At 39.5% G+C, this 72,089-nt stretch overlaps 1 protein-coding gene and 1 long non-coding RNA gene across 2 annotated transcripts; both read left to right on the top strand.

Moving 5' to 3' along the window:
* Positions 1-20,660: 20,660 nt before the first annotated feature.
* On the top strand, positions 20,661-42,522 carry LOC133825109 (cystathionine beta-lyase, chloroplastic-like). Its single transcript, XM_062258099.1, has 11 exons — positions 20,661-20,792; positions 38,693-38,763; positions 38,882-38,973; positions 39,220-39,307; positions 39,385-39,496; positions 39,886-39,982; positions 40,080-40,161; positions 40,242-40,359; positions 40,756-40,863; positions 40,949-41,051; positions 42,143-42,522. The coding sequence occupies exons 1-11, from the start codon at positions 20,661-20,663 to the stop codon at positions 42,316-42,318; spliced, it is 1,179 nt and encodes a 392-aa protein (XP_062114083.1). The 3' UTR covers positions 42,319-42,522.
* A 3,119-nt stretch (positions 42,523-45,641) lies between these two features.
* LOC133821389 (uncharacterized) lies at positions 45,642-46,326 on the top strand. Its single transcript, XR_009887532.1, has 2 exons — positions 45,642-45,699; positions 46,080-46,326. It is a non-coding gene; the product is annotated as an uncharacterized LOC133821389 (long non-coding RNA).
* Positions 46,327-72,089: the final 25,763 nt, after the last annotated feature.

The raw sequence follows: 72,089 nt of genomic DNA, 5'->3' as shown, positions 1-72,089 counted from the left end.
CATAGCCAACAACACCTAATAAAGAAAGAATATAAAAAATTACAGCCTTAAAAGGATGAAAAACAGTCTTCTTATTAGCCTATTAAATAGCCACCATAGAATCACTTTCAATCTCACAGATGTGGTACCCCAATCGAACAACAATATGTAGATCAAACCTCAAAGCTAACTATTCAGCAACATCCACAAAAAAATAACCACATATACTTGCTGACCACACCACCTAAACCACCCCACTGGCACCACGGATCACACCACCCACTCCAACAAATCTCTACCTTAAATAACTTATGCATCTACATTCATCTTAAAGGAACTAGAAATAGGAGGTTGCCACTGAGTTGAGCACAAATATTATTATTATTATTATGATCATCATCATCATCATTTTTTTAGTTTAATTTATAGCTTGTTACATTTTATTTTATTAACTTTATAGTGGTTAGCTTTTTATTTATTTATGTTGTGGTAAAACAATCCACGACCCCAAGGCTCCAAAATTCACCTACAAAACAAACCAAGAACAAATACACACAAAAAAGTGTACTAAAACACAAACACTTGGAGAAAAAAATAGAAAAGGGAAAAAAAAAATCACACAAAAATATTTGATACTGGTTCAACCTTAAAGCTAAGGCCGACATCCAGTCCAATCACTTCTCCACTATAATAATACAATGTTATAAAACAAACAACCCTTCTTCCTCTACAAAGGTTCATAAACACTCTATACAACTCAAATTATGAGCACTTAGTTTACACCACAGTAAACACTCACACACTCAACAATGTACAAAGAAAATTAACCCTTGTTCTCTCAGTCTCTCTTTTCAAACCCTCTCAAAACCTCTTATTATTCTACTACTCAACTAATTAAACCCCTGGATATATATAGTTGTAGCTTCAGATGCTTCACATGTTAAATGGAAAATCAGATCTGTTGTAACTAACTAAAAGTCTGTTGTAACTGTCTAGGCTTAAAAGAGTAACAGAAAAGGTAAGTTATTTAATGACCTCTTAATAACAACATATCATATGCTAGTGATATTAGGATTACCCCAACATATTCCACCTTAATCCTTATATTAATGGCATAAGACACTACCTTAGATCAGTTGAGAAGTATGCTCGAATTTTGGTCTTCATCATTCTTCAAGACCAATCAAGTTCAAACAATGTGTTTGAACTTGTTCAAAGGCAGCACCTCAGTACCCAAGTCTGCTACATTTTCTTCACCAAGGGCCTTTTCCAAGTCAATCTCTTTGTTTTCAATTTTCCCCCTTATCTAGTACATCCTATTGTCAATGTGCTTTGAACTCTCATGGTACATTAAATTTTTGTTGAGATGAATTGCTGACTGACTATCTGAATATACAGTAACTCTTCCCTTTAATATCTTTAGCTCTTTGAGTAACACCTTGAAGCCAAATTACTTTTTAAATAGCTTCAAATACTGCCATAAATTTTTCCTCAGTTGTAGAAAATTCCACTACAGGTTATAGTTGATTTCTCCAGCAAATACAATTTCCATTCGATAAGAAAATAAATGCAGTTACTGACTTCCTATTGTCTCTATTTGCTACATAGTCAGAATCCATGAATCCTTCAAGTTGAATCTATCCCTTGCCTTTCTTGAAGTGAAATCCATAATTCAAAGTGCCTTTGATGTATCTTAACAACCTTTTCAAACCTACCCAATGAGGTTCACCTGGATTAACCATATACCTACTTAGTACACTTATAGGATAGGATAGATCAGGTATGGTACTCACCATTGAGTACATTATGCAACCTATTGCTTTTGAAAAAGGAACACTTTCCGTTCATTTTGTATTTTCATTAATCTTTGGGCATTCATCATTTGAAAATGTGAAATGCACAGCAATAGGCATGCTGACAAGTTTTGAATTACTCATGTTGAGTATGTCAAGCAACTTTGACAAGAATCCAGTTTAAGAAATAATCACCTTCTCCTCTTTGTTCTTCCTTGTAATGATCATGCAAAGAATTTTCTTTGTTGTACCCAAATCCTTCATTTCAAACTCCTTACTGAGCTATCCTTTTAACCAAACAATTTGTTGCTTTTCTTTTTCAATTAGTAACATATCATCCACGTATAAGAGTAAGAAAACAACATCACTTGTTTCTAAATTCTTTTAGTATAAACATGTATCAAACTTAGACCTTTTGAACCCCAAACCAGCCAAAAAATTGCCAAAAATTCTATTCCATTGATGAGGAGATTGATTCAGACTATATAAAGACCTCTCTAGCTTGCATAAAAGTTCACCACCTGGTTGTTCCACCTCAAAACCTTCAGGTTGAATCATGAAAATAGTTTCTTCAAGCTTTCCTTTCAAAAATGATGTTGTAACATTCATTTGTTCCACCTGAAAATCTAGCAGGGTTGGTAAAGCTAGCATGATCCTTATAGTTTTATACTTAACTACTGGTGAGAATACTTCATTATATAGTCTATCCCTTCTTCTTGTCTAAAGCCCTTTGCGACAGGTCTTGCTTTATACCTTTTTTCCTTTTCATGTGTTGCCCCTTCTTTTAGCTTATAAATCCATTTACAAGCAATTATCTTATTGTCTTTAGGCTTTGAAACTAACTCTCATGTCTTATTCTTCATTAAAAAGTCCATTTCTTTATTCATAGCTTTAATCCACAACTTTGAATCTCCACTTTTAATTGCTTCCAGATATGTTGATGGCTCACTTTCATCAAGTTGTCTCGCCACATTTAGAGCATATGAAATGACATCTGCTTCTAGCAATTTGCAAGGAGCATGAATGACCCTTCTGGTTCTATCTCGAGCTAATTGATAATTAGCAAGAGTTTGTTGAAGCTGCACATCATCAGGATATTGCTTAGGTTCCTAACTTCCACTTTGACGAGTAGACTGGTCTTATTTTCGTTGAGACTCAAGTGACGTAAACTTTATCTCTGTACTGGTACTTTGTTCATTTGGGTTTCCTGCATCACATGAAACACTTTTAAGTGTTGAAATTATTTCTCATTAAAAACACATTTCTACAGTTAATTATTTTGTACCATGGTTGTTCTAATGAGCATAGCCTAAAACCTTTAACACCACTTGGATATCCTAGAAACAAATATTTTAGTGATTTTGATCAGTGTCTTGGTGTGTATATGCTACACAACCAAATACTCTCAAATGACTTAGGGATGGGGGATGACCAAACCATTTTTCTTCAGGGGTTTTTAGGCCAATTACTCTATTTGGACTTCTATTTACTAAATAGGCAGCTGTAGTGACAACTTCACCCCAAAATTGTTTAGGCTAACTAGAGTCTATAAGCATACATCTTACTTTATTTAAAAGAGTTCTATTCATTCGCTCAGCCACCCCATTTTTTTGTGGTGTGTGAATTATTGTTCTATGCCTTTCTATCCCCTCCCTTATTCACCAACTATTAAATTCCTCATTATCAAATTCTAGGTCATAATCTGTCCTAATAACATTTAGTAACTTACAAGTTTGTTTCTCAACATAATTTTCCACTCTTTAAATTTTTCAAAGCAATCACTCTTGTGTCTTAAAAGATAAATCCATACCTTTTTGCATGCTTGACCCCCAAAGATCCAAGTGAACATACTCCACAATCTGAGATGCTTTATGTTTTCCAACTCCAAATTTGACTTTGTGTTGTTTACCTATAATGCATGTTTCACAGAAAGGCAGGGAAGAGGATTTCATGTTAGTTAATAAATATTGTTTACAAAGTTTTCACTCATGTGGCCTAGCCTTTATGCTAAATTTCTATCTCTAAGCTATAATGCTTGGCCATTGATGCTTCACCAGCTATGACATTACTACCATCAAGTACATATAAACCATGTTCTTTGATGATTTTCATTATTACTCTTGAACCTTGTGAGATTCTAAAATTTTCATTAGTTCCTTTAAAGCACAACCCTCGAGAATTCAGTGCACTAATTGATATTAAATTCATTCTTAAATCTGGTATGTACCTCACATTTTTAGGAATCCTTATTGTCCCATCAAAGTGTTTTATTGTTATAGACCCAATTCCTTCTACTTGACAAGCTTGATCGTTTCCCATGCATACTTTGTTATTGGGCAATTTCTTGAAATAAAACCATTCTTTTACTGGGCTCATATGATAGGTACATCCTGAGTCAAAAATCCATTCAGTTATATCTCTTGCTGATGACACATTGCACATTTCTCCACCAGAATCTTCCAGACTTGTTCCATCTACGAGTGCAGTAGTGTCATCTGGATGTTGATCATCTTTCCTCTTCTTCTTCAAATCCCAACAAAACCTTCCAAGGTGTCCAATTTTTCCACAATGATGACACCTTCTTGTTTCTTTTCCTCTTGTCTTTGATCGAGCAGGAGACCTCCAATTTGAATTGTCTTTCCCTTTACTAAAAGATCTTCTTGGTTGTCTTCCCCTCATGAACAAAGACTCATCTTTTTCTTTCATTCCTTTCTCAACATTCAACTCAAATTATTTAGTCTTCAAAATAGACATAACAGCTTCCAAACACAAAGTTTCTTTACCATATTGAATCACTGTCTTGAGTTTTCTAAATTGATCAGGTAAGCTATATAACAGTATTATAGCTTTGTCCTCTTCAACAACCTTCTCAGCTATATTACTCAAATCTAAAACAATCTTGTTAAAATCATGAAGATTCTGGTTTAAGGTTTTAGTAGAATCCATTAATTTTCCTTTTAGATATTTTTTTTAGATGTAGTCTTAGTCATATATAATTGTTCAAGTTTCGACCACATTCCAGCATGAGACTATTCTCCTATTACCTGTCTCAACACGTTATTTGACAGATGCTTCACAATTGCATATCTGGCTTTCTTCATCATCACCTTTGTATCTTCAATTTCTTCTTCAGACTTCTTTTTCTCACCACGCTTGGTTTCCCCTATAAGAGCACAATCAAGATTTTGATGTTCGAGAACAACCGTCATTTTCTCCTTCCAAAGACTGAAATCCCCAGTTGCGTCAAACTTGTCGAGATCGAAATGTAATGATAACATTCTTGCTTCTCTTTTCTTTATGTGTAGTAATCAAGAATATAATCTGAGCCTTTTTCTTCAATCTCTGAAACCTGAGATTTTGATACCACTATCGTTGTAAAGCAATTCACAACCCCAAGGATGCAAAACTCACCTGCAAAATAAACCAAGAACAAATACAATAAAAAAAGTGTACTAAAACACAAACACTTGGAGAACAAAATAGAAAAGGGAAGAAAAAGAATCACACAAAGAGATTTTATACTGCTCCTTAAAACTAAGGCCTACATCTATTCCGAGCACTTCTCCACTATAATGAATCAATGTTACAAAACAATTAGCCATTATTCCTCTACAAAGGTTCTTGAACACTCTATACAACTCAAATTATGAGCACTTAGTTTACACCACAGTAAACTCTCACACACTCAACAAAGTACAAAGAAAATGAACACTTGTTCTCTCAATCTCTCTTTTCAAAACCTCTTATTATTAAAATACTCAACTAATGAAACCCTTGGATATATATAGTTGCAGCTCAAGATGCTTAATGTGTTGAATGGAAAACGAGATCAATTGTAACTAACTAAAAGTCTGTTGTAACTATCTAAACTTAAAAGAGTAACAGAAAAGATAATTATTGACCTCTTAAGAACAACATATCATATGGTAGTGATATTAGGATTACCCCAACAATATATTTATTTAAGGTTATTTATGCATGGAAAAACTAACATTGGACATGTGGCACTTGGTGAGAAAAGAAGAGAAATCATAATGGACATGTTTTGTTGGAAATGAATAATTTGGGATATTATTCGAAGGAAATTATTTCATTAAATTATGGAGATGAAAATTACCATTTACGTTCGAAATTACTAGGTGTAACTCTAGAGTCAAGTGTTAGAAAAATATGAGTTGTGTGGATGCTCAGAAATTCATGCCTGGAGAAGGCCCAAAACAAGTGCCAAGGTCCCATAAGCGCCTAATTAAGTGATTGAGCCACGACGCCCTCGGACCACTATGGCCTCGCGCCTAGCGTCGCCCCCAGCGCACCTAAGCGCCTCGTGCCTCGCATGGCATGGCCTTGCGCCTCGCATGGTGTCTAGCGTACGCCTCGCTAGAGGTGGCTCGCATGAACGCCTTGCCCACAGCCCCGCAGGAGCGCCTCGCGTGGTGTCCAGCGCACGCCTCGCAGGAGGCGGCTCGTAGGAGCACCTTGCCCACGGCCCCACAGGAGCGCCTCCTGTGGTGTCCAGCGCACGCCTCGCTGGAGGTAGCTCGCAGGAGCACCTTGCCCACGGCCCCACAGGAGTGCCTCGCGTGGTGTCCAGCGCACGCCTCGCTGGAGGCGGCTCGCAGGAGCGCCTCGCGTGGTGTCCAGCGCACGCCTCGCTGGAGGTGGCTCTCACGTAGCCTCGCCCACGGCTCACAGGAGCGCCTCACCCACGGCCCGCAGGAGCGCCTCGCGAAGGGCATGCCGAGTGGGTGTTTTGCCTCACAGGGGGCGTCTCACGAGGGCCTTGTGCCCAGCCACCATGCCTTCTTGGAGGCGTCTCGCGGGGGCTTGCATTGGGCCTCCTCTTGGTGCCATCAGGCCCTGCGAGGAAACACCTCCACCAGGTCCAGGTACAGGGCCCCATCTCACAAGGCACCCTTATGATCTGCGAGGCCATGTCTCGGCCATGCCTAGGTCTCACCCGCCGTCTCGCAAGGCGCACCACTACGGTATAAGTAGGTGGCCCCCTGATGAAGCCCCTCTCTATTTTCTAAGGAGGGTGCCACCAGCGGGGCATGACACCCACATGCTTATCTCGCTTATGGCTACACGAGAGCAACCTTTAGAGACAAGACACGCGTACGGAAACTGGGTATGCGAGGGTGAGGAGCTTAGGGGCGTAACTCTGAACATCCGTACTAGACAGGCCGAGAAGGTACAAGTTAGTACCATTGGCGGAGGAACTCCTTGAATGTCTCTGACCATGCATCAGTACCACCAGAGCCACTACGCCTGGAGACACCCCTCTGACATTCGTACGGTAAAGTAGTGGAGACATCCTCCAAGCATCTGTCCCTGTACTGGTTGCAACACCACTACCTCTGAAACCACTCTCTTGATAGTGTACTTATGTACAACCTGGTCCCGTGGACCACAGTGTATCTAGGGCCATTAGAGCCCACTATATACTGAACCCCAATTCCACATGGAAGGGGGTTGGAAAATTTACTGTAGCAAGTGCACCATAGTGAATACGAACTGATTTCACCATTGTTCTTCTGCAATTGTTCTTGGAGTTTATACTTAGATTTCTAAATCTTTTCTTTTGATAATCTTTACTTTGCACTTTTTCTAACCTAACTTAGTTGATGAGTTCTCACCGTCAACAGTTTGGCGCCGTCTGTGGGAAAGTAAGTACCAAACTACTGTTCTACCATTACTTCCAGCAAGAAGAAATGCCGAGAAGTTCAAAGCGACTCAGGGAACCACGAGAGGTGGAGGTCCACCTTAACGGAGTCCAGTTGAAGGCCTCCATGAAGGATCCTCCTCCACCCAGAGATGTGGAGCCCCCAAGGGACCCTGAGGTTCACGAGGGTGATAGAGAGGCCTCGTCACCGGCCGTCCCGCCTGGAGGGAGTCCTCCAAGGGCACCACCGGGGAATGCGAACGAATTCCCGCTCCTAAACTGCCACAAGTACCGAACTCCGACCGGCAGGACCCGGACCCCTTGTACTGAACTCCGGCAGGACCCGAACCCGGCATAGACATGATAAGCATCCCCGGGTCCATTCCGTGAGCTCGAGTTCTAAATCTCGATTCTATGAAGAAGAAATACGTGAGTTGCATCGTAAGAACCAAAGGTTGGAGACTACCCTGGAGAATATGCAAGAGGTGCTGAATGGCCTATTGCAAGGTAAGTCAAGCGTGACCTTGCCCAAGAGAAAAGAGAAAGGTCGTGAGGGGGCAGAGACCACCGTTCCAGTAGACGATGGGAGGACTCGTCAAATCCACCAGTAACACCCGTGAACGAAGCAACGCGAACATCGTGAGCCACCGAAGCAGGCCCAGAAACTAGAGCCGAAAACCAATGCGGCCCATCGCAACGAGGACAAGGTGACCTCTAAGAGAGCACCCTCAGATTTACGGGAGGAGCTCAACAAAAAGAGGGCGGGTAAAGGGACCACTCCCCCTATGGCTCCTCGAGAGGGCAATGGAAAGGGGGATCTTTACCCGTCCGTGTTAAGGGATTCCCTAAGCTAGAGGAAGCAAGATCTGGACACGGAAATGAGGAGCCTGCGAAGCAAGATTTTCACTGCCTCTGGCGGTCAGGCTTTTGAGGAAGAGTTCAACCATGAGTCACCCTTCGTGAGGGAGATCCAAGCTATCTGTCTCCCTGCCAACTTTAAGGAACCTAATATGACCCCCTGCGAAGGAAACACAGATCCAAAGTACCACTTGGACGCATTTAACGACTTGATGAAGCTGAGGGGAATTAGCAGCGGAGCCAGATGCCACTACTTTGTTGTCACATTGAAAGGACCCGCATACAAGTGGTTCAAAAGACAAAGGCCGGGGTCCATCAGATCCTGGCAGCAGTTTTCTGATGAATTCCTCCAGCAGCACCACGCCGTGCGGGACTACGCGATGCCAGGCACCAGCTTGGACAACATGAAGCAAGGAGAAAAGGAGAGCCTGAAGGGCTACATTCACAAGTTAAACATGGAGGCCGCAAAAGTGGGGAGCCTGACCCGCCGAGAGTTGAAAATGGCCATTACAGCCGGAGTGCGCCCAGGAAGCAAATTGTGGGACAACATGCTGAAGAGGGAAGTCACCGACCTAGATGACTTCTATGAGAGGGCGCAGAAGTACATTCGCGTGGAGGATGCCACGCAAACCTAAAGGTAGGAAAGGAGGAGTCCAACGCGAAGCCCCCAACTAACGACGGGTCAAATGGAGCAAAGAAGAAGAGGACGTATGACGGGTCAAGGGATGACCAACAGAGAAAGACCAAACATGGGGGTGATCATAGGCAAGTGGCTTACACTTACTATACGAACCTTATAGATACCAGGGAGCATATTTACCTTACCAACGAAGATCGAGTTCCCTTCAAGAAGCCCCCACCGATGAGAAAGGACCGGTCCAAAAGGGATCCCAGTAGATACTGCCAGTACCACAAGGATATCGGTCACACCACTGCAGAGTGTATCCATTTGAAGGAAGAGATTGAGGAGCTCATTCGCAGGGGGCATCTAGGCCTTTTTGTTAGGAGAGAAGGGTCAAAGCCGGAGGACGAGCCGGCGATACCTCGGGCGCAGGGACGAGCCCCAGAGATATAGAGGGAAGTCCGAACCATTTTTGGAGGTCCAGGGTTTGGAGGAGATTCTCGGAAGGGACGAGACAGGTATGCGAGGGAAGTGAGGCGAAGTCCACCACCCTGTGTCATGAGCTTGGAGCAGCGACCCCCGAAAAGCTTCAAGGGGGAAAATGACTTGATCACGTTTAAAGAGGAGGATGCGTGGGGTGTACATTTCCCCCACAATGACCCACTGGTGCTGACAGTTCAGTTGGCCAATATGCGTGTGCATCGGGTCCTGGTGGACAATGGAAGCTCAATGGATATCCTGTATTGCCCTGCCTTGGAAAAGATGGGACTAGGTATTCGTCACTTGAAACCCTGCCAATCCTCCCTATATGGTTTCACAGGAGACTCGGTGCGACCTTTAGGGATGATTGAATTGGCACTCACCATGGGGGAGCAACCCCGGCAGACTACAGTCATGGCTAATTTCGTCGTAGTAGATTGTGTCTTGGCTTTCAATGCGGTATTGGGGAGACCATCCCTAAGAGAATTGAAAGCCATAACTTCTATATATCACTTGGTCATCAAGTTCCCAACTCCAGGAGGAGTAGCTAGTATGAAAGGAGAACAGAGAGAGGCGAGGGAGTGCTACAACACCTCCCTCCGCGCGTCCGTGAAACCACAAGAACCAATGACCATGGTGGTACATGAGGCGCCACGGGTGCCCACGAGAAGCCCACAGGAGCTATACCCCGAACCATAGAGGAGTCAGGAGCAGAACCTGTGGAAGAAGTAGAGGAGGTTGTAGTAATGGAGGAACCATTGAGAAAGCTGAAGGTAGGAAAAAGCTTGCAGGGTGACGTGAAGGAGGAGTTGATAAGGTTTTTGAAAGGTAATCTGGGTGTATTCGCATGGAGTCACGAGGATATGGTGGGAATAGATCCCAGTGTCATGTGCCACCACTTGAATATCTCCCCTGAAGCGAGGCCTGTTAGGCAGAAGAGGCGGGCGCTGGACCCAGAGAGGTACGCAGCCTTAAAGGAAGAGGTTGGCAAGCTGAAGACTAATGGTTTATCCGCGAGTCATTTTACCCCGTATGGGTGTCGAATCCAGTGCTAGTCCCAAAGCCGAATGGAAAATGGAGGACTTGCGTCGATTTTTCGAATCTGAATAAAGCTTGTCTTAAGGATAGCTTCCCGCTCCCGAGAATAGATTAGTTGGTGGATGCAACGGCGGGGCATGAATTACTTAGCTTCATGGACGCCTATTCTGGGTACAACCAGATTCCCGTGAACCTAGCTGATGAAGAGCACACGTCATTTATAACGGATAAAGGACTCTACTGCAATAAGGTGATGCCCTTCGGGTTGAAATACGCGGGTTCCACCTATCAAAGGTTGGTTAATAAGATGTTCGCCAACCAGATAGGGAGAAACATGGAGGTTTTTGTTGATGATATGCTAGTGAAGACCAAGAATGCCGCAGAACTCACCAAGGACCTAAATGAGATGTTCGACACGCTCAGGAAGTATAGAATGAAGTTGAATCCCATCAAGTGCACTTTCGGTGTATCCTCTGGGAAATTCCTTGGCTTCATGGTCAACTCTAGGGGCATCGAGGCTAATCCTGATAAGATAAAAGCCCTGATAGAAATGAGCCCACCAAAGAACAAGAAGGAAGTGCAATGTCTAATGAGAAGGGTAGCAGCCCTTAATAGATTTATTTCGAGGTGAACTGACAAGTGCCTCCCCTTCTTTAACATCCTAAAAGGGAGCAAAAAGTTCGCTTGGGATGAGGAATGTGAAGAGGCATTTATTAAGCTGAAGGAGCACTTGGGGAAGCCACCCCTTTTGGAAAAACTTGAAAAAGGGGAAAAGCTATACTTATACTTGGCAGTGTCGGAACATGCCATAAGCGCTGCCTTGGTAAGAGGGGAGAAGAAGAATCGACAACCCATCTATTATATCAGTAAATGGTTGGTGGATGCGGAGAACCAGTACCCTGAAATTGAAAAGTTGGCATATGCATTGGTTGTGGCTTCGAGGAAGCTGAGACCCTACTTCCATGCTCATACAATCGAAGTTCGCCCTGATAGCCCTTTGAGATAAGTCCTGCATAAACCTGAGACCTCAGGAAGGCTGATGAAGTGGTCGATCGAGTTGAGCCAATTCGATATTGTTTATACCCTGAGAGTTTCCATCAATGGGCAAGTGTTGGTAGACTTCATAGTGGAGTTCACCAATCAGCCGAGTGAAGGAAGGAGTGAAGAAGGGGGCGGACAGTCATGGAAAAGGAGCAAGGGGGTCTAGAGGAATGGAGCCTGCATGTGGACGGGGCGTCCAATGAAGGAGGATCTGGAGCTGGTATCATGATGACGGGGCCCGAAGGACACAAGATGTATTGTGCGATCCGGTTTGGGTTTGAGGCCTCCAACAACAAGGCAGAGTACGAAGCACTCTTGGCAGGCTTGCGGTTAGCCCTGGTGCTAAAGGTGACATGCCTATGTATTTTTAGTGACTCACAGCTGGTGGTGTACCAAGTGAAAGGTGAGTATTAGGCAAGAGGCCCAAAGATGGCCGCGTACTTGGAAAGGGTGAAGGGCTTTATGGGACGATTGGCGGAATACAGCATAGAGCAAATCCCAAGAGAGAGGAACACCCATGCCGATGCCCTTGCAAAACTGGCTTCCACCAAGGATGGGGATATCCTGGAGTCGATACCTGTGGAATACTTACATAGGCCCAGCATCGTCAGCACGGACGTGCACATGGTCAGCGCCCCAAAGGAGTCGTGGACTGAACCGATTAAGAGATACCTGGAGGAAGGAACCTTGCTCGCGGACAAAAAAGAGTCCCAGAGGTTGGTGTATAAGGCCACTAGGTACAACTTGGTAGAAGGGGTTCTATACAAGAGAGGGTTCTCGATGCCACTCCTACGATGTGTGGAAGAGGAGGAGGTGTTGAAAGTACTGCATGAGATACATGAGGGTGAGTGTGGCAACCATGAGAGTGGACCCTCCTCAGCAAGGAAGGCAATGAGACAAGGGTACGACTGGCCCTCCATGGAGAGAGACGCTAACGACTTCGCCAAGAAATGCGAAAAATGCTAAAGGCACACCAACTACACTCGGAAGCCCCCAAATGAGCTAACTAGCATGACCAGCCCCTGGCCCTTCGCTATCTGGGGGATAGACTTGATCGGCGCTCTTCCTGCAGGTAGGGGTGGAGCGAAGTAGCCGGTGGTAGCTGTGGACTACTTCACCAAGTGGGTTGAAGCGGAACCCCTTGTGAAGATAACGGCTACGCATATCACCTCATTCGTTAACAAATTCATTGTCTGTAGGTACGGAGTGCCCTACAAAATTATCTTGGACAACGGCACCCAGTTTGAGGTGGGGGGGGGGGGCTTCGAGGAATATTGTAGGGGAAGAGGGATAAGAAGAAGGTTCTCAACAGTAGTTCACCCACAGGCCAATGGGCAGGTGGAGGCCATTAACAGAGTTCTTAAAAAGAACTTGAAAACCAAGCTAAAGAAGATGAAGGGAGCCTGGGTGGAAGAGCTACCAAATGTGCTGTGGGCCTACAGAACCACCCCGCGCACGACCACTGGAGAGACCCCATTCTCCTTAGCATATGGATGCGAGGCCGTCCTCCCAGTTGAGATGCAGGTTAATTCCTACAGGATATAGGCATACGGGGACGAGGCCAACCGCGTAGCTTTGGCTGAGAGCTTGGATATGCTAGAAGAGAAAAGGGAAAAGGCACAGATGAGAATGGCGGTATTCCAGCAGCGCGCGACAAGGTATTACAACTCGAGGGTGCGAGAGAGAACTTTCAGAGTTGGCGACCGGGAGCTAAGAAAGGTACTCCCCAACACGCGAGACCCAAGGGCGAGAGTACTAGGGGCGAACTGGGAGGGGCCCTACCAAGTCACTTAGTGCATACCCCCAAACACTTATAAGCTAGCGCGCATGGACGACACTGTCATACCTCAAGCATGGAATGTGGAGCACCTTAGGAAATACTACCAGTGAGGCGCCCACACCCAATGCTAGAAGGACAGGTTTTCAAAGTGTTGCATCTTATCTTAGTTCAGTAGGCAATAATCAAAGAGGTTACTTAGATAACCTCCCAAGTAGGTGTAATTTCTTATATGTATCGTTGTATCCTGAATTCTATGAATGAAACTGGTCACATTTTTGCACGCTATTTTTTCTACTTTATATGGGCATCAATCAAAGTGCCTGCCGAAGTAAACTTCACCAGACACTTGGGGGGCAATAGTGGCCCATGAAGATAAAGCATGCAACAAACAGGAGAATCCAAAGAAGGACCCCTTGCACCAGGATCCTAAAAAGGACCCTCTGTCAGGAGGATCCTAAAAAGGACCCTATGCACCAGGAGGATCCTAAAAAGTACCCTCCATCAAGAGGACCCAAAAGGGACCATGACCCTAAAAAGGACCCTTTAACGGGGGGTCCCAGAAGGACCCCTTATATCGGGGCCTTAGGCGAAGTCCTTATATATAGAAAATAGGGAGAGGACCGATATTAGTCTTCGGGACCTTAAATTTTACAAAACCCGGTAGAAGAATTCATCCCGGGTGCCTAAGTTTGAATTCCTGAGCCTCCCCGAACCTTAAACCTTATTTCCCCTTAATTCCCCATTGCGGGTCACGACTTGCCCTTGAGGGCCGCGATCCGCCTCTTAGACAGAGAATCAATCCCCCTCTGATGGGGGACACGAGCTGTGACTTGCTCTCATCCAAGTAGCGGCGTACCTGACGAACAACGTCTCCCAGCCTCCAAAATTCATGCGGGCCGTGACACCTGAAGAACAGGGCCGCAACCCGTGGCCCTTAAACCCAGAAAAATGAATTTCTATCAGCGTTTTTCCATGAGTCCAACCTCAAATTTCCATCTCAAACTAGCAGCCAAACTCAAATTCGAGCCCATAATTCCTATCCTTATACCCTAACCATCACAACTATACTATAACCATTTCCTTGCACCATCAAACACTCAAATGCAGCTAACAAACTAAAACTCATGAAAACTCTAAGTTTAATGTAATCTCAAACAGATTTCAATAATTGAATTGAAATTTACCTCAGTCTATGGCATGAATTTCTCCAGCTATCCTCTACCCACTTCCAGCCTTAACTCTTCAATTTCACCTAGCCCAAACTCAGCTCTAATCCATCTCAATCCCTTGAGTTTTCCCTCTTCCAGCTGCAAGTTCCCCTTAGTGTTCTAGAGAGAGAGAGAGAGAGAGAGAGAGTGAGAATGTGAATGAGAGGAAAAAAGTAAGTGTGAGAAATTTCCTGATGTTTCTGATCATTCCCTAACATATCTGAATATATCCTCAATCCAAAAAGACCTTTTGCCCTTTTAAGTTTACTTAGCCTTCTATTGGTTTCTAAGGGTAAAACAATCATTTTCCCCCAGTTCTCGCTAATTCCTCAAGTGTTCCTACTATTAACCAATTAACCCCGTCACGTCTAATTAATTACCAAATACTTATTCGTTACTCAATAAATCCCAAAATATTCTCTAAATTCCAAAACTACCCCAGGCTCCCCCGAGCCGGACATTTAAACCCCACTATGACTATTTCGCTAATCCGCTCACTATGACCGTCTCGAGCCATATACTGCAAATATATCCACATAATAATGTGGTCTCAACTATATATCCCATAAAATCACATTTATTCCCTTAACGGGCCAAAATTACAAATATGCCCTTATGAACACTAAAGGGCCCACATGCATATTTAATACTCATAAAACATGCATTTAACACACTCACATAGTCATATTAATCTTTCATGCCACATAGTCACACATTTAACCAATTAAACACACATATATCCAATTATGCCCTCCCGACATGCTAATTTAGGCATTAATCCCTATTAGCAATTTTGGGTTGTTACAACTATCCCCTCCTACTGAGAATTTTTTCTTCGAAATTTACGTGAATAATTTGGGATATTGATCCCGCATAGCTGACTCAAGCTCCTAGGTCGCTTCCTCGACCTTGCTATTCCTCCATAACACTTTGACTAGAGGAATCATCTTGTTCCGTAGAACCTTCTCTTTCCCGTCTTGGACCTGAACTAGTCACTCCTCATATGACAAATCTGTCTACAATTCCAAATCCTCTTACTTAAACACATGAGTCGTATCTGAGATGTACTTCCGAAGCATAGAAATATGGAATATGTCGTGAACCCCTGATAGCGATGGTGGCAGAGCCAATCTATAGGCCACCAGCTTTATCCTTTCCAGAATCTTGAAAGGTCCTATGAATCTAGGGCTTAGCTTGCCCTTTTTCCCAATCCTCCTCACCCTTCCCATTGGTGACACTCACAGAAACACGTGGTCCCCTACCTGGAACTCCATGTCCCTATTCTTAGGATCAGCGTAGCTTTTCTGTCTACTCTGCGAAGCGAGCATTCGAGCTCGGATCTTCTCAATAGCTTCACTAGTCTTCTGAACCAACTCTAGTCCCAAATACTTCCTCTCACCCATCTCATCCCAATGAATGGACGATCTACATCTCCTTCCATACAATATCTCATATGGAGCTACCCCAATCGTTGATTGATAACTATTGTTGTATAAAAACTCAATCAACGGAAGGTACTTACTCCAAGACCCCTAAAATTCCAATGCACATGCTCTAAGCATGTCTTCCAATACCTGAATCATCCTCTTAGACTGTCCATCTATCTGAGGATGAAAGGATGTACTGAACTTCAGCTGAGTCCCCATAGCCTTCTGCAAACCACCCCAAAACATGGAGGTGAATATAGGCTCTCGGTTTGATAGTATAGATTTTGGAATCCCATGGAGACGAATAATCTCCTTCACATACAACTCCGCGTACTAATCCACAGTATAGGTTGTCCTCACTGGTAGAAAGTGAGCTGACTTGATGTATCTGTCTACTATCACCCACACCCAGTCATGTAACCCCACTGTCCTGGGTAAACCTCCCACAAAATCCATAGTAATGTCCTCCCACTTCCATTCGGGAATACCCAAAGGCTGTAGCAACCCCGTTGGTCGCTGATGCTCAGCCTTCACTTGCTGACACGTCAAACCCTTGGCCACGTACTCCACTACATCCTTCTTCATCCTAGGCCACCAATATAATGTCCGTAGATCCTGATAGATCTTTGTGGTACTTGGATCGAGTGAGTATGGTGTAGTATGAGATTCATCAAGTATCTCTCGTCTAAAACCCACATCTGTTGAGACATAGATCCGACCCTTATACCATAGTAAACCTGTCTTTGAAACAGAATAATCCTTAGCCACTCCAGCTAGGACTTTCCCTTTGACCTCTTGTAATTATGCATTATCCATCTAACCCGCTCTTATCCTCTCTAGAAGGGTCGACTGTAAGGTGATATTGGCTAACCGGCCTACAAACGGCTCTATCCTTGATATATCCATCTCTTCTGCCAACTCATTTTATATCTGTGTAGAGCCAAATGACTGTCCTGGGCCACTTTGTCTCAACGCATCTGTCAATACATTGGCTTTCCTTTGGGGGTAAAGGATATCACAAGCACAATCCCTTACAAACTCCAGCCAACGACTCTGCCTCATATTCAAGTCCTTCTGGGTGAAGAAATACTTTAATCTCTTATGATCAGTGTATATCTCGCACTTTTCCCTATACAAGTTATGTCACCTAACTTTCAGTGCAAATACCACCGCTGCTAACTCCAAATCATGGGTAGGGTACCGCTGTTCATACTTCTTCAGCTGCTGTGACGGATAAGCAATAACCTTCTCATTCTGCATCAACATGCATCCCAACCCCAATCTCAATGCGTCACAGTATATTACAAACTCCCCTCCCTCCGAAGGAAGACTCAACACCGGAGCAGTAATCAGTCGTCGCTTCAGTTCCTGGAAGCTATTCTCACACTTGTCTGACCAGACGAACTTCAGATTCTTTCGTGTCAATTATGTCATCGGTGCAACAATCTTTGAGAACCCTTCCACGAACCGTCTATAATATCCTGCTAATCCTAGGAAGATCCTAATCTCTGAGGCATTCCTTGTCCTCGGCCAATCTCTCACTGCCTCTACCTTAGCTGGATCTACCTTAATCCCATCCTCACCAAAAATGTGTATGAGGAATGTCAATTTTGGTAGTCAGAATCCGCACTTCTTAAACATAGCATACAACCAATGATCTCTCAATCTCTGCAATACCTGCCGGAGATGCTATTCATGCTCTGCCTCTGAACTGGAGTAAACCAAAATGTCGTCAATGAAGACAATCACAAACTGATCCAAGAAGTCTTTGAACACCCTATTCATCCGATGCATGAATACTGCTGGGGCATTGGTCAGACCAACTGACATGACCAAGAACTCATAATGCCCATACCTCGTTTGGAAGGCCGTCTTCAGAATATTCTCGTCCTTGATCCTCAGCTGGTGATAACTAGATCAGAGATCAATCTTCGAGAATACCATCTTTCCCTATAGCTGATCGAATAGGTCATCGATCCTTGGTAAGGGGTATTTGTTCTTGATGGTCAACTTATTCAACTCCCTGTAGTCTATACACATTATCATAGTCCCATCATTCTTCTTCACAAACAAAATTGGAGCACCCCATGGTGAGAAACTAGGTCTGAAAAACCCCAAATCAAGAAGCTCTTGCAAATGTATCTTCAACTCCTTTAGTTCTGTCGGAGCCATCCTATATGGTGCCCTCGACACTGGCTATATACCCAGAGCTAACTCGATGGCGAACTGAATCTCCCTATACAGCGACAGTCCTGGTAAATCCTCAAGAAATACATCCAAGAACTCACGTACCAACATGGTCTGTCCCGACCCCATTGGCATAACTCTGGTGGTATCCACTACATTAGCTAGAAAACCTATACATCCTCCCTATAATAGGTCCTTAGCCCTCAATTCTGATATCACAAGTGTGCGGGGTTCATGCACAACTGCCTAGATAAGCTCAACGAATGTTAAATCCACCTATGATGGGGGTAGTTAAAAAGGAGATACTGAAGTGTGCGTGTGATTTACCCTATTTCAGATAGCAAGTTGGTGAGTCCAGTTCAAGTAGTTCCTAAGAAATCAAGCATTATTGTGGTAAAGAATGATGAGGATGAGCTAGTGCCCACGGGAGTCCAAATAGGTTGGCGAGTTTGTATTGATTATTGAAAGTTGAACACTAAAACAAGAAAAGACTACTTCCCTTTGTCATTCATCGATCAAATGCATGAATGATTAGCGGGACATACTTATTACTGCTTTCTTGATGGTTATTCAGGTTATAATCAGATTGTTATTGCTCCTGAAGACTAAGCGAAGACCAAATTTACTTGCCCATTTGGCACATTTGCTTTTCGTAGAATGCCATTTGGATTATGCAATGCTCCTGTCACTTTTCAGCGATGTATGGTTAGTATTTTCTCAGATTACATAGAGAACATCATTGAAGTGTTTATTGATGATTTTAGTATCTATGGATATTATTTTGATAAGTGCTTCAACAATGTAACTGTAGTTCATAAATGATGTATTGACACTAATCTTGTATTGAATTGGGAGAAGTGTCACCTTATGGTGCAACAAGGTATTATATTGGGGCATGTTATTTCAGAAGAAGGGATTGGAGTGGACAAGGAAAAAATTGATCTCATTCATTCTCTTCCACCACCATCAAGTGTGAAAGAAATAAGATCCTTTCTTGGTCATGCAGGATTCTATAGGCGGTTTATAAAGGATTTCTCAAAGATTTCTTCTCCCTTATGCAATCTTCTTCAAAAGGATTTGGCATTTGAATTTAATGATAAATGTTTGTTTGCATTCAAGAAATTGAAGAAATCCTTAACATCAACACTTATTATTCAGCCACCGAACTTGGAGTTACCATTTGAAATAATGTGTGACACTAGTGACTATGCATTAGGAGCGGTCCTTGGGAAAAGAGTTAGTAAGGTTCCTCATGTTATATACTATGCCTCTTAAACTCTTAATGATGCTCAGTTGAATTACTTTACTATGGAGAAAGAGCTTTTAGCGGTAATCTTTGCTCTAGAAAAGTTTCAGTCTTACTTGATTGGAACTAAAGTTATTGTTTACATTGACCATGCTACTCTTAAATATTTACTAGCTAAGAAAGAAGCGAAACCCAGACTTATTCGATGGATTTTACTTCTGCAAGAATTTGATCTTGAAATAAAAGATTAGAGAGGGTCAAAAAATTTGGTGGCTGATCATTTAAGTAGACTTATTCGGGATGAAGATAACTTGCAATTAAATGAAAAATTTCCCGACGAACAACTTCTAACTCTTAAAGAAGTTATTCCATGGTTTGTTGATATTGTTAATTATTTAGCCACTAAAGAGTTACTAGGACACTTTACACAAGCTCAAAATAACAAGATTAAGCATGATGCTAAGTTTTATATTTGGGATAAGCCTTATTTATGGAAACATTGCGCTGATCAAGTCATTCGAAGGTGTGTTCCTGATTCAGAATTTCAATGTATCCTTGTTTTCTCACATTCTAATGCTTGTGGAGGTCATTTTACACCAAAATGAATAGCCCATAAAGTACTTGACAGTGGTTTTTATTGGCCTACCATCTCTAAAGATTCATATACATATTGCAAGGCATGTGATAGTTGTCAACGAGTTGGTAATATTACTGCTATGGATCAAATGCCCCAAACACCCATACTTATTATCGAGATTTTTGATGTATGGGGCATTGATTTTATGGGACAATTTCCATCGTCATTCGGCTTTGAGTATATTCTTTTAGCAGTGGAAAATGTGTCTAAGTGGGTGGAAGCAAAAGCAACTAAAGCGGATAATTCTAAAACAGTGATTGAGTTCATTCAATCAAATATCTTTGTGAGATTTGGCACTCCAAGGGGAATAATTAGTGACCGAGGTACTCATTTCTGCAATAAAATGATTGAAGCTTTATTTCAGCACTATCAAGTGACTCATAAAGTAACCACTGTCTACCATCCACAAGCAAATGGCCAAGCAGACATATCGAATAGAGAAGTCAAGACTATTCTTCAAAAGACGATGATTCCAAATAGAAAGGGTTGGAGTATAAGATTAGATGATGCCCTATGGGCATATCGCACGGCGTACAAGACACCACTTGATATGTCACCGTATCGATTGGTGTATGTAAAGCCTTGTCATCTACCAGTTGAATTGGAGCATAAAGCTTGGTGGGCTGTGAAAAAGTGTAAAATGGAGATGGACAATGCAGGCGAACAAAGAATGCTTACAAGAGCTGGAGAAAATTTGTAATTATGCTTATGAAAGCTCTAAGATTTACAAAGAAAAGACCAAAGCCTTTAACGATTGAAATAGAATTATTCAGAAAACGTTTGATGCGGGACAGAAAGTATTACTGTATCATTCTCGTCTTAAACTCTTTTTTGGTAAGTTGAAGTCTGAATGGGTTGGACCATTCATAGTGGTACATCATTATCCTCATAGAGCGCTAGAAATTTCAAGTCCATCAATGGGAAAAATACTCAAGATAAATGGCCAGAGATTGAAGCCTTATTATGAGTCTTTTGAGGAGGAACAAGCTACTGTGATTCACCTCTTCGATCTGTAATATGTTGATGAGGTATGAAAAGATTTTATGTCGAGCTATCGACCTTAAACTTAGCTAAAATTTATGCATTTTATTTATTTTTAAGACATTTTCGTTTAATTTATTTTTTTCCATGTAATTTTTTTTTCTTTTTGAATTTAGTTTTAATATTTTTTTATTTATTTTAGAACCGTGAAAATCGTGTAAAACAAAACAAAAGAATTTTTTTTTTTGGACCAAATGGCCTGTGACCACAACCAACCCTATTTCAGGCCGCGACCTGGAGAACAGAACAAAATGGCTGCGGCCAACATAAGCCCAGGCCACGACCACTGTGCAATTTCAGCAACATTTTTTTTAAAAAAAAACTCGCATTTCATTTCTTTTCCACTTCCCACACAAACAAAGACCCCAAAACCGAAAAAGCTCTCATTTTCACACAAAATTTCATCATTTTCCCCTCATTTTTACTCAAATTATTCCCCAAAATCATCACAATTCTCATCATCAATCTTCATTCTCTACCATTTTTCATCTATTCTCACCAAAATCCTCATCTTCTACAAAAATTCCCTTTCAAAACCTAAAATCCCATGATTCCAAATTTGACAATTGAGGTTCTTCCACTAGTTTCAAGGTGCTTCATTGACACAATCAAGTTTCCAAAGACTTTCTATAGTCAATCACAAGTAAGTAGCTTTTCTTGATTATTTGATTATTGGGTTTTGAGTATTGAAGAATAAGATTTGGGGTATTTTGGATTATATTGTTTTTGGTGGATGAATTACTTATATAGTGTGATCATTGGCTTAGATTAAGTGTTTATGTTGTTATATTAGTGATAATCTCAATTTTGGGGAGATTGAATTACTACAACATAATTTTTAACTATTGGATTATTCTACGCCTACTAAGTGTTTGATGAAAGTTCTAAGAAAAGTGTGTTTCAATTTTAAGGGGAATTGATTGAATATTTTTGAAGAGGAAGTATTTACTTGCTTAGTTGATATTTGGTGCGAGTAATTAGAGGAGTTTGAATTGATTTTTTTGGGGTATCTTGAATTATTCTCTTAGTTCTTGATTATTTGTATTCAAGGAAGCTTATCCCTGAGTTTTGAAGTCAAGAATGGCACAAAAGAGGTTTAGAAAGAATACCAAAAGGTGCTTCCTCATTTGAGGTTCAATTTGATGCCACCAAATTTATTTCTAAGGAGGAATTCAAATGCTATCAAGATGCGGTAGAGAAACAGAAAATGTTGATTGAAGAGAGGGGGTTTGATATGGAGATTCGTCATGGTTATCCATCCTGTTGACCCACGATTTAGCCAACTGACACGGAGTCAAAATATGAATGATATAGACGAATATGTATAGATAATAACGTAATGACAAAAGTAAAGAAAACACAGTATTTTATAGTGGTTCGGCCCCAGGATCTGGTAATGACCTACGTCCACTTAGAATGATATTGATATGGGACCAAAAGTGTGATCAAAGAACTTGGGTTCAATGAGTTTCAACACTCCTCATAAACAATACAAGTTTTACTCAGATAATTTCTATAATCTCTATGATTTCTGGGCCCAAAAGTCCCTTCCCATGAGCCATCTCTTGCTTTTTATAGGCTCATGGAGGGTTGCCCAATATTGTTACAGATATTATCCCCTGAATCATGGGATATTCAGAAGATTGCATGAAATAAATTCGGGATACATAAGATCTTTCCATAAATGTTGTTTTGCCAGCGGAACCACCGACCAGTCTGGTCGTGGTAAAGACAGGTCTGTCCTGCTTCTGGTGTGTCTCCTGGTCGATACTCTAGCAGACGCTCCAGGTGTCAGCCACGTGTCAAGAGATTATTCGCCACGTCACAAATGCTAATTCATTGGATAACATTTGCCCCCCAAAGTTTATTTACCACGAACAGTAAATAAACTTTGAACGAACGACCCTTCGGTAACCCCTCCTGACGTGTCAGAGCCCTTCGTGCGTTCTTGAAAAAAGCAAACCACTCCTGTCTAATCAAGGCTTTTCAGTTTCCCAGAAACAATTATGATGGCCATTACGCTTCCCCATACTTCGAAAATGGAAAACTAATGATCACGCCTTTTGAACACCCAAGACAAACTTATATAAGGTTACTTGAGGCACTTCTTTCCTTTTTACGCACGTCATCTCTTTGTCGAAAAACCCTAAAAACCAGAGCTTTACTCTCTCCGGCGAACCTTCCTTTGCGCTGTAGGATCAGACGGTGGGCTCATTGACTCCCGAAACTCTCACTTCCATCTTCACGACCACTTTCCTTGGTAAGTTACTCTGAAACTCCATTCTTCTAACCTTTCGTGGTGCATGCTTTTAAACGGTGTACTGTTTGAATCTCTTGGTTTCTGATTTTTTTTGAATGCCTGTATATAAGATGTTTTTTGTAGGCAAAGTAGGCTTTTGAGTAGGTTTAAAACCCAGGATTAGTGCCTTTTAGGACATAGGATCGAAGTAGCATTTCGATTTTTTAAACCAGTTGGAAATAATTTCTTCCCGTTGTGAGGGGAGTCGAAAAAGTTTTTCAGAAAAACTTTTCACTTTCACCCTTTTGGTCCGTTTTTTAAACTTTTTGCGCAGAGAGACTTAGTTAGAATGCTGCTATATAAAGGCTTAGCTTTTATACTCGACCAGCGTTACTTTAAGAATCTCCTAGATTCCTCTGACCTCGCCTCCCCATTCTTCTGTTTGCAGATTTTGATGCCATATTTGTGGGGAGGTGAGAGACCCATCGACGACGACCTCCTCGCCCAACTGCTCGAGGGAGAAGAACGACCAGCCGATCGCATCTACCAGATACCTTTCTCACGAGCCTCATCCAGACCGCACCTTTCTCCTTCAATGGCCCGTTCAAAATCTTCTGGCAAGAAAAGGCCCGAATCTGAAAGTAACCCTTCTTCATCTGCCCAGCCTGATTCGCAGGCGGGGGCTCCCTCGACCAGCGGTCGAGAGAATCTTGTTCCTAACCCCAATATCCAAACCAGGGCTCGTCCTCGTCATCGCAATCCGCCTGATGTCGAGTGGTACACTCCTCCAGCCAGTTCGATGACCCTTCGGATGGTCGCGAACTGCTTCAGAAAATACCCCCTGACGAGGGTAACCATTACCCGTCCTATTGCGGAGCAGAGGGCTAACCGTCCAGGAGGAGCAAACAGCGCCTAGTCTCGGTATCACATTGAAGCGGGGGCTTATCTCCCTCTTCATCCTTTCTTTGTGGGGGTGGCCAATTATTTCGGCGTCGCTCCCTTTCAAATAACCCCTAACGGATATAGGATGTTGGCTGCACTCTACGTCCTGTACAAACTTAACAAATGGCTAGAACCTTCACCTCATGAGGTTAACTACCTTTTTGACCTCAAGTCCAATCCCCAACACAACGGGACGGGCTTTTTTCACTTCTGCCATCAGGAAACTAGCCGGACGTTTTTGAGTGGCACCACCCACATATCAAACGTGGGACATTACAACAAGGAGTACTTCTTTACTCCGGATATATCCAATGACAACATGGCTTTCGCGAGAGGAGGTACAAATTTGTCTTTGCCCTGGTCAATACTTTATCATATAGTATTTCCTATCGTCATTTCTCAAACTCGATCTGCTTTTCAGGCCCCTGGTTGCGCCCGACCCCAACACCAGACATGGTGTCGAGGTCTGATACTCTGGCCAAGATGTCCGCCGCAACCAAATGTGTCAAGACCTTGACACTAGAAAAGAATTTGAGGTCATCTGGCCTTCTGGCTCCTCGCCATGACAATAGAGGGTCCGAAACGGACGAACCCAGTGCCGGGGGGGTTCCCGAGCAGCAACTTCCTGTGCCCTCTCCAAGGAGGAGGCCAACAGGAGTTACGATCAGGGAACCCACGGGCAGCCCTTCTGCAGAAAGGCCTTCTGCTCCCCAAGGCAAGGGGAAAGAAAAGGCCAAAGAACCAGTTGTTGACTTGGGAGAGTCTTCTGATGACAATGGTAACGTTATTTCGCTTTTAAATGGTCTGCCAATCCCCTGTCACATGTTTGACGGGGATGGCAACTTTACATATGCTCCAAATCTAGGGCCAAACTTCTTCATGCCAGAAAATGAGTATATGATTAATAGAGTCAATAGTATAGCGACCAGTAGTTGTAGTTCGGGTATTCACTTTATTATCTTCTTTCTGTTGTCTTACTTTCACCTTTTTCTTCCCTTACTAACCTCTTATGTTTATTTTCATGTAGATATGTCGACTCCCAACATCTTTGACATGTACCAGGCCGAAGAGGAAGAGGAAGTCCATCAACTTCAGCGGAGGTCAAAGAAACGAACTGGTGAAACCAGTCGAGGCCCTTCAGCCAAGAAGAGTCGACCAGAAGACCTTCCTCAGGGCTCACCAACCGTGCAAAGTCCTGTGCCAACTGGGCGAACTCCTACCCCTCCTCCAGCTCCTTCTGAACAGCAAAACACCCCTGCTCGGTCCAACCCTCCACCTGCGCCTGCTAGGGAGCATCTTTCTCGCGAAGAGGCTCATAAGGCCAGGCTCGTGAGCCATACCATTCGATCCGCTAAGGATCGAATTGAACGCATTGGCAGAGGTGAGCGTGTTGGGGCCGCCATGATCCAAGCTGTAGAGCTACCAGTCGACCAGATCCTGAACAGGACTCTGAACGAGATCTCCAGCGTAAGTATTTCTTTGCTCCTCGAGTCTTTGTTTTTTCAATTCTCGTGATAAGTCTTGACTTCTTTTTCTTTCGTTTACAGGCCTTACTTTCTGCCATCACTGCTCGTACCCGAGCCCAGGCCTACTTTGAGCAGATTGAGGCTAAAGTTCTCGAGAAACATCAGGTGAAGGCGGCTGAGGAGCTTTCGGCTGCTGAGGCTAAACATGCTAAGGAGTTGGAGACGGTGGCCCGAGAGAGGGATGCAGCGGTGACCAAACTGTCCGCGGCTGAAGCTGCAAAAGATGCAGCGGTTAAGCTGAGGGAAGAGTACCGATCGTACAACAAAACTCATCTCCGCGAGATCAAGCATCTGGAGGGGGTAGTCAAGTCTAAAGACGAGACTATTGCCACTCTCGAGGGCAAGGTGCAGCAGTCGGAGCTTGACAACTCCAAGAATCTGGAAAAGTACAAGAGGACGACACTCCGATGTTTCCATAACTTCTGGAAACACAATCAGGGTGCTGACTTTAGCTACCTTTCAGAGGAAGTCAGAGTTGCGGAGTTGGCTCGGTGCGCTGCTCAACTGGATGAAGAGGAGGAAAGAGCCGCGATTCCAGCAACCCCAAGCGTCGTTGGTTTGGACGAAGAAACCATCGAGGAAGAGACTGACCAGGTTGTTGCCCAGGATCCTCCTGCCCCCCATGCCCCTTAATTTATTTAACTGTCTTTCTTTCTTTTGGAACATGCGACCCACGGGTCGCAATGTAAAGACAATAATTTTTTTTTTTAAACTTTGCTGCACGGGCAGTAAATCTTTTTGTTTGAACAATTACATCTAAGCAGCAATGCTTGCGGTGTAAAAGCTTAACTCTTGGTGTTATAATATTTTTACTTATTATAACGTTTGTCCGTATGACCGAACTTAGCATAGTACTTTGTCATGATTTATCAAAACATATATTTTGAAAAAATACTCTAAGTACTTGAAGCATGCTTTCACTCATTTTGTTCATGTGTTTACATACCTTGAGAGTATGCTTTGCTATCGATGTGCCTTATATGCCCCCCAAGTGATCGAGGAGCTTTAGGTCCTTGGTCACTTGCCTTGACCATGGCCTGTTCGAACATTCCTGTTCATGCAGAAAAATGATACTTGTAATACAGCAAAACAACACACGTAGTGAACAAATATTTGTAAATGTAAATTCACAAAGGTTGGCAAGAACGACTGGCTGAGCACAGTCCCTTATAATTTCGTATTAAAAATGGACTAATCATGTCTTTACGAATGATTCTGAAACAGAATCTCACGTATACGAGCAGTTAGCCATACACCGTGGCTAACCCTCTTTGCAAAACTTATAAAAATTAATAGAAGAATTTGAACAAGCCAGTCCTTTAAGAAGGGCTGTTTATTGGTAATATTTGCGCAGGTGTTCTCCATTCCAGTAACGTGGAACGAGATCTCCGTTTAAGCGTGCAAGTTTGTAGGTGCCTGGGTGAAGGACTTCTTCAATCTGGTAAGGTCATTCCCAGTTAGGTCCGGGCACGCCAGCAGTGGGGTCGCGGGTATTCAAGAAAACTCGTCGTAACACCAAGTCTTCGACGTTGAATCTTCTTTCTTTAACTTTGGAGTTAAAGTACCGGGCGACTTTTTGCTGATAAGCAGCCACTCGGAGTTGAGATTTTTCTCGTATCTCATCAATTGAGTCTAAGGACTCCAGCATTAGCTGGCTGTTTTGCTCTTGATCGTACGTTAAACGCCGATGTGAGGGGGGATTTATCTCGACGGGTAACATGGCCTCATACCCATAAGCTAAGGAAAATGGGGTACGCCCTGTGGCTGTTCGATGAGATGTTCTATACGACCAGAGGACTTCCGGTAGTTGTTCTGGCCATGCTCCTTTCGCTTCTTCAAGTCTTTTCTTCAGGGTGTCCTTGAGGGTTTTGTTTACAGCTTCGACTTGCCCATTCGCTTGGGGGTGTGCGACTGAAGAAAAGCTCTTAATTACCCCATGCCTTTCGCAGAAATCGGTGAATAGGTCGCTGTCAAATTGGGTTCCGTTGTCTGATACTATTTTTCTGGGCAAACCATACCGGCACACAATGTTCTTGATGACAAAGTCGAGAACTTTCTTGGTTGTGATGGTTGCGAGTGGTTCGGCTTCGACCCATTTTGTGAAGTAATCAACTGCCACAACTGCGTACTTTACTCCTCCTTTTCCTGTTGGCAGGGATCCAATTAAGTCTATTCCCCATATTGCGAAAGGCCACGGGCTCTGCATCTGCTTTAGCTCGTTTGGAGCTGCTCGTGGGATTTTGGAGAACCTCTGACATTTGTCACACCTTCGTACGTACTCCATTGAATCCTCGTTCATCGTTGGCCAAAAATAGCCCTGTCGGAGAATTTTTTTCGCCAAACTCTGCCCCCCAGCGTGATCTCCGCAGAAGCCTTCATGCACTTCTTTCATGAGTTCCTTAGCTTTTTCTGACGTGATACACCTGAGCAGTGGCATTGAGTATCCTCTTCGGTACATAACACCGTCGAGCAGTATGTACCTAGCAGCTTGTCTTTGCAGAGTTCTGGCCTTGTTTCTATCTGCTGGCAATGTCCCATTTGTGAGATACTCCAGGTAAGGCGCCATCCATGTATCTTCTATTCAAATTTCCATGCTGGCTTCGGCCGCATCGATGCTTGGTTCACTTAATCTCTCTACTGGGACTATGTTCAAGGTGTCAGCATCTTTAGCACTTGCAAGTTTGGCCAAGGCGTCTGCATTCGAATTTTGGTCTCGCGGAATCTGCTGGAGGGTGTATTTTGTAAACTGCGCTAGCAAATCTTTTGTTTTGTTAAGGTAGGCCATCATTTTTAGCCCTCGCGCTTGATATTCTCCCAGGACTTGATTCACGACCAGCTGGGAGTCACGGTAAATATCGAACGCTTTTATATTCATTTCCCTGGCCATTCTCAGTCCAGCGAGGAGTGCTTCGTATTCCGCTTCATTGTTTGACGCTGCGAAGTCAAACCTGATTGCGCAGTGAAATCGATGCCCGTCGGGCGTTATCAATATCACTCCCGCTGCAGCGTGAGATTCATTAGATGATCCATCTGTGAATAGCTTCCACGAAGGAGTCTTGTCTTGAGGCATGAGCGCCTCAGGCTGTTCGCACAACTCGTTGCTGGGGAGTTCGGTGAACTCCGCAATAAAATCGGCTAAGGCTTGCCCTTTTATTGCTGCTCGCGGTGAATAAGTTACGTCGAACTGTCCCAATTCGACCGCCCATTTTAACAGTCGTCCAGCCGCTTCAGGTTTTTGGAGGACCTGCCGAAGGGGCTGGTCGGTCAGAACCATGATAGGATGGGCTTGGAAGTACGGTCACAACTTTCGGGAGGCTAGAATTAGGCAATATGCTAATCTTTCGATCGGTGGATATTTTAATTATGCACCGATAAGCCTTTTGCTGACGTAGTAAATAGCTTTCTGCACGCCTTCTTCTTCCCGTATCAGTACCGCACTAGCAGCAACTTCGGTAATCGCCAGATAAATATACAAAGTCTCTCCTTCGATTGGTTTTGATAGGATGGGAGGTTGCGACATATGAGCCTTTATTGTCTGGAATGCTTGCTCGCAGTCTTCCGTCCATTCAAACTTCTTATTTCCCCTAAGTAGATTGAAGAATGGAACGCACTTGTCAGTTGATTTTGAGATGAATCTACTAAGGGCAGCTATCCTTCTGGTCAGACTTTGGACATCCTTGATCTTTTCTGGCGACTTCATATCGATCAGGGCTTTTATCTTGTCGGGGTTGGCCTCGATGCCCCTTGAATTCACTATAAACCCTAAAAACTTTCCTGACCCGACTCCAAAGGAACATTTGAGGGGATTCAACTTCATATGGTACTTGTTTAACACATCAAAGCACCTTCGCAAATCCCTCACATGTCCTTCAGCCTTCTTGGACTTTACCAGCATGTCATCCACATATACCTCCATGCTTACTCCGATCAGCTCCTTGAACATGTGGTTGACTAGTCGTTGGTAAGTCGCACCTGCGTTTTTTAGTCCAAAAGGCATTACCTTGTAACAATATAAGCCCGTATCGGTCCGAAAGCTGGTATGATCCTCATCAGGTGGATGCATGCTGATCTGATTGTAGCCTGAATACGCATCCATGAACGAAAGGATCTCATGCCCAGCAGTTGCATCGACTAGCTGGTCGATCCTCGGGAGTGGGAAGCAGTCTTTTGGGCAGGCTTTATTGAGGTCTGTAAAATCCACACAGGTCCGCCATTTGCCGTTAGGCTTGGGGACCAGCACTGGATTGGAGACCCATGATGGATAAAATGCCACCCTGATGAACCCATTCTCTTTAAGTCTTTCGACTTCTTCTTTCAAGGCTCTTGATCTGTCTTTATCGAGCAGCCTTCTTTTCTGTTGCACCGGTGGAAAGACTTTGTTTATGTTCAGGACATGGCTGATCACTGCAGGATCTATTCCGACCATGTCTTTATGTGACCAGGCAAAAACTTCCTGGTTCTCTTGCAAGAATTCCACCAGCGCCTGCTTTGCGGTAGGTTCTAAATTCTTCCCAACCTTTACGATTCGGGTCGGGTCTTTTTCATCGAGCTGGACCTCCTCCAGGTCCTCGACGGGTCCAACATTTTCTTCAAAATCCCCAAAGCGAGGATCCAAATCTATATCCTCACTTTGGGCAACACCCTATTTGGTGACTTTTCCACCTGATTGGGTTTGTCTGTTTTCCGTCATCTGCAATCGTTCTGGGGTAGCGCTCCTCGATGCTCCACTTTTTTCCTTTGTGATTGAGGCGTTATAGCACTCCCTGGCTTCCCTTTGGTTTCCCAAAACGCATCCTACCCCTGTGTCCGTTGGGAATTTCATGGCTAGATGCCACATGGAGATGATGGCCCTCAGTTCAACCAGTATGGGTCGCCCAATAACTGCGTTATACGCTGAAGGACAATCGACCACTACAAAAGTGGCGAGTAATGTCCTTGAGGCAGGCGCTGTACCCGTTGTCACTGGGAGTTTGATCATTCCGGCTGGTGCGAGTCCTTCAACAGAGAAGCCGTATATGGTTTGATTGCAGGGCTCCAAGTCCTTCACGGACAGCTTCATGCATTCCAGCGTTGATTTATACAGGATGTTCACTGAACTTCCTGTATCGACCAGTACTCTTTTTACCATCATATTGGCCATTTGGATGTCCACGACCAGCGGATCGGAATGTGGGAACCGGACGTGTTGGGCATCACCCTCAGAGAAGGTTATCCCGCATTCCTCTGAGCGGGCCTTTTTCGGCGCTCGGTCCTCCACAGTCATCATCTCGATGTCCTGGTCGTGGCGTAGAGTTCGAGCATATCGTTCTCTAGCCTTTCCGCTGTTTCCTGCGAGGTGCGGGCCTCCACAGATGGTTAAAAGTGTTCCGGCTACGGGGGCAGGCTGTAATGGTGGCGAGCGTTGGCGTGCCGACGTCTGCTCGTTGCCACCTGGAGCTTCTCGTTGGGAAGTTCCCGAGGCCCGTACGTACCTTCTCAAGTGTCCTTGTCTAATGAGGAACTCAATTTCATCTTTTAGCTGGTTGCATTCATTGGTGTCATGTCCGTAGTCGTTATGGTAACGACAGAATTTGGTAGTGTCCCTTTTTGAAATGTCTTTTCGAATGGGCCCAGGTTTCTTGTAGGGCACACTAGAGCTTGTGTCCTGGTAAACCTCTCCTCGAGACTCAACGAGGGCAGTGTAGTTAGTGAACCTAGGTTCATAACGATTACCCTTGGCTCGTTTATTGTCGGAGGTGGAAGGCTCATTGTGTGGCCGTTTCCCACCATTCTTGCCATTACCGTTGCCGTTTCCATTGCCCTTGCCATTGCCATTTGGTTTGGTGCCATTGGCGGCTTTGGCGGGTTCGGCAGCCTTCTTACCCTTGTTCGAGGGTTTTCCATCATCGGCAATGGCTTCTTCGAGCTTGATATACCGATCAGCTCGATCTAAGAACTCCTGGGTGGTTCTGACCCCATCCTTTCGAAGACTTTTCCACAGGGGCGAACGGCGCCTCACTCCCGCGGTTATAGCCATCATTTTTCCTTCGTCCCCGACTGTCTTTGCTCCGGCTGCCGCTCGCATAAAGCGCTGGATGTAATCTTTTAGTGATTCTCCATCTTGCTGGCGGATCTCGACCAGTTGGTTTGCTTCGGTCGGGTGGACACGACCTGCGTAGAACTGTCCGTAGAACTCCCTTACGAACATTTCCCAGGAAACTATGCTGGCAGGTGGGAACTTAAAGAACCATTTTTGCGCGGCTTCAGAAAGTGTTGCAGGAAAGATCCTGCACCGAGCGTCTTCGGACACCTTCTGAATGTCCATCTGGATTTCAAACTTATTCACATGCGAGACGGGATCCCCGTATCCATCAAAGTTTGGGAGCGTAGGCATCTTGAACTTGCCGGGAGTTTCTGCGTTGGCTATTCTTTGGATAAATGGAGTGCCTTTTCTTCTATCGTGATCGATGTAAGAGGTCCTTCCTCCGACCAGCTGTTGCACAGCCTGATTTAGTGCGTCTATCTGGGCTTGCAACGCAGTAGAAATAGCTACGGTCTCTGCTGCTGGGGGGATGTTCTCACCATGCTTCTCTCGACGATCATTGAGTATGTCTCTTAGATCTTCCTCTCTTCTCCGTTGCTCGCTACCTCAGAGCCGGTTGAAGACATTATTTTGCCTGGGTTGCCCCCCAGCATCTTGTCTATTTGGTTGATCATCTTGAGGTATTTGGCTCCTGCTCTTACCTCTATTTCCGTTCCTCCCATCAGCATTGTCCTTCCCTGAGTCAGCCTCGTTGTAGCCGTGGCCATCTTTGAACTTCGACTGGCTGTGGTAAGACTGGTTGTTCCCTCTATTTCCGTCTCTGGCAGAAACACCCCGAGCGTTAGAGGGTGGCCTGCGCTGGTCGCGATGTCCCCGTGCATTATCATGCCGTTGGGATCCACGGACCGCAGAGCCTAACTCCGAGTCTCTCCTGTTACCAGGAGGGTAGTGACCCCTGTTCGCTTGGTGTGGCCCATCATTCTCGCGGCATCTAGGACTACGAGGCTGTCGCTCGGCCCTATTCTGCCTCTGCTGCGGGGGATTACCTCGAGCAGCGTGAGATGGTGGATCTGCCTCAGGGTCCAGTGGGACGTCGTCATGGGGCATCTGGGGCTGTTTAGGCCTCTGCGGACTTGAAGGATGGACCGGTGGGCTAGGATTGGGACCTCCCTGGGGTGGCCCATTTTCAGGTTGATTAGGCTGCGAGGCAGGCGCGGCCTGATTTCTGGCCAACAGCAAGGTCGCTTCAAGGGCTGCCATGGCCTCGGTCTGGCGGCGATCCACCTCCGCTTGTCTCTCGCTTAACTCCGCCCGCTGACGATCAAGTTCCTGCTGCTGCCTTGCCATAGCTTCTGCGGCAGTCTCTTGATTGGCTCTCAGACTAGCCAACTCTTCCTGCAACGTGCCCAAGGTGCTGTTCAAAGTCGCATCGTCCATTTCCTCCTCTTCAAAATCTAGCTGCGGCTCATCTTCCGCCATGCTTGCAGGTGGAGGAGGAGGTGGCGGATTCGACGGTGCAGCGGCGACGGTCTGAGCAGCTTTCTTCCCTGCTTTCGCCATTAGTTTTATCAACAATGATGAATCGTCCTCTCAATGAAAGCACCAGAATGTTGACCCACGATTTAGCCAACTGACACGGAGTCAAAATATGAATGATATAGACGAATATGTATAGATAATAACGTAATGACAAAAGTAAAGAAAACACAGTATTTTATAGTGGTTCGGCCCCAGGATCTGGTAATGACCTACGTCCACTTAGAATGATATTGATATGGGACCAAAAGTGTGATCAAAGAACTTGGGTTCAATGAGTTTCAACACTCCTCATAAACAATACAAGTTTTACTCAGATAATTTCTATAACCTCTATGATTTCTGGGCCCAAAAGTCCCTTCCCATGAGCCATCTCTTGCTTTTTATAGGCTCATGGAGGGTTGCCCAATATTGTTACAGATATTATCCCCTGAATCATGGGATATTCAGAAGATTGCATGAAATAAATTCGGGATACATAAGATCTTTCCATAAATGTTGTTTTGCCAGCGGAACCACCGACCAGTCTGGTCGTGGTAAAGACAGGTCTGTCCTGCTTCTGGTGTGTCTCCTGGTCGATACTCTAGCAGACGCTCCAGGTGTCAGCCACGTGTCAAGAGATTATTCGCCACGTCACAAATGCTAATTCATTGGATAACACATCCATTGCAGAGGAGCTTGAGAAAATAAATTGGACAAAATTTTGTTCACAACTCGATGCTGCAGTAATCCCTATAGTAAGAGAGTTTTATGCTAATGGAATTCTCGAGTCACAACTATGGCTACAGTGAGAGGGGTTATTGTGAATTGTCAAGTGTATCCATAGATCAATTTTATGGGATTCCTAGCATAGACAATGATGAGTATAGCCAAATAGTTGATAATCCTGACTTTAATGAGATTATCCAATTTCTATGCAAGCCAAATACCTAATGGAAGTTAACTTAAACAGGTTATCCCATTAATGTTAAGTGAGAGGCGATGGGAGTTATTCTAAAAGCATGGCATTAGTTTATTAATGCAAAATTATTTCCCACTAAACATGTCAGTGATGTGAATGTGGATACTGCCATACTTTTATATGCCATCTTGAAGGGGAAAACAATTGATGTGCGGCGCATGATTAAGTCCTCCCTTCATAACGATTTCAAACATGTTTCTAAGGGGTTCTACCATGCCCATCTCATTATCACTATGTGTGCTAAGGCTGGTGTGAAATGGGATCCTTCAGAGCATTTGTTGCAGCCCATGCATATACTAAATAGATCCTCCATCACTCACTTCAAGGTCACTGACACTACCAGGGCTAGCTCATCTTCTTAAACTCAGGCTAGGCAACCGCCATCAACCAAAAATATGACCTTGGCGGACCGTATGGCACTTGTAGAGGAATCTCTGTACAATACCTCTCAAGAGCTGCATGTTCACCGTACTAAATTCCAAGCACACCAATAGCGCATGATTGAGTGGACTAGTTATCAAGATGAATGTTTCAGAATGAATGCCATACACCTTGGTATGGAGATGGTAAACTATCCACCTGCACCATAGTGGATTCAATCGTATCCACCACCTATTCCCATGATGAAAGATGATGAGAACGAGGAGGAAGCTGAAGATGATCAAGCAGATATGCCTGATGAATAAGGGATTTTTTTTCTTTTTATTTTCCTTTATCTTTTATTTTACACTATTTTTCATTGAGGACAATGTATTGTATAAGTGTGGGGGAAGGGAACAATTGAAACTAAACTACTTTGATTTTATTTTTATTATGTTGTGTTGTTTTTATGTTGTTTTTTTTTTTTACATTTTTAGTTTGTCTAGGTTGTCATAATCATGGCTATGTTGGAAGTTGTTTTTCTATGATAAAACTTCTGATTGAGATGAGACTATTCCTAGAAAATTGATGAATTCTGCATGAATTATGTGCTTAACTCTTGTGTGGTTGTTACTTAAGCTTGATCTTTGATTTTTAAACATAATGTGTTTATAATTAGATTTATTTTTCACTAGTATTTGGAGACATTTATGCATGGTATTATCTATATATATAGTCTTAACCACTCTAGAAATCATTGATCAATTTTTTGAGGCAAAATCCGAAGTACACATGATTAGGAAGATGATTAAGGCATGTTCTTTGGATCATTTGAGCCTTTCAAGCTTACCTATGAAATTGAATATCCTAGTTTCCTAATTTTGAGCCATAATGACTATTTTTTTTTTCTTTTATAAGCCAATATCTAAACTTTTGTAGCCTGAAAATTTTATCTTTTTTTGTGACCTATTATACCATAGTTTTATACGATTGTTTGATTTGGTGGGGTGGTTATGTATTGTAAGAAGGGGAAGTTGTATTGGTTTGTTTGTTGATAATGTGAAAGTATATGATTTACTATTTCTTCCAATGAATTGTATTGAAAAGAAAAAAAGAACAGAAAAAACATCTACACCGAGAAATATGAAAAAAAAAAAGAGAAGCTTTTGCAAAATTATAAGTGTGGGGGAAATTGCAAGATCAATGTGAAAATAATGAAAGGGACAGATTATGTATTATTTTTTAATTGTATGGGAAGTTTGTGAGAAGATCAATAGAATAGACAAAAATATATAGGCTATGGTGTGATTGAAGCTTAAATATTCCTTTTTCATCTACCTTCAACCTTAGCCTTACATTAGAAGCTTTTAAAGACCTTTTTATTCTTGATTATGTGTGTTTACATTAGTGGAGAACAACTAGATAATGCCTATGGAGTGAATGTTTTTCATGAAAATATTATCATATATGACACATTAAAACATATTATGGCATGTGTAAATTGATTTGAATGTTTATGTTTTGGTATGTTTAATTGTGCATATTCATAAATATATTGAGTTTTAAATGGTGACTAGACATTGAGTTGAAATGATGAGGAATGTGGAATTCAGATTTTTCTTATAGCTCATTTGGTTGATCAATCTTTGAGATAAGTAATGCTTTCGACAAAATCATTGCTTATGTTTAATTTGTTTAGTTTTTAGTTTTTATTAGTAGTTTTACTAAGGTACTAGTAAAGTCTAAGTGTGGGGGAATTCGATAAGGGTATTTTGGGTATTATATTTGTTATCTTTTCGGACTTAGATAATATTAATTTCAAGTGTTTTTAGGTGTTCTTAGCTTTGTTTTACAAGTCTTTGATTTTTAAGCCATAAAATATTTTCTAAGGTATTATTGATGAATTTGATAAATTTTTGTGGTTAGGAATGGATGTGCAATGATATAACTCGATAAAATGAAGTTTGGAACAAGTTTAAAGTGTTTTAGAAGTCCTTAAACCCGAGGTTTGAGCTTAAAGTTGAAGATTATGAAGAAAAAACACGCGAGCAGATTTTGGGCTATGGCTGCGGCCACCAACATTTACTAGCCGCGCCCTAGAATTCAGCGAGTAGTGGCCACGACCTCCACAATCTCCTGGTCGCGGCCTCCATGTGAAACTGGCCCAGAAACTCCTCGTGGCTGCGACCACTAGGAATCAGTGGCTGCGGCCGTGCAACAACATTTTTCTTAAAATTTCAAATTGAAATGTAATTTTTGGTGTGTATAAAAGGGATTATGGTTAACTTTTATTATAACTTTGGATTGTAAATTTTAGAGGCTAGAGCATTGGAGGAGGAGACAAGACATCAACAATAACATTCTTCAATCTATTTTTTCTTTCTTGTCAAAACTCTTTTGTTTTCATTGAATATTTATGTTTATGAATATAAATGTGATTATGGAGTAGTTTTCTTTATAGTTGAGGGTTATTTCAAAACCCTAGATATGAGATCTTGAATGCATTGATGAATTTTATCCCTTCCATTACCTTATATTAAATTCCTTCTATTTTTCTATTTGAATGTTATGAATCTTGTAAAAAAAAAATTAGATGACCACTAATTTGGGTTTTCAATTGTTCTACTATCATCTTAAGATTTCTATTCACCTAATAGTTTATGATTCTAAGTAGAGTGATAAATTGCAATTAGAGTATTGTGACAGGTATTTTGATTGTGATGAAAAATAGAACCTATGTTAAATGAATTGCATGCATAATGAATTTTTTGCCTAGATTAACCTGTTTCTAAGAAGTGTAATGCCTTTACTAGGTTAAATAGATCGCATGCTTAATGGGTTTATTGCTCGGTAAAAAGGGTTAATTATGAGCGCTTAACTTTAATTAAGTATAATAGGGAAACTGAGATAATTGACTGCTAAAGTGTTATCTGCGGGGTTAATAGTTTAATTGGGAATATGGAATATTATTCGTCATTGTAGATAGATTGATTGTTAAATGTGGAGAGTAATTCTTGACTATTTCTTTAATATCGTTACATCCTTAGTTATTAAATCTTTGATATTTATTTCATTTTATGTTTTTAGCTGTTAAAACTAAAAATCTCGTTCTATTTTCAATTTAGTTCTTATTTTGAATAATAATTGGATCATAGTCCTTGTTCTAATAAGTGAATAAAAAATATAATTAAATTTGATACGACATACGACACCCATCAATTACAGATAATTTTTATATTATTATCTTGAATTAAATCCTCTTGTACATATATCATTATGCATATACTTAATTCGAGACAACATCAATAATATTGGATGTTCATGATAAATGACATGTATAATTAAATACAAATATTAGTGCAAAATATTAATTTTATTTATTCAACAGTAATCGTTCATACATTAATATGCTTTAAGGGCACAAATCCAAACATTATTGATATTCTTTCTGTTTTCTTTTATTTTTAAACCCTACACACTACACCAAATACCACTTTCCACAACACATAAATATAAGTTTATTCAAAAAGTATTATAATATCTAATGTAAAAATAAAAGCGGTAAAGAATAATGAAAGTTAAAATAAAGGCGGGCTTTGAAATTGTTAAGTGGCAAACTAAAATGAAAACGTATTGTTATACTTTCCCAAGTCTAGTTTTGTCTTCCCTTTTCCCTCTTCCCGTTCTATTCTCTCTTAGAATTTCCCATACAATATTCAACCTAAACCCAGAGCTCTCATTTTCTCTCCTCTATTCTACCTATCTTCTCTTTCCCCATTCCAGATCTGGATTATTTTTATGTCTTCGCTAAATCTCTCATCGCATTATCACCCTCTCTACTAAAGCAAACCCAGCCGCCTCTGTCCTTTATATTCCTCTACTCATTTCAATCTGAAGAACTCAATCGCTATTATTCCTCTCCCTCTAAATCTCACACTCTTCTCTTTACTTTGGGCATGGGCAGACCGTTCGTGGACAGTTGTGAGCAGCGCCTCTTTCTTGGAGTGACAACCCAGGCGAACGGTGACAAATCTCTACAACTTTATATATATAATTCTTACTTTCTAAGCTTCATTGTAACTTGACTGTTATATGCTATAATTGCAGCCTTCAGCAACAGAAAATGGTCCTTATGATTATACTCGAAGTGGAAATCCTACACGAGATGTTCTTGAAAGGTCTGATTTCTTTTGTTACTAATATGAGTCAAAGTAATTGTTGTATAATCTCAAATATTGCTACTTTTTCCTTGTTCTGGGAGTTTTTTTTTATGCTGAGCTTTATTCTATTGTATAGCCTTTTGGCCAAACTGGATAAAGCAGATCGTGCTTTTTGCGTCACTAGTGGAATGGCTGCTCTGTCTGCTGTAGCCCATCTTGTTGGGACTGGTACTTATATTCCAATGAATTGGATATATTTTTAATGAATTAAAGTGGATATATTCTTGTCTAACATATGAGATGGATTTGGATCCTTCAGTTTATAAAATAAATTTACCATGAAGAGGTATCTCTTGGCTTGTGGATATTTTCTAATGACTAGGTTATCGTTTATGCCTTTATGTCCCTTGGTGGAATTTGTAGCTGCTGTTTTATTTGAATTTTTTTTCTTAAGATATAATAATGTGATTTTAGGTGAAGAGATTGTTGCTGGAGATGACATTTATGGTGGTTCTGATAGGTTGCTGTCAAAAGTAATTCCAAAGACAGGGGTCGTGGTGAAGTAAGTGTAGCTCACTTTTCAAATATATTATGAAGCCTTAGAGTAAAATCTGAAAGTATCATGCTTATAATGTGTAGACGAGTTGATACAACTAGTTTAGATGAAATAGCATCTGCAATTGGTCCCTGGACAAAGCTTGTCTGGCTGGAGAGTCCCACAAATCCTCGACAAATGGTTTCTAATATTCGTGTAAGATATCTGGCTATTATATTTTCTCATTCCTTTTTATTCTCTCTTTTTTAATGTTACTCATGGTAAATGCATAAAAGAAACAGAGAAGATAAACTTAAATTAATGCCCAAATATGACACTTGTACTCTTTGAATTATATGCTGTGTGTGGGTTTATCCTTTCTCAAAAGGCTGATGAATTACTTGGATATCTATTGTAACCCAGGTAGAGAACGATCTTTCTTGGCTGTCTGATATTTTCTTAGACATTAAACTTGTTTTTGATAGAATCAATAAAAGAATTAAGTAGTTATTCAATTATTTGTTGCCAGAAATGTCATAGTTGAATGATTTGGTAATGTTTTTAAAGTGCAATTATTTTTCTTTATTTATTTTGTGCATCTTCAGGAAATAGTTAAAATGGCTCATGCTCATGATGCTCTTGTCTTGGTGGATAACAGTATAATGTCTCCTGTAGTGTCACAACCTCTGGAACTAGGAGCTGGTAGCAATATAAAACATGAACTTTACATTCTACAGATTACTATTTTTTATTTCCTCTATAAAACTGTTGGATTTTGATTCATTCATCTTTCATTCAGACATTGTTATGCACTCAGCTACCAAGTTCATTGTTGGGCACAATGATGTGATGGCAGGTGTACTGGCTGTAAGAGGGGAAAGGTTATGCATGGACTTTCTTTACTGTGAACTGTAATGTTATATTTTATAACTTCAGGCCCTTATTATAATTTTTTTTTCAGATTGGCAAAAGAGCTGTACTTTCTACAAAATGCAGAAGGGTCTGGGTTGGCTCCATTTGATTGTTGGCTATGCTTCCGACGAATTAAGACAATGGCTTTACGAATAGAGAAGCAGCAGGTAAAACTTCATGCTTTTATCACTTTATAATTTTCTTATAATCCTTTTTTACAACTGTAAAGCTCTGACTTGTTAAGGTCGTAATTATTTAATATTTATTTCTTGTAGTTATGAATTATAGCCTGGTCATTTATCATATACATTGTCTTGACTTCACATAACTAATTCAAAACAATATTGTAACTCTGTTATATGTACTTGAACTTGTGATGTGCATCTTGGGTAAGTTTGAATTATGTTAGTAATTAATGCTTTACCTTCTAACTTAACATGAGATTCTTCAGATGCAAATATTTGCTGTACCATCTGCTCTTTTACATTAATTTCAAAGCTGTAAAGTTAATACTTATATGGAGTACTATATTGTATATTTTAATGCATTTCTTTCTTTGGCAGAGTAATGCACAAACGATTGCTGAGTTTCTAGCGTCCCATCCATGGGTGACGAAAGTTAACTATGCAGGCCTTGTTGATCATCCTGGACATGATTTGCATTTTTGTCAGGTACTAGCATCAGAAGTAACTTGAGATTGTTGCTGCAATATATCAAACCAATTTACTCCAAAACTTAATTGGATATGTTTTTCAGGCTACAGGTGCAGGATCTGTGTTGAGCTTCTTGACTGGCTCAATTGCACTATCAAAGCATATTGTCGAAAGTACCAAGTACTTCAGCATAGCAGTCAGTTTTGGTATGCATCCCTTTTGGCTTTTTTATGTTGTTTCACATATGGTTGAGCAAAGGAACTATGTTTTGTAAATGTCTAATCCTCGTGTGATTAAAGGGTATCACACTTGTCTTATTATTCCATCAAAACAAGTATCGTTCCCTAAATAAAAAATAAAAAAATATATATGGTTGAGCAAAGGAAGATATAACTAAGGTTTAAATTTGATTCAGGTTCAAGGTCTTTTCCTTATGTGGAATAAGGCGAATTCCTCAGATTGAGATTATGAAAAAAAAAAACTAAAACTAAAACTAATTTGAATGCCCAACTTATGCATTTTATCAGGCCATGCTATTCAATAAGTCACATATTTGACACAATTTTTAGAGCACAATTGTAAAAGTTGATGCAAAAATGAATCATCTATTAATGCTCATTCAATATTTATTTAAAATATAAAGAATTTATTTATTATTATCCCACAAGAAATAAAAAAGAATTAAAAAGCCTACATTTACATTTAATGCTAACACTAAAAAAATAATAAATTAATAAAAATAGCATAAAAATAAATAATAAGTTATTAATTAATGTTATCTAAGTATGCATCATGCTATATTGTGTGCTAAAGTTTTATTTGGCCAAGTTTTTGTACACTATTGGAACAACTTTTTTCTAAAGTGAGTTATATTTTAGCACTGCATCACCAGTTTGACACTTCATTGGAGATGCTCTAATAGTTTTGCTGGGGCGCACGCTTTGTGCACCTCAAATAATCGAGGTGCTTGAGATGATTAAGACATTGAGTGGGGTGAGAAGTGGTATTTGAAATAAAGGGATGTAACAATTTCATACCATCTATAGTCCTATTCCAAGTATGAATCGTTCTATATTGTATTTGGTCTCTGCTATTTTCTGAAAATTTCTAGCTCGTATTTGAAATTGAATGTAGCTCTTGTTTACTCTTAACTATAAATATTTCAAGGACGAACTTTTAAGTTTGCAAAATCACTTGAGATGAATAAAGTTTTGGCTTTGAGTTTGACATATATGCTAATTGGTTCAAAAAATTTCTCACCTTCAGCACTTACAATGTAGTTTTCATCTGTTAACAGGGAGTGTGAAGTCTCTCATAAGCCTGTCCTGCTTCATGTCTCATACTAGCATACCAGCTGAAGTGTGCCAGGCCCGAGGTTTAACTGAAGATCTTGTTCGTATATCAGTTGGGATCGAAGGTGTGAATGATCTGATTGCCGATTTAAACCATGCACTTAGAACTAGACCTGCATGACAATGTTCATTCTAGTTTGACTGTTAAAGAACAACTACTTGCATCTGCCGCAAAATGCGTGCATATATGCTGAAATTTATGGAAGCTGTTAGTTTTAGCAGCAATTCTTAATATGATGTTTTGCAGTCATCTCCCAATTTTATTTCTGTAGCTTTGGATGACCAATGATAGCAAATAGTTTGAGTGTGATTCATTTTGAACCAACTTCATGGCTTACCTGTGTGATTATATATTGATGTGATAAATGAATATTCAGCCAAGAGTATGGTCGCATAAAATGGTAATGTTATTTGCTGTGATAACATGAATGTTGTGTATGTATGTTGTCAGGGAGAAAAAGGTTGTGAAAGTGAAGGATGATAAAATCAAGCAATTAGAGGAACAGGTAATACAAGATTTTGATAACATGTTATCTTTTTGTTTGTTAATAATAGTTTGGGTTGCTTTTGCTAACAGAACTTCCATTGGCTATTATTTCACTTTTCACAGGTTCTATAATATAATCTATTAGGTTCATATGGGGCGCAATTAAAGCAAAGAGAGGAAATCTGTGTCATGACTCATCATTGTCCAATACATAATTTAGGGCAAAGTGAAATATATACAAATATATAATGGTATGTAATCTTCATTCTTGTATTTTCTTTGATTAGATTGTGATTTTATTTATTTATTTCTGGACTTGGTCACCTCTATTTTTCTTTTTGAAGTTCTTTCTGTTGAATTTATTTACTATAATCATTTCTTTTTTGGTATAGGATGCTTTTAGAATCTTAATCATGCAGTTTGCTAACTGTAATTCTATGAGAAACGTATATGTTTTAGGTTTTACCTCGTGTCTTGGGATATCAATACCTCAAAATTTTATCATTTTTCCAATAGAAAATAAATTTGGCAGGTAGCTTTTGACTTTTAGTATCATTTGTTTCATTTGTTTCCCTGTAATAAATTTTTATGTATCCATATGTTCAAATTCTATTTTTTTTTAGGTATTGGACAATCATAATTCTTTTTATAATATGCTTTGTGGGTCAGTCATAATTATTTTTCAGAAAATTTTGGTGAGAGTTTACGAATTCGTTCCATTCTGTGTTAGTTTGGGTGTTAGATTCACTGGTTGTTTACTTAGTTAAGAGATAGTTTTGGAAGCAATAAAATATGTGTATTTCAGATTCTAGAATGCCAAAATAATGGTTGGTTGTCTGGATTGTTGTTATAAAGCTGCAATTTTACACATTATTACAATTTTAATATGTAATTTTGATAAATTGCTTAATGTTGTAATGTGAAAATTAATATTTGCTTTTACCACATACACTGTTATTGATACAGTTGATGCGATTGCAATTCCGAGGCATAAATAAAAAGGATGAGTTTGTAAGGAGAATTGCAGAAGCAGCAGAAAGTAAGTTCATTAAACAAACTGAAAAAGGTTGAATAAAACCAAAAAAACATTTATACTCTACTGTCACAAAAATGTACAAGACTATTTCTGGATGATCAAACAGAATTAACTTAGATAATCTTTAAGTAAATGGCTAACTAATTAGAAGAGCAAACATTTCTCTCTACTAGCTGGACATGAATCTTAGGTTTGAGACTGAAGCTTTGAAACTCCTTTAGCCAAATAAATTCTAACTTCTAAGTAAAGTTGCTAGCTTTGAAAAGCATGGTGGATTAAAACAAAGAAACCTTCACAAAAAAACTATATCTAACTATAAATATAATCTCATAGTCCAATACATAAAATACATAAAGTCAAAGTCATAAACAAACACGTGTCTAATTTTCTACACGTAATTTTTTTAGTTAGGCAAGTCAACCCTATAAACGACCCATTTATTATACAAGTTAGAAACCTCAACTTAAAACTAATTCAACCCCCTTATAATTAAAATCCAAACTAGTAAACTTAATGCAAGTTTCAAGTTGTATTATCATGTTTGATCTATTTTTCCACCGTCAATCTTGACCAAAAAGTGGTCAGAAATCAACTATATCTCAGATAAAGTGTTTTTCTTCTGCCTGTGATATTCTTCTATCTTTCCCTACAATCTTTATTCTGTAACAAAGGAAAACACTTGATACCTATGGGAACCAAGATATAGAAACATTTAAAAGTTAGATACTTATAGTCTAAAGAAGAAGAAACTAAATAAAGCATTAATATTCATATACAGAGTCATTCGTTACAGCTATACTTGAAAGATATCTTTGTGATATTACAGCTATACTTATACTAGAGAAAGTAGATTCATATTGTTTTATGCATAATTTTATGAAATATATGAATATTGCATTTGGTCTGGGATTTCTTTTTCTTCTGTTGTTATAGATTATGCCTGGTCTGGGATTTAGATGTGTATATATATTTAAGAAATATGAATATTGCACATGCTCTTGTATTGCTGTTATGTTTTATTCATTAGATTTTTGTTTTTTGGCCTATGTAATTTTCAGAGATTACCCCCAAAACAGAAGCTTTTGTTTATTGTGAGTCTTGTCTCCATGAAGTTTAATAAAATGGACCAATTATTATGAGACATGTCTAGAATCCATTATTTTTTGTTTTTCCTCTTCTTTTTTTTATATAATTCTTTCGGCTGTCCTTCTCATGATTAATTCAGTATTGATAAAGTTTAGTTCATTCATTCTCTATTCTCTTTGATGAATGTGGTGCTATTTGGAGAGACCAGTGATAAGGAACACAACATAATGAAAATTTCATATGTTTGCCATAATGGAGTTGTATTGTATTGTATGTATTTGGTTTCAATTCATGTTAGGGTGATTGGTGCAGGATAATTGGCCTTTTGTGATGTTTGCAATGGCAGGAGGGGTGGTACTTAGTCTTGGAAATCTCTCAACTCAGTATGCTTGGGCTTTTGTTGGCTTATCAGTCACAGAAGTGATCACTGCAAGCATAGCAGTTGTTATAGGTCCTTTCTTTCATTCTCTCTCTCTCTCTGACCATTCTAAATGTTGATGTTTGTCTGTGTTGCTCTTATAGATACTGAATTTTTTGCTTCTGTTGCGATCTTTAATGGTGACAGGAACAACCTTGAATTACTTTTTAGACAATAGAATTAATAGAGCCGAGATCCTTTTCCCTGGTGTGGCTGCTTCTTGGTTGCAGTTTGCCTTGCTTCTACTGTCCACTCATCTAATGCAGCTAATAATAAAGAAAATCATGAAGGTTTTTAATCTAAAGAGGGGTATGTTTCATTCATTAAATGTTAAGGTTATCAAAGAATTATCTTGTTTCCAGGTGACATTCTTCTTTCTTTTTATTAGAAAGAGTTCTTTTTTCCAACTTTATTTTTAGTTTTATTGCAGAAATTGGGCTAAACCTTATATTAAAGATGCTAAAGAAGTTTCCAGGTGCATTTTTATTTTATTGTTTTTCTTTATGATTTTGTTATATAAGAAGTCAAAGTGTGATTCTGTTTTTATTCTTTAATTTTTTTGGGGATATATTGACAGAATTTAGAGTTCTGGAATCAATTCTTCCTCACATACTTTTTGATCATTGAGAATGACATATTTGTTATCTTGATACATTTCACGAGCCTTGTTTTTAGTTGCATGTTTTGTTGCTTCAGTCGTTGTTTTGCATGGTAGTACATCTTGCTATACCTTGCTGTTTCGTCAAGTTTTGGAGTTATTACAAATTTAATTTAAACTTTATATGCTTACAGGTGGAAACTTGCTTAAGTCTTATGTTCTTAATAATAAAAGGACTTTTTTTTTACAATGTGCAGGTATATTGAGATGATTTCTTTGGAGCAATTCTTGACAACATTTGTAGTTGATGCCTTTAGAATGGAAGAATGTATTTCACTAATTTTTGTATACATTTCTTGTTTTGTATTTAGTGATAAAGGAATCTGAATTGGGCATAAATTATGTTGTAATATGATTTCTTAAGCCTAGAATAGTAGACTAAATATTGTAATTACATTTGAGTAATTAATAAAAATCTATTTATGTTACCTTATTTGGCTTCAACTTTCATATTTGTTTTCCTAGTTTTGTGCAAGTAAAAAAAGATTATGTTTCTCTAAGCTAATATAACAAATGTGTTATACTAAAGTGTAGTATAACATAAAAAATGTGTTATACTAAAGTGTAGTATAACACAAATTTATAAGTATTGAAATGTGTTATATAATCGACTATAAATAACATAATTAAACACTTATCTATTTATTAAAATAACACAGAAATTGTGTTATCGTTGACAGTATGATAACACATCTGTATAACAATGATAAAGTGTTATGTAAAGTACCCTGACCTACGATAACATAGTCGGTCTTAACACATCAAAAAGTGTTATGGTATGTTTTGATAACACTTTTTCGGTGTTATTAAAAGCACTTTTTCTTGTAGTGATATATGAGCCTTGTGAAACGTAAAAGAAAAAATATCCTTACTTTAAACCCATCACACCATAGGCACTTGAAGAAATTAAATCGCCCGAGAGACTAGGTACTTGAATAGTAGCACCTATGCGCTTCTGGGTTTCTTAGGCTATTGAATGCTTGAGCGCCTAGGTGTTATTCGTATGATTAATTAAAACTTTAAACTTTAGGTTATTTTTAAATGAAATTTTTAGAGGATTGTAAATAGGTCTTTCAGAGTTCTTCTAGAGGTAGAGAAGCATTTTGTAGAGTCTACAAAACAGAGAATCAAGAGCATCACGAGTCAGAGTGAAGATTGAATTGCGCGATTGATCACTGAGTTTTTCTTTCCTTTACTTTCTCTCTTTGATCTACATATTGCTATAATATTTATTGGATTAATGTTTACAGTGTCTATAGAGTAGGCTTTTTCCTAAGTGAAGTGCAATTTCAAAGCCCTAGAAATGATTTTGTGTTTTTACTCATATTTATTGTTCTCTATATCCAATTATCAAATTATTCATATTCACCTGTGCTTAATTTTATGATTATTATTTTGATCTTGTTTAAAATTCTCTTAAGTAGGGTTTTGTTTTAATCTAGTGCCATCTTGGAATTTCTATTCACCCAATCTTTTAGAATTCTAGGTTTTGAATAATAAATTATAATTGAGATTAATGTCAAATTTTATTTTTATTATGAAGAGTAAAATGACCTATGTTGAATGAATTGCATGTTTATGAATTTATTACTTAGATCAACCTATATTCATTGAACTTAATGCTTTCATTAAATTATATTAAATCTTTTGTGTTTGCTATTAGCATATTTAATGATGGTTTAATGTTATCTATAGTTGATAATGTGGCAAGGAATGTAACTTAATAATGTTATTAATAACTTGAATGATTGTTTAGTGGTGGCAAATGATCTCTTAACTACTTTAACCATCATAGTTTCCATCCATTATTTTTTTTTTCTTTTTACTTTATTGCATCATAAATTCCCTCCTTCATTAAATTGTTATTGAATTGGATAATAAATTGAATTGATAGTTCTTGTGAGTTTGACTCTTGATACCGCTATATTGAAGTATTTGGTAAAATCTAAAATAAATAATTGTGTTAAATTTGATATGTCCAAACGACACGCATCAACCATATTGGTACAAAACACCAAAATAGTGTAAAATTTCAAGAGCACAAATTTGAACATCAAAGTAATGTTGATGGGAATTGCTAAGGAGCACTAGTAACGCCCAGTACCACTTGACACAACAAACCACTATTACTGTAATTTAGTATTGGGTTCCACATATTTTAATTTAAAATATAATATATGGCATCCGATAATAAATTGCACCAGTCCATGTTTATTTTATGTTCTATGACATAAAAGGAGTGAACTTTTGAGAAGAAAGAAATTAGAAGTGGAATGTGACGGAGATGAGGGACACTCTCTTGACTAGATATAGAGAATTTTCAAGAGACTTAGAAGTGGATTACTTTCATGATGACCATCGAGGGCAACAGCCAGCCAATTGGACTTTGGATACCACTGATGCCTATACATGTGCAAGCTATTTATATGGATGCATCAGTCAAGGGAGAAATTGTAGGTTTAGTGGCAGTGAGTGGTATCACGAGTGGTGGGGTTGCCATCTTGCTTGCTCTCAGATGGGCATCAGACATGGGATGGTGTAGACAGGGACAGACCTATTCATTAAATTCAGAGGCCTTAGCCTCCTTTGATTTTTTATTGAAAAAATTATACATATAGTTTGTGGAGTATATTGTAAAAATTTATGTGAAAATTTTAATTTTTTTAATGCAAATGACACCCACCAAACACTTCGACATCAATTAATCTCTTAACGAAGTCTTTTGGTCATCAGTAACTACAACTGAGGTTAACCTTTTTTTAGTTTACTTTGTTGCTATAAAAGTATAGTTTCTCAGTCTACAATTTACATATTAATATGTTATAAAATTAAATAAAAGCTTATCATCACAACATGTGTGTATAATTTGTCACTTTGTGTCATTGTCTTATACGACCAAGAAATTGATTTGTTGTTGTTTTTTTATCTGAAGACTTAGAGATTTTTTGTCAATTTATGTTGTTAAATAATATGAGATATAACGGTCAATAGTACTATGTTTTATGCTTATAATAATTTGTTTGTTTGCAAATTTATGGTAATATGTATATTATATATGTATTATGTGGTGGTGACTCTGATTATTAATAATTTAAAAGCATCTTAACAATTTGATTAATTTATATGATTTTCTTTTCTAGATGAAAAAACCATCAACAAATGACAGATTTTTTAAAAGGAAGAATGTTGAAGTTCTAGTATCTAATGAGTCATCGACACCAACAGATATTGATGATTTAAATTATGAAAATCGCATTGCAAAATCTTTAAGACTTGAAATTAAAGAAGGATTTGATATTGATTCATTAGTGCGTGATCCAGGATTACGACCATTAATATGGGAGTATCCTTTTGAGAAACGTGATGAAGTTTGTAGAGCTTATTAATGTCAGTCCTTATCAATGCATACTTTCTACGTATCCAAGAACTGGAGAAAATCATCGACGCAGTTTCCAATCATCATAGTTTAAGTTATTTCCATCTTGGTTGAAATATTCTCCTACTGTAGATGCAGCATTTTGTTTTTCCGTGCTTTCTATTCAATAATAAAGATGCACCCCGTGGATTGAATACATTTACTGTTAACGGATTTCGATCATGGAAAAAGGTAAGAGACGGGAAAAATTGTGCATTTTTAGCACATATTGGAAAAGATCTCACTTCACCTCGTAGAAATGATGAGAAAGCATGTGCAGATCTCATGAACCAGCCTCAACATATTGCAGGAAAGTTTACAAACTTCACTTCAAAAGAAATTGCTAAAAATAGACTTCGTTTGAAATGTTCAATTGAGACAGCTAGGTGGCTTGCATTTCAAGGGTGCTCTTTTAGAGGTCGTGATGAGTCTAAAACATCCGACAATCGTGAAAACATTTTAGAGTAATTGAGTTTTATTGCTTCTTATAATGATAATGTAGCAGAAGTTGTGGAAAAAGCTCCACGAAATGTTAACTAAAGGGACAAGTCCAATACGTGAAGAGATTAGTGATGCAAAATATTGTGTAATAGTTGATGAAGCACGAGATGAATCTAAAATGGAACAAATGTCAATTGTTTTGAGATTTGTTGACAAAGATGGCTATGTGCAACAACAATTTTTTGACCTTATTCATGTCAAAGATACTGCTGCTTTAACATTGAAACAAGGTATTTTTTCTATCCTCTCTAATCATAGTCTTGATGTTCAGTCTATACGAGGATAGAGTTATGACGGTGCAAGTACTCTGTGCTGACAATGGAATTGTTTGCAAGCTTTATTTTCAAGTGAGTGCCCTTATGCTTACTATGTCCATTGTTTTGCACATCGTTTGTGTTGACCCTTGATTTGGACAACGACACGGAGTCAGATTTACGACAAGAAATGAGATGATAGTCAAGAATGGAATCAAATGGTAAACAAATGACACAGACAATTTATAGTGGTTCGGCCCCAACAATGTGGTAACAACCTACGTCTACTTAGTGTTATTATTGATATTGAATCCCAATGTCGCGATCAAAGAACTAGGGTTCTTGAGTTTCACAAGCCTTAGGAGAATTACAACAATACGATGGATAATCACACTTAAGTTCTTACTGTGAGTATTCAGAGAAAAGATTCAAAAGTCCCCTCCTTGAGCCCTCTCATGCATATTTATAGGCTCAAAGGGAGGTTACATGGGCCAATGGGCCTTAATTATCCTTAATATCAGCGTATCAAGGCAATAAAGAGGAAATAATAAATGTAATTATTACAAGATTACATATCTTTCAGGAAATAACTAAGAGCATGCGACCAGACTGGTTGTATCTAATCACGAGGTCTGATGGAGCAACAAGAAGCTGGTCGATAGGCGAACAACACCTCTTCACTTTGACGCTGCCACGTGCCAACCACGTGTAATAAGTTTTTACCACGTACGTCATTAGGAGCCCTTTTTGGGTAAACATTTGCCCCCCAAGTTTATTTTACTGCGGCCAGCATAAGTAAACTTAGGAAACTGACCCTTCGCGTACCTCACCAAATCTGTCAGAGCCGCCCATGCCTTCTAGAAAAAGGTAATCAATCATGTCCAATCAAGTCTTTTCGGTTTCCCAAAAAATTGTCTGACGACTATTGCCTTTCCCCATGCTTTGAAAAAAGTAATTCTATGATTACCTCTTTTATAGTGCCACGATCAATATAAATAATCCCCCATCATAATTTTTTTACTTTGTACTTTTCACTTATCTTCGCTTCCTCAAGAACTCTGAAGAACTCAACACTTAGAGCCCAGAAAATTTAAACGGTTCCATCGTTTCACGGAGTATCTGCCCAGCTAACCGACTTAGTATCTCAGCGACTAGCTTCACTCTTTCATCCAAGTAAGTTCATCAACCCTTTCAACCATTTGAGATGCCATGCAAAACTATTTTTTACCTGTTTCGTATCCTGGGTTCTTGAGCATTCTCGACTGTTCTTGAAAAATTACTTCGGGGTAGAGGATTATACGGATCAGTGTTTGATAAGGTAGTGAAATAATGCTTTATAGGGGTTAAGAGTTAGTTTGGTAGTTAGGATATTTAACTTAGGGCATGAAATCAAAGTAAAAATTTGATTTTGGAGCATGTAGAAAAAACAGGGTTTTTCCCGCCCTTTCAGAGTCGAAAAGTTTTTCCTGAAAAACTTTTCACTTCTGCTTTTTAATCCATTTCCCAAACTGCTTGCTTGATGTAACGCCCTGGTTACCCCATAACAGTTACGGTGAACGGTGAATCGGAAATTTGACTCACTACCCGAGTCCTTTGGTTAAAAACGTGCTTCTAAGTGTTATTATCAGGCTAAGGTGGAAAACCAACAAAAAGGAAATGATATATTTTATTAAGCACATAAAACTGTTCATGGGCCCATAAAATCTTTTACAAGTTATTTACAACTCAAAATGGTCATTACTATTTCAAATTTACAAATCCATCGACCTAAGTGGTAAAAATAGGGTAAACCCCCTAGTTCCTCTGAGAACGCCTTGTCCGTGGTGGTCAAGCGGCCGCATATGTACACATCACCACCTAAGCTCTCCACTCAAGGCTGGGTGAGCTTTTCTTTCCCTTTACCTACACCACATATCACCCATGAGCCAAGGCCCAGCAAGAAAACACAGTAATGTATATAGATATTAACAACTGATTATTATTATAATCACACAGAGCTTATAGCTCTAAACAGAGGAGTGATTCAACACTTGAGGTTCTAATAAGCCCTACTAAGTGACTGACAAGCAAGTCACTAATTTAAGTAGATGAGTGACTGTTGAGTAAGTCTCTAACTTAACAGATGAGTGACTGATGGGTAAGTCACATAAGTGCTTTTAGTTTTCATCAAACTTGAGGTCGGTCCGGCATTAACGCTCTTCGGAGTCATTTAATGCAGATATCGATTAGATCTAATCTTTATTGGCTTGCGTTGAGCACGCTAAGGCCGTCTTGACTTATGAGTCAGCACTGTGTGACCAGTGCCCAGTACCACTGCTTAACTTGACTAATAAGTTCCAGCTTCACAGTTGATACTGACACCTTTGCCAATTCTAACTAATTAGTCAGTACCATGCACAAGTGAGCAAGATTTGCTAAGCATTCAACAATCAATCCATGTCCACATTTACACAATCAACATGCCTCATGAACAACCATGCATGTCACATATGGGGTGCAGTTCTCTTACCTCTGGTTCGAGTGAGAATTAATATAAGAATGACCCTTGAGAACGATCTGTCTTTTTGTCCCTTAGCAGTTACCTGGTCATAAACAATTATAGGATTTCATCAATAAAATGAATAATAAAATATTCCCGGACCAAGACCTAGCCTCCGGGACATCAGATCCCACTAAACCGGGTAGTAGGATCGATCCCGAGGCCTAAGGTTTGAATCCCTAAGTCAAAAACACTCTTTTGGCCAAGATGGCCCTTAAGCGTCGCAGCCCTTCCCCAAGCGCCGCAACCCTTCCCAAAAAAAAAAAAAAAAAACAGAGGCAACTCTCCTCAAGCACCTACCTCAAGTGCCGCAGCCCTTCCCCAAGAGCCGTGGCCCTTAGGCCTCTTCAACACCACCTTCTTCTTCAACAAGCTTGGGCTGCGACGCTCTATAAGAGAGCCACGACCCCACCCAAAATTCATCCAAAAACCTCTGTTTTTCTCCTTTAAACATATTCCAAAACCTTATAAAAACCCTCTCAATATCACTAAGCAATGCCACCAATTATTACCACAGCTTATCCACCATACAACCATCAAAACCCAAGCTTTACACCAATCAAAACTTCCTCAAACTCCCCATTCAATTATCAAAACTCCAAACTTTAAAACTAGCTCAAAAACAGGGAAAAACACTATAAAATAGGACTAGAACCTTACCTTAAGCTTGAATCTAAGTCCTCTTCAATGGTTGAGCTAAGTCTATCACCTCCAAGCTTTGATTTCCTAGTTTAATTATTCAATTTGCGATCAAGAACTCCAAGGAAGATAAATGAGAGATGATGAACGTGGGGGAAGAAGATTGGATCTGTTTTACTCTATTCTTTCTACAGGTTACCAAGGTCATATAAATCCTAGGGGTGAAATGACTATTTTGCCCCTAGGTCATTTAAAAGCTTATAAAGACTCCCAAGGGTAAAACCACCCTTTTCAACCTATCTCGTGAATCATAATTAACGCTCTCCAATTCCTGCTATTCTCAATATTCTCAAATACCAATTATTCTTATCCCGTTACCCTTTAATTCCCGGTAACGCTCTAATCACCGAAATACCCCGAGACTCACCCCGAGCCCCGAGCCTAAACCTGTTATGACCAAACCGATAGTATATATTCAGAGATCGTCTCATGCCGGATAGCTCAAACAAATCCACATTATAATGTGGCCTCAACAATTAATCACAAGCATGCACCAAAATATACAAATATGCCCTCAATGGGCCAAATTACCAAAATACCCCTGTAATCAAATGTAGACCCACATCCATGCATTTAACATCATATTATAATATAATTCACATAAACATGCATATAATCATTTAATGACATAATTAAACAATTATGGCCCTCCCAGCCTACTAATCCAGTCATTAAACCACATTAGGGATTTCGGGGCATTACACTTGAAATGTAGTCTTTTTTGTCAAAATGCTACTAGTCGTAAAAAAGCTTAAGTTTTATACACGAGCAGCGTTATTCCAACTTTTAAACACAAGTTTTTAGGCCATAGATTCTCATCTCCCCTCTTCTGTTCACAGATTTTCATGCAAGATTCGTGGGGAGCTGAGAGGCCTATCGACGACGATTTGCTGGCCTGATTGCTTGAGGATGAGGAGCAATCGTCGCTCCTGATCCCAGAGATCCCTTTTTATCGTGTCACCCTAAACAATCCATCGAACCCACCTCCAAACATGGGTCGAGTAAAGTCCAAAGCCCAGAAAAAGAAACCTTCCACTCCTCCAAATCAGCTTGCTCCTCAGATTGAAATTCCTTCGACCAGTGGTCGAGAAGAAAATACCCCCGACCTAGAAATCCAAAGTCAAGCCCAACTTCGAAACGTCATTCGACCAGATGTCGAATGGTACGTCGCTCCCCCTAGCCAAATTTCGGTTAGGATGATAGCCAACTATCTTAGAAAGTACGAACTTCTTGGGACAGCTTTAGTTTGACCGACCAGAGACCAACGGGCAAACCTACTCGGAGGCACCTTCAATGCCTGGTCGAGGTACAATATTAAGGCCGGAGTGATCCTGCCTCTCCATCCTTTCTTCCAAGGAGTGGCCAACTATTTTGGGGTCGCTCCTTTCCAAATAACCCCAAATAGGTATAGAATGCTCTCTGCACTCTATATCCTTTATAGTCATAAGAAGTGGCCTGTTCCTACGCCACACGAGGTCAACTACCTATTTGACCTAAAATCCAACCCCAACCAAGAAAATACGGGGTTCTTTCATTACCATGTAGATTAATATTTAGGGTTTATACTTTTTCAAATTTTGTGTTTTGTCTTATTACCTGTTTGGACCGTATATTTTGACAAATTACTTTTTAGACCATGTATTTTGTAAAATATTTCAAACAGATCTCTAAACTCAATTTTGATAAAATACTTTTTTTTAACTAAAATCACAAATAATTCATCAAACTAACAACTCAGAATAAAAATACAACTATTTTTCTTAACAATTATGTTGTAATATTTAATTTTTTTGTTTATCAAAATTGAGTTTAGAAGTCTATTTAAACTATTTTACAAAATGAATGGTCTAAAAAATAATTTGTCAAAACCAAGAGTCTAAAATAAATATGAACCTTAATATTTATAATAATTATAACTAGAAGATAACTAATTTAATAGAATTAAAACATATCACTAATTTAAAATACCACTTTTAAAAGAAAGTATAAGGCAAGATTAATTTAAATAAAATGGTAAGAAAATACAAGATAACAATGACGTAGCACTAATTTAAAATACAACATAACACTAAATTAAATGAAAATACAACGTAGCACTAATTTAAAATACAAAATTAAAATAAAACACAACATTAACTAAAATTACAATTTAATTTTTTTGGTGTCATTTTATACTACATGTTAAATTAGTATATAATTTTAAATTATAATTAATTATAAAATATAATATTTTCAATGTATTATTCATTTTATAGAAATAAATAATTATTTAATATTAGTTGAAAGAATATTTAAAAAAAAATAGAAAGAGAAAGAAATTTTATTTGTACTTTGAAGGAATATTTTTTGTAATTTTTTTTAGCAACCAATGATATTTATTACAAAGCTTAAACACAAAATAATTTGGCGGCCACACGTGGGGCACCTCCTATACTGAAACAACACTCGAAAACTTGGAAGATAAAATCCATTTAGCCAAAACAATGAGCAGGCTCATTGTTCTCGGTGGAATCCAAAGAACATCATCATCTAACCTTTTTAAACCAACAAATGATGGCTTAAATAAATAAGCGAATTCCCACACAGGACATTTAAAATAAACAATTACAAATAGTAAGAGTGGATGTAGTGAAAGCTTATGACTGTTAAGCAATGTAGTTAGTTAGGCTGTTTTGATCTTGTAACAGACTTTAGTTAGTGGTTAATATTCTGTTAACCTTTCTTTTGGTCTTCTCACTCATTTACCTTTTGTAATTCTTCACTATAAATAATAAAGCTTCAGATGCTGATGTTATTGACCACATCTCATTTTTTTCAATTCCATCTTATATTAACTTGTTATCAGTGCCTTCTCGATCCTACTGTCTCTTTCCTTTTCCTCTAGTTTGTCTACATTCCCAAGATTAGGTCTCCATGGCAATGAATGAAACTTCTCAGGCATCTACAGTAGCTCTTCCCACGTGGACTTACTAAGCACTCACAGCCCAGCAACAACAATTCATGGCACTCTCTAATGCCATAAATCATGCTCTTCCGGTGAAACTCGACATAACCAATTTCTTGATCTGGCATGCTCAAATGGAGAGCGTGATTATTTCTGATGGCAGCGATGACTACCTTGATGGATCCAATGAAGCCCCTGCTCATACTGTTTTAGGTACTACGGACCTCTTCCCTGATTTTGTCTAATGGCGTCGTAAAGACAGGTTGATTCTCTCGTGGATTTACTCTTCTCGTTCGCCTTAGATTATGGCTCAAATAGTTGGCCACACAATGAGTGCTACTGCTTGGGCTGCTCTTCGACAAATCTACTCCTCCTCTTCTAATGCCAAAATTATGCAGCTTCGCCTCCAACTCTAGACACTCAAGAAAGGTCTTTGCCAATGATGGACTACATCCTTAAAGTCAAGAACCTCATGAACCAACTTGCTGCCATCTCGGAAACAGTTTCTGAATGAGACCAAATTCTTTATCTTCTTGTTGGTGTCAATGCGGATTATAACTCATTGGTGGTCTCTGTCACTCCCAAGACCAAGGCCATATCATTCGGACAAGTTTTTCAGCCTTCTCCTTGCTCATGAATCATGCCTTAAGAAACAAAACTCCATCGATGAATCGGCTATTATTGCAGCTAATGTCACATATCGTTCACAGTCTCAACCTTGGAATCAATCTTGCAATCGCCCACTCGAGGAGATGCCTCTACTACCTCATCAAGTTGAGGATACACCAATGGACGAGGGAACTTCAATACATCCATTGTCATGTGTCAAATTTGTATGCGGGCAAGGCATTGTGCATTTATGTGTTACCACAGGTTTGACCCTCATTTTCACAAACCATCCACCACTGCTCGGTCCTCATCATCCGTTCAAGCAATGGTAGCAAGCTCCAACTCTGTGGCTGATGAATCCTAGTTGCTTGACTCGGGTGCTTCCCCCCACCTTACCCCAAAAATAATCATCTTGATACTTCCTCCTCTTACTCTAGATCTGTTTGTGTCACTGTAGGTAATGGTCACACACTCCATATGTAGCGTCTCATAATTTTTCTTAGCTAGATAGTAGTAGTAGTAGTAGTAGAAGTAGTAGTAGTAGTAGTATTTTCGTGGTTATTGGTTCAAGCCGGGATTTAGTTGGAAACTCGTAGAGCTAGTTATGGATTTTATAAGTTTAGCCTATAGTTTGGAAATATAAATTTTATCATAAGGGTTGATTAATGAAGATAGTCCTAAGATTATTATTTACTATAACCTAAGGTTTAGATAGAATAATTAAGAATGTGACATTTGCCACAAATATGTTTATTAAAGATTTAAGGATTTTGATGAATAAAAATAATCATTGATAAGTCTAGGAAGTCTAGAACCTTCCCTTAGCTGTTAGGATCACGTTTTACACAGTCAAAGTGGTTTAAACAAATTCAAGTGTGCTAAAAGTGTGCAAAAACGTGTTTGAAATATCAACGTATGCCGATATATCGTAGCTATAGGGGCTGATATATCGCCTATGATTGATACGGAAAACAAGTCGACTTCGCACGAACGAAACCACTCACCCTCGGGATTATGGTGTAGGAGATATATCTCCTATAGGAGGCGATATATTGGGTCCAGTGACCATTTTTGAATTTTCGTGGAATCTGAAACAAAAAATAACCCTCAACAACTTTGACTTGTTCCTGAACGTTTTTGACCAAGTTCTGGGCATTTGTTCAGCGCAAATTGTATTTTTAATCATTTATTTATTCATTTTAAAAGGAGTTAGTTTCACTCCTTGAACTGTATAAATAGGACCCTTCACTCAGCCATTTTTCATCATTTTCAAGCATAGTTCAAAGCCTCCAAACTATTAAGTTCATGGTATAGAGAAACACTAGGGTTTTGGGGTTAAAAGCTTTCCAATATAAGCTTTTATAAACACTTGGAAAGTAAGATAGAATGAGTTTTTGGTATTGATGTGTAAATCAAAGTTCTAATCTATCCAAGGTATTCTTTATCCTCAGGTTTAGTTCATTATAGTTCCTCTTATTCAATTCATTTTCTTCAAATCCTAACTCGTTATAATGACTTTTGGTTAGGTGTTAAATTTCTTTGAAACTTAAGGCTTTTGGTAAGTCTTTATTCCAATGGTTTAAATCTTCTATTCATCTTCTTTTCTATAGAGGACTTATGGTTTCTTTATGTATGGTTTTAGGTGTTTTCGATATCGCTCTTGTCTCCAATATTCCGGTTTTTGGTAAGGAAAATTAGGTAGTTTAGTTTATGATCTAGTTTATGTTTTGTATGACCTAACATTTCAGGTATAGTAAAGGGGTAAGTGTGTCTAGACCTAAGGTGTCTAATGATGTATGACGGACTTATGTTTGGTAGGCTCGGTTGCCAAAATTTCATGACGGACCTAAGTTGATGTCCGCGGCTTAATTGCCACCCTTATATAAGCACTTATCTTTTTATTATATCTGATTTGTTATTATGATCTATGACCTATAGTTATGATGATGACTTATGACCTATGACTTGTGATTTATGATTATGACTTATGACCAATGACTTGTGATTTATGATTATGACTTAGGCTATGATATGACCTAGGGTTTTATGATGTTGTATGATTAGTATAAATAAGTTTTGTCATGACTCTTGTGAAATTTATGATATGTTGATTAAATGATAATATCAGTAACTCTTCTTTGTATTTTCCTTACTGATAGGCAATTAAAGATAGAAAGGACGGTGGCGAGTGGGACCTAGGAGATTCATGATATACTCGTGGGGACCATATAATCGAGAAAGATCAAGCGGGCCTATTTAGTTTTATTAAAGAATGTTTTTTTAAAGTTTTATTTAAATGTTGCTCGTTTTAATATGTTAAAGACAATTATTTTATTTTTGTAAAACCATGGATCCATATATATTTTTTTAAAGTTTTCATTCAATAAAAGAGCAATGTTTATGATTATGATCCAACACTGTGTTCTCGATAATTTATGAGAAATTAGGGCGTTACAAGTGGTATCAGAGCCACGACTATATTGGTCTTGAACGTTCCTATGAAATACACACGACATCTACAAAGGACCAACTCGTTACCAAGTAAGTATGCACATTGTTTTCGAAATATGTTTGTAATGTCTTTCTTGTGTTATTTTCAGAAATTAGCTCAATGGACTCAAGGGTGGTTAGAAAGGTTAAAGCTATTAGAAGAATACCAGACCCTGAGTTTGATAATGAGTTCGAGAGAGTGTTTCTTATAATCAACCGAATTCACAAGGAAATAGAAAAGATTATTGATGGTCATACAACCCTTTTAAAATCACATGAAAAGTTCATAGTTCTCATGCAATCAGTCAATCTACTGTTAGCAGAACCAAGCTTAAGGATAACATGGAATGAAGTGTTATTTGATAATGATGTACCTATTGAAGATAAATATGACATATTTATGGTTAGGTTTGCACGAAATTTTAAGATATTCGAGGATGTTATATTACCAAATGGAGAAATAGGAGAAAGAGTTCATCAGTTATCAGAAAACCTTAGGGAAGGATTTCTTAAACAAGTTCCTTTTACTTCAAGGTTTATCTACACTCGAGAGGATTATGAGGACTTAACTCAAGATATGATAGAAGAAGGATCTAATGTGGAGGATTAGATGTATATAAGAACACATCGTTAAAATTTTATTTATGCTGTTTTAGAAAATTTTCACTAGTTTGTAATTAATTGCTTATTTTAATAAAACATGTTATTTGATTTTGTTATTATTTCATTGTTTAGTAAGTGTTAAGAGTTTTGGATTCAATTGAAAGTGTAAAGTTTAAATTCCTCTCTTATGGGTTAGCCCATTTGCGAAGGCCCATTTGCTTTGCATTATTAGATTAGATCTAATTAAAATGAATAACAATTAATAAAGCAAGGGTTTAAATTCCTGTCTTTTGGGTCCAAGTGGAAGTTAGGGGGCCTTAGTAGTGGGTACGATATACTAAACCCATCCCTCCTCCATGGAAGATTCAATTGTTAAGGCCCATTTACCAAAGTTGGACTTAATTGTAATAGGGTAGTTTGAATAGATAGATGGACCTAATAGACAATAGAACAATAGGCTAAGTTATAACCTCTACTTGTTTTGTTTGTCTTAGGCTTTTAAAAATTTTCTCTTTTGGGGAAACAGAAAAGACACATGGAGCAGGAACTAAGAAGATCTGAAAGACTTAATGGCTAGGCAAGAGGCCGAGGAAGGGGAAGGGGGAGAGGAAGAAGAGTAGTCGCCACCCCCATATATATAGATATTCCTAGTAGCTCCGAGAGTGCCAGAAGCACCCAATGAAGTGGAAGAACCGGAAGCTGCTATTACTCGAGAAAATTTTGAAAGAGAAAATGCCCGTCTTAGGGAAGAGCTAATAAGAACGGAAGAAGAGTTACAAATAAACTCAAGGAAACAAAAATAAGTGGCGCAGTAAGTCATTCCTCTAGCACAATTATTATAGTTGGCAGAATCTCGCTATGAGGCAGTGTATGAATGTTTTCAAGAGCAGCAACCGCCAAAATTTGACGACAGATCTGACCCAATAGAAGCAGAAGAATGGATTTGATCCGTGGAGTCCATTCTAGAACATATGCGGCTGGGAAACGAAGATCGAGTCTCTTGCGCTTCAAGATTGCTAATGAAAGATGCCTGCATCTGATGGGATATAGTGAAGCAGACTAGAGATGTGAACATTATGACATGGGACTAGTTTATCCAAGTGTTCAACAAGAAGTACTACAGTCCTGGGATTCTAGCCACAAGGGTGGGCGAATTCATCTCGCTTACGCAAGGGAATTCTACTGTGACAGAGTATGCCAGGAAGTTTGATAGGCTGGCTAAGTTCACGATGGACATGGTACCCATCGAGACGCTAAGAATTCAAAGATTTGTGAAGGGACTAAAACCTATGATAGCCTGTGACTTAAAGTTGATTCGGGGAATAACCACTTATGCAGAAACATTAGAGGTAGCCTTGGAAGCTGAGTGGGTGGAAGAAAGGATCTGGAAGGAAGGTGCATCCATAAGGGATGCCAAAAAGAATAACAATGAACATAACGACCACTAAAGAAAACATGACGGCGGTCAAAATCAAAAAGCCGACAAGAATAATAAGATAGCATCAGAAAGTAACGGGAATAAGAAGCCATATGTGGAATATCCCTAGTGCCCTATCTGCAAGAGGAAGCATTCAAGAGAATGCCGATATAAGATGAAAGGTTATTTCAATTGTGGAGAAGAATGACACATTAAAAAGGATTTCCCAAAGATGAAAGACCAAAAGAAGGATGACAAGCTTGTGCGAGCCAGAGTTTTTGCTCTTACTAGAGGTGAAGCAGAAACTAGTAATACAGTGGTAACAGGTCAGGTCACTATCTTTTGTAAACTATGCAATGTTATATTCAACTTAGGAGCTACACTTTCTTTTGTCTCTATGAATATGATTGATAGCTTAGATAAACTATGTGAAATTTTTAGAGATAACTTTGTCATGGAGTTACCCTGGGGAAAAGAATGCTATCTAGTAGAGGGGTGTGTAGTATCGTAGTTAGAATCGAAGCAAAAGAATTACTAGTATATTTGATCGAGTTAGACCTTAAGGATTATGATGTAATTTTAGGCATGGACTGGTTAGCAAAATATGGGGCAGCAATAGACTATAAAGGTAAGAAAGTCAACTTTCAAACTGAAGGCCGAGAACAGTTCACCTTCAAAGGAGAAGTTTCCCGAACTCGCATACTAATAATATCAGTTCTCAAAGCTCAATGGTTAAGCAATAGTGGTTGCCAAGCGTTTCTAGCTAGTCTAGTGGACAAAACATGAGAGTCGCAGCTCGAACCAAAGGATGTACATATTGTATGTGAATTTCCTGAAGTTTTTCTAGAAGATCTACTGGGATTACCTCCGAGTAGGGAAATCGAGTTTGAAATAGAATTGACACCTGAGACGGCACCAATTTCGAAAGCTCCCTATAGAATGGTGCCTACTGAGTTAAAAGAGTTAAAGATACAACTGTAGGAGCTTTTAGACAAGGGTTTCATCCTACTGAGCTATTCGCCTTGGGGAGAACCAATGCTTTTTGTCAAGAAGAAGGACAGAAGTACGAGGATGTGCATCGACTATCGAGAACTAAATTAAGTGATGACCAAGAAAAAATACCCTTTGCCTCGAATAAACGATATTTTTGATCAACTACAAGGATCTATGAAATTCTCAAAGATAGATTTGTGGCCGGGTATCACAGCAAAAAGTACAAGTAGAAGATATCCCAAAGACGACTTTTAAGACTAGATATGGACACTACGAGTTCCTGGAAATGTCTTTTGGCTTAACGAATGCACCAGCCGCATTCATGGATCTTATGAAATGAGTATTTAAGGATTACCTGGATAAGTTTGTGGTGGTGTTTATAGATGACATATTGATCTATTCAAGGACGAGAGTCGAGCATGAAGAGCATTTGCGACTAACGTTGGGATGACTCAAATGTCATAAATTATACACTAAGTTTAAAAAATGCAAATTATGGCTAGAGAAGATTGCATTTCTAGGACATATTGTATCTAAAAATGGCATAGAAGTAGACCCAGCCAAGATCGAAGCAGGGAAGGAGAGGCCCAAACCCAAGAGTGCCACGGATGTGAGAAGTTTTCTAGGATTGGAAGGATACTATAAACGATTTGTTGAAGGGTTCTCCAAAATAGCTACACCCTTAAAAAATTTTGACACGGAAGCAACAAAAATTTGTATGGACAGAGAAGTGCGAAGAAAGCTTCCAAACATTAAAAGACATGCTCATAGCAACACCAGTTCTATGCGTCCCAACCGATAAAGGCAAGTTTGTAATATATTGCGATGCGTCAAGCAAGGACTTGGATGTATTTTGATGCAAGATGAAAAAGTGGTCGCATATGCCTCGAGACAGCTAAAGTACTATGAACAGCGGTACCCGACTCACGACTTAAAATTAGCAGCAGTGGTTTTCACTCTAAAGATTTGGAGGCACTATCTGTACGAAGAAAAGTGCGAAATCTATATGGACCACAAAAGTCTAAAGTCCTTCTTTATGAAGAAGGAGCTCAATATGAGGCAACAGAGGTAGCCGGAGTTAGTAAATGACTATGAATATGAGATCTTGTATCATCCAGGAAAGGGTAATGCCGTGGCAGACGCACTTAGTAGGCGGAGTTATGGAAGCTTATCAATACTTAAGGCGATAGCTAAACATATACAAGATGATATTAAGAGGTTCGGAATTGAGCTAATAACTGGCCAACTAGCTGACCTCACAATCGAGTCAACACTAATGGAGGAAATAAAGGAGAAATAACAAGAGGACGAGTTTCTTCTTAAGATGAAGACAACACTACAAAGCTCATAAAATGTTGATTTCTCCTTGACAAATGAAGGCATTTTATGATATAGAAACCGAGTATGTGTGCCCGAAAGTGGTGAATTAAGAGAAAGTATTATGAAAGAACCAAACACTACTCCATATTCACTTCACCCAAGATCGACCAAGATGTAAAATGATGTCAAGACAATGTACTGGTGGCCGAAGATGAAGAAAGACATAGCAGAATTTGTAGCAAAATGCCTTACATGTCAACAAGTTAAGGCCAAACATCAAAGACCCGCTAGAACTTTGTAACTATTAGAGATTCTCGAATGGAAATAAGAAGATATAGTGATGGACTTCGTGACGGGATTACCAAGGACCACCAAGCAGAATGACTCAGTTTGGGTAATAATAGACATACTCACAAAATCTGCTCACTTCTTGCCAGTAAGAACAATTTATAACGATGAGTAGTACACAGAGCTTTACATGGCGGAGATAGTGAGACTACATGGAGTTCCAAAGACGATAGTCTCTGATAGAGGATCAAAATTCTGGGCAGGTCTACAGCGTGCAATGGGCACTATGTTAAAACTAAGTATGACATTTCACCCTTAAATCGATGGTCAGTCAAAATGTACCATACAAATATTAGAAGATATGCTGAGAGCATGTGCTTAAGACTTCTCAGGATCATGGAGCAAGTGTCTTCCATTAATAGAATTCTCTTACAACAACAGTTATATACGGACATAAATTACGATCACCACTTCATTGGGATGAGTTTGGTGAAAGACGATATTTAGGACTCGAGGTTGTAAGAGAAGCAACTAAAGAAGTAGAAAAGATAAGACAATGAATGGTTGTCGCTCAAAATCGCCAGAAGGGCTATGACGATGCTAAGAGGCGAACTGTTGAGTTTTCAGTAGGCGATCAAGTTTTTCACAAGGTTTCTCCAATGAAGGGGATTATGCGTTTCGGAAAGAAAAGAAAGTTACGCCCGAGGTTTATAGGTCCTTTTGAGATATTGGAGAAAGTAGGGCATGTAGCATATCAATTGACTTTACTACCATCATTAGCTGAAACACATAACATTTTTCATGTATTGATATTGAGAAAATACATATCAGATCCATCCCATGTGCTCGATTACAAGGATTTGGAGTTAAAAAAAGATTTAAGTTATGAAGAACAACTAATACGCATTCTAGAGCGGGAAAATATGGAGTTAAGGTCCAAAAGTGTCCCTTTGGTTAAAATCTTATGGAGTAATAGCACAGAAATAAATGCAACATGGGAATTGGAGGAATATATGAGGGAGTGATATCCTGAGATTTTTGGTAAGTAAATTTTGACGATGAAATTCTTTTAAGTAGGGGAGAATTGTAGCGTCTCAGAATTTTACTTAGCAGGATAGTAGTAGTAGTAGTAGTAGCAGCAGCAGCAACAACAACTTAGTATTTTAGATTTCGTGGTTATTGGTTCAAGCCAGGATTTAGTTGGAAAATCGTAGAGTTAGTTATGGATGTTATAAGTTTAGCCTATAGTTTTGAAATATTAATTTTATCATAAGGTTTGATTAATGAAGATAGTCCTAAGAATATTATTTATTATACCCTAAGGTTTAGATAGAATAATTAAGAATGTGACATTTGTCACATATATGTTTATAAAATGTTTAAGGATTTTGATGAATAAAAATAATCATGGATAAGTCTAAAAAGTCTAGAACCTTCCCTTAGCTATTAGGATCACGTTTTACACAGTCAAAGTTGTTTAAATAAATTCAAGTGTGCAAAAACGTGTTTGAAATATCAGCGTATGCCGATATATCATAGCTATAGAGGCTGATATATCGCCTATGGTTGATATGGAAAACACGTCGACTTCACACGAACGAAATCATGGACCCTCGATATTATGCTGCAGGCAATATATCGGATCCAGTGACCATTTTTAAATTTCCGTGGAATCCGAAACTAGAAACAACCCTCAACAACTTTGACTTGTTCCTGAACGTTTTTGATCGAGTTCTACGCATATGTTGAGCAAAAAATTGTGTTTTTAATCATTTATTTATTCATTTTAAAAGGAGTTAGTTTCACTCCTTGAACTCTATAACTAGGACCCTTCACTCAGCCATTTTTCATCATCTTTCAAGCATAGTTCAGAGCCTCCAAACCGCTAAGTTCATTGTAGAGAGAAACACAAGGGTTTTGGGGTTAAAAGCTTTCCAATCTAAGCTTTTATAAATACTTGGGAAGTAAGATAGAGTGAGTTTTCGGTATTGAGGTGTAGATCGAACTGCTAATCTATCCAAGGTATTCTTTATCCTCAGGTTTAGTTCATTATAGTTCCTCTTAGTCTATTCATTTTCTTCAAATCCTAACTCGTTATAATGACTTTTGGTCAGGTGTTCAATTTCTTTAAAAGTAGGTGGAGTAAGTTTTCGGTATTAAGGTTTTTGGTAATTCTTTATTCCAATGGTTTAGATCTTCTATTCATCATATTTTCTCTAGAGGACTTATGGTTTCTTTATGTTTGGTTTTAGGAGTTTCCAATCCCACTCTTGTCTCCAATATTCCAGTTTTTGTTAAGGAAAATTAGGTAGTTTATGATCTAGTTTATGTTTTGTATGACCTAACATTTCAAGTACAATAAAGGGGTAAGTGTGTCTGGACCTAAGGTGTCCAATGATGTATGACAAACTTATGTCCAGTAGGCTCGGTCGCCAAAATTTTATGAAAGACCTAAGTTGATGTCCGGTGTATGACAGACTTATGTCTAGGGCTTAATTTCCACCCCTGTATAAGCACTTATCTCTTTATTATATCTGACTTGTTATTATGATCTATGGCCTATAGTTATGATTATGACTTATGACCTATGACTTGTGATTTATGATTATGACTTAGGCTATGATTTGACCTAGGGTTTTATAATGTTGTATGATTAGTATAAATAAGATTTGTTATGACTCTTGTGAAATTTATGATATGTTGATTAAATGATTATATGACTAACTCTTGTTTGTAGTTTCCTTACTGGGCTTAGAAGCTCATCCCTTATGATGTTATAATTACAGAAAATTAAAGATAGAAAGGCTGGTGGCTAGTGGGACCTAGGAGGTTCGTGATGTACTCGTGGGGGACCTATTTAGTTTTATTAAAGAAATTTTTTTGTAAAAGTTTTATTTAAATGTTGCTCATTTTAATATGTTAAAGACAATTATTTTATTTTTGTAAAACCATGGATCCATGTATATATATATTTTAAAGTTTGCATTCAATAAAAGAGCAGTGTTTATGGTTATGATCCAACGTTGTGTTCTCGATAATTTATGAGAAATTAAGGCGTTACACCATATCCCTTCTATTGTGCATTTTTCTATTACCACTAATCCTCATATTTTTCATCTCTAAAATGTGTATCATGTTCCTCATCTGTCCGTCAACTTAATCTCAGTTTCCAAATTGTGTGTTGATAATAACGTTTTTCTTGAATTTCATGCTAATGTATTGTTCATGAAGGATCTCACCATGAGGAGAACTCTTCAACAAGGCTGTCTTGATTGTGGCTTGTAGACCATTCAAGTTGCCTCCTTACTCAAAGATCGTCTAGCCTCAGTCAAACATGCCATTATGTCTCAACTCCTTCTTTCAGCTTCCCATAGTCATACTCAATTGTAAAATGTATCTTAAACCCTGGCTACCTTTGGGAATGCTCATTTAGGACATGTTAATTCCTTCATTGTAAATCAAATTTTACACAGATGCAATATTCCAATTTCATACAATAAAATCAATGTTTTTTCTTCTCAAATGGCTAAATGCCACAGTTTTCCTTTCACTTTATCTAAATCCCATGCATATTCTCCTCTTGCATTGATTCATACTGATCATTTGGGTCCCTCACCCACCCTGACAGTTGATTGTTCTTGATACTTCATCTTGTTTCTAGATGATTTCGTAAGATTTTTTTTTATTTATCCCTTACATACAAAAGACCAGGCGTTACATGCATTTAAAAAGTTCACACTATTAACTGAAAATCAATTTTCATCTACTATCAAAGAACACCAATCTGACAATGGGAGAGAATTCAAAGCATTTATACCATTCTTGAGTCTTGTGGAATTAATCACCAATTCTCTTGTCCATACACTTCAGCTTAAAATGGAAGAGTTTAGCGTAAGCATCGCCATGTAGTTGAAACTGGGTTTGCTTTACTTGCACATGCTTCCCTACCATTAAAGTACTGGTTACTTACATTTAGGATAGCTATCTACGTCATTAATAAATTACCCACCAAGGTCTTGCTTAACATTTCACCCTATCAAAAGTTTTATGGAAAATCCCTTGATTACTATATCTTTATAATTTTTAGGTGCTTATGCTTTCCTTGTCTTCGTCCTTACAACTCCAACGAATTACAATACAGATTTTTGCCTTGCATCTTTCTTGGATATAGCATACAACACAAAAGATCTGTATGTATTGAGCAACAAACTTGTTGTACCCTAATTTCAACTCAAGTTATCCACCCAGTTTGGGTATAGCTGGCACATAAATATACGGAGAAATAACCAAGGAAATGACATCTGCTTATTATCCACGTAAGAAACTCTGGATTAACATGGGCACGTGTGGTGTTAGGCGTCCTGAGTTTTACCTGAGCTATAGACATGAAGGTTGTAAAGTACGAGCTCGGACAAATATCCAGCTCGTGGTGTCTCTGATATATTGCGTACCTGCGGATCCCCAAAGACTCGGGTATTTTTATACAATTATTTATGACCAGCTTGTCATATTTAATGTCCCAGATATTAGCATTTACTTTATGATCAAATCATATCCCAATATAAATGGGAAATATATGTAATAAATATGTAAATCCGTGATTGACTCACGCGGTTACCCAAACCTGTCCGTGGAATTTCTCTATAAATACTGAGAATGTTGGACAGGAAAAGCGACGAGTATTCTGTAATACTGAAACTCTGCCAAAATAGAGAGAGAAACATCAATAATATAGACTCGTGGACTAGGTGGATTTTAACCGTTGAACCATGTAAAAAGATTTGTGTTCTTGTGAATTCATTTCCCATTTCAGTTAATTATTAAGCACTAATCAACCTTATTGTTTCTTAAATGCACCGTTGGCGAAAAACCGCGTCAATAGTTTGGTGCTTTCATTGAGAGGACGAAATTAGTGCTTTCATCAAAATCTCAGTCAAATCTCATCATGGTGGTCACTTGCACAATGAACGACAATGAGATAGAATAGCCTGGTGGGCAGGAGGCCCATCATACCTCTGTTTCAAATGAGCATGGCCCTGAAGTCCAGCGACGTTCGGGAAAGCAACCAACGGGTCACGACGATACTGGGAGTTCGACGTCATTGCCACCGAATCCAAACCCAGACAAATTAACTGCAGTTGAGTTGGAAAATATGCAGTTAAGGAGCCATCTTGCCAAGGCAAACAGGAAAATCGAGGAGGCTTTAGCTCGGTTACCCCCTCTTGCAACCGGCGTTAATGTCGGAAAGAAGTAAAGTGGGTCTCATAAGTCCCACCGGAATAACCGATCCAAGCCAAGTCAATCAGTCAGAACTACCACCCCAAGTTTTGTGCCTATGGTGTGAGATCGCCCGAATCCTCAACCTAGTGGCCCTCATAGGTGTCATCAGGAGGTCATTCGATCAGTTAGAACCGCAACCCCAAGTTCAGTGCCTCCTTCATAAGCACCTAGGAGTACTCATGGAAACCAACGAAGAGGGCAGGGATAGCCTCACAGAGACAAAATGTTCCAGCAAACCCTCCTATATCATGATCGGATCGTCAGACACAGAGAGCTAGGAATAATGGGACAGAACAAAGGCGGGCTAATTTAGTTCGTCCTGAGGGGACAAGGATTGCCTCGCCAGTTAGGCATCCCCCGTCACCCATAAGAAATCCAATGCCACCTTGTCTGACACGAGACATTCCTGCTTATGGAGACAGTAGGAGAAATCCTCCTCCATCTACCCATACCTATGTCCCGCGGACACGTGTAAAAAATCCAGATACTCGGCCCCAGCAGCGAGCTGTCAGCTTCGCAAATGGAAGCTATTGGGCTGAAAGTCGTCGAAGTGGTAGGTTCGAGGATGATCTAAGAAATCATCTATTTTTGGCACAAAGCCCTTGATACGATCCACAGCCTGATTTGCATGATCGCTTGAATTCACAGAGAAGAAACTCAGCTCGAGATGAGGATGTTAGTTATACTCGTCAAGAGGGAGGTCCTTCCAAAGTACGTGATAATGGGAATGCTCCACAAAACAAAGCTCGAGCTTGGAGAGACAACAATCCGTCAAACACGTACGATAGGATGGGAGCTGTTGAACAACCACAAAATAACCTAGGGACCAAGGACCAAACCCTAGAGAGGCTAGTTGAGATGGAAGAGGAAATGAGGAAACTCCTATCTAGAAAAGATAAAGACAATTGCGACTCAGAGAATGAGCTTGAGTTTTTCGCTCTAAATATTGCGGTGGCCACATATCCGGTGGGCTTCAGAATGCCATACTTGTCAAAGTTTGATGGAGATGGGGATCCGTTTGATCACTTTGGGATGTTCAACACCATGATGATGGCCCATAACGTCGGGTCCTATCTAAGGTGCATCTTATTCCCCTAAACTCTGACTGGGCCAGCTAGGCAGTGGTTTAGACAATACAAGAAGTTTTCTGCTGATTTTAAGAGAACATTCAGGGCTTCCCAGACAGTTTGGGTCAAGGCTGACTCATTAGCCAATGTAAAGCAGCAGCCTGGTTAACCGTTGAAAGCATATCTAAGTAGGTTTGCCAATGTTGTTTCCTGAGCTAGAGACGCCGACGACAGCTCCAAGCTCATGGAAATGAGAACGAGAATCCTTGCTGGACGCGACCTGTGGCAAGAATTACAAAGAATACTTGTTGGAGGCAACTTATGGCAAGAATTACAGAGGAAAGGAGTTAATAATATGGACGAGTTCTTGGCGCGAGCTGAAAGATGGGTTAACTAGGAAGAGGCGCGAGCTTCCGTTGCAGGAACCAGTCAGATTCCTGTCCAACCCGTTGGAGTGGTAATGGATGTTGCAGCTATGGCTAAAACTGTTATCCAGAATAACCAAGGGGGTAGCAACAAGAGGAAGGGAAATGGTGAGGGCGACTAGAGTGGAACAAAGAAAAATATGTCCAGGGAAAAATTCAAACCTGTTTACGCAACTTATACCGACCTCACGGATACTAGAGAGCATATCTTTTTGGCCAATTATACTCGCCTTCCATGGAAGAAGCCAAAATACTGAGAAACCAAAGAGCGAAGAGAGGTCCTTCGAAGTTTTGCCGATTTCATAATGATATTGGTCATAACACTGATGACTGTAGACAGTTGAAGGATGAGATCGAGACCCTTATCAAGGCAGGACCTTTGCCCAATACACTCAAAATCGACTGGTCCCTAATCAGCCTGCTAGACAAAACCCTCCATCAATTCCTGAAGCTCCAATGAATCAAGCCATAGCTCAAGTGAATCAAGACAACCCTCCTCTGATAATAGGGGGAGATATAGCCACCATTTCGGGAGGACCCCATCTGGCAAGCACGAGCAGGGGTGCCCATAAGAGGTACATTAATGAACTAAAATCCCATAACAGAGTGGAGTTCATCTCGGAATAGTGGTTATCAAAACAACATTGATTGGAAAAAAAACCAATCATATTTACAGAAGAGGATGCTAGTCACGTCCAGTTCCCACATAATGATCTTTTGGTCATAACCGTTTAGCTCGCCAATCGAAGAGTACGGAGGACACTAGTAGATAACTGGAGTTCTGTGAATCTACTTTTTAGGTCTACCTTGGAAAAAATGGGGTTGTCTGTAACAGAACTGAACGCAACCTCAATGATTTTCTACAGATTTTTTGGTGAAGGATCAGCAGCCATCAGGACGATCGAGTTAGTGATAACATTGGGAGAAGGCTCGCGAACTGTCTCCAAGTTACTCGAGTTCATTGTGATCAACTGTCTAGCTGCATACAATGAAATTTTGGGTCGACCTGCGTTGATGGCATTTGAAGCCATAACCTCTATCCGCCACCTAGCAATCAAGTTCCCCTCGGCTACGGAGATATGCACAATCAAAGGCGATCAACTCACTGCCAGGGAATGCTATAGCACTTCTATGAAGGGAAAATCACAACTCGGGCAGCAAGCTATGACCATAAGTGATGAAGGTAAAGAGTTCCAAGAAGTGGACGCCACTTGTGGGATGGAAGAACCTCAAGAAGCAAAGGATAGCGCCGTCCTCCCACATGATGACTTTGACCCATGAATGGGCGAGGACAGGTTAGAGCTCCAGGCCATTGAGAAGCTCGAGGAAGTAAGTATAGATCCCAAAGAAGCTTCAAGAGTTG

Source organism: Humulus lupulus, chromosome 3 (genome assembly GCF_963169125.1).
Source record: "Humulus lupulus chromosome 3, drHumLupu1.1, whole genome shotgun sequence".
Taxonomy (NCBI): domain Eukaryota; kingdom Viridiplantae; phylum Streptophyta; class Magnoliopsida; order Rosales; family Cannabaceae; genus Humulus; species Humulus lupulus.
This window is presented reverse-complemented; position numbering and strand designations above follow the sequence as displayed.

Excerpts from the sequence above, each read along its gene's own strand:
- LOC133825109 (XM_062258099.1), top strand. The coding sequence starts at position 20,661 with ATGCTTATGAAAGCTCTAAGATTTACAAAGAAAAGACCAAAGCCTTTA. Across the intron at positions 20,793-38,692 it reads TCGTCTTAAACTCTTTTTTG|CCTTCAGCAACAGAAAATGG; the intron begins GTAAGTTGAAGT and ends CTATAATTGCAG. Across the intron at positions 39,497-39,885 it reads AAATGGTTTCTAATATTCGT|GAAATAGTTAAAATGGCTCA; the intron begins GTAAGATATCTG and ends GTGCATCTTCAG.